The sequence below is a fragment of the Solanum dulcamara genome, chromosome 9, assembly GCF_947179165.1.
Source record: "Solanum dulcamara chromosome 9, daSolDulc1.2, whole genome shotgun sequence".
In the NCBI taxonomy this organism is placed as follows: Eukaryota; Viridiplantae; Streptophyta; class Magnoliopsida; order Solanales; family Solanaceae; genus Solanum; species Solanum dulcamara.
Genome location: NC_077245.1, coordinates 25624326 through 25696414, shown reverse-complemented (window position 1 = coordinate 25696414; position 72089 = coordinate 25624326). Strand labels below are relative to the sequence as shown.

The 72089-nt window shown below is 40.9% G+C and overlaps 3 protein-coding genes and 3 non-coding genes across 6 annotated transcripts; 5 read left to right on the top strand and 1 right to left on the bottom strand.

Moving 5' to 3' along the window:
* Positions 1-28325: 28325 nt before the first annotated feature.
* On the bottom strand, positions 28326-28397 carry TRNAC-GCA (transfer RNA cysteine (anticodon GCA)). Its single transcript has one exon. It is a non-coding gene; the product is annotated as a tRNA-Cys (tRNA).
* Positions 28398-32527: 4130 nt separating this feature from the next.
* Positions 32528-32968, top strand: LOC129903624 (zinc finger protein GIS2-like). Its single transcript, XM_055979175.1, has one exon. The coding sequence runs from the start codon at positions 32528-32530 to the stop codon at positions 32966-32968; it is 441 nt and encodes a 146-aa protein (XP_055835150.1).
* A 3607-nt stretch (positions 32969-36575) lies between these two features.
* Positions 36576-36647, top strand: TRNAN-GUU (transfer RNA asparagine (anticodon GUU)). Its single transcript has one exon. It is a non-coding gene; the product is annotated as a tRNA-Asn (tRNA).
* A 534-nt stretch (positions 36648-37181) lies between these two features.
* On the top strand, positions 37182-37265 carry TRNAY-GUA (transfer RNA tyrosine (anticodon GUA)). Its single transcript has one exon. It is a non-coding gene; the product is annotated as a tRNA-Tyr (tRNA).
* Positions 37266-37349: 84 nt separating this feature from the next.
* On the top strand, positions 37350-38416 carry LOC129904644 (uncharacterized). Its single transcript, XM_055980217.1, has one exon. It carries the CDS (start codon positions 37526-37528, stop codon positions 38015-38017), a length of 492 nt encoding a protein of 163 aa, XP_055836192.1. The 5' UTR covers positions 37350-37525; the 3' UTR covers positions 38018-38416.
* Positions 38417-40324: 1908 nt separating this feature from the next.
* Positions 40325-41061, top strand: LOC129904642 (NADH-ubiquinone oxidoreductase chain 2-like). Its single transcript, XM_055980216.1, has one exon. The coding sequence runs from the start codon at positions 40417-40419 to the stop codon at positions 41059-41061; it is 645 nt and encodes a 214-aa protein (XP_055836191.1). The 5' UTR covers positions 40325-40416.
* The last annotated feature ends 31028 nt before the right edge of the window (positions 41062-72089 follow it).

Genomic DNA, 72089 nt, shown 5'->3' with positions numbered 1-72089 from the left:
AACAGAATCATGAAGATATGTGATTTATTAATGCACCATCCTAAGATATTTAGTTACCTTATTTATAAATTATGATTTGCTCATTAACGTGAAGACATGAAAAAAGTATGGTGTTTTCTAAAATGGAGCTAGTGGATATTCTGTGAAGACATGAATTGTTTTCTAAAATGACAATCAAGGGATGTTGTCCCCAATGAAGACGTGCAAAAAAGAAAAATAACGATTTTTATTTCCTAAGATGCAACCAGAGGTCCGTGGAGGCATAAAAAAGGGCATTTATTTCCTACAATGGCAATCAAGGGTGTTCATGGGTTGGTTATTGATAAAATCATAATCAAATAAATTTAATCAATTCTTAAATTGTTAAAATTAAATCAAATTAAATTTAATATACATTTATCAGTTTGATTTTTATCAATTTTGATTCGATTATCCTGTTATTGATCATACACAAAAATAAAATCAAAAAACAAAATGGGAAAATAAAAAAACAAATTAGTTAGCAAAAAGACATCTGCCAACTGCATCCTCCACAACAATTTATTTTCCTTTCATTGACAGTGAAGAAAATGAAATCAAAATCGAAAGAATAACTAGATTATGCCCCGAGTTGATTCCATTAAACCCTCTTTTATATTTTAAATAAATTTTGATGAAAAGATGTATAAGATATTTAAAATCATTGATAAAAAATAATATATTATGTATATATAATTTAAAATATATATATATAAATTTTTAGTTCGATTTGGTTATTTCTTCAATTTTTTTGAACAAAATCAAAATCAAATCAAATAATATCGATTTTTTTTTTTAAAAAACCAAATCAAATCAAACTCAAATAAAACCGATTCATCTAATCATTTTAGATCAGTTCCCAAACCGTAAACACCCCTATTTATGAAGACATGAAAAAGAAACAAGAAAATTTGTTCCCTAAAATGAAAACTAGAGGATGTTATACCCTTCGAAGGCATGAAAACGAAAATAAGATAGATGTTTTTTCTCCTAAATACAACCAATGAATATTCTACCTTGTAAAAGGTATGAAAAAAGAACATAGGAATTTTTGTTCTATAAAATAATATCTCGGGGATGTTGTCCCCTATAAGGACATGAAAAAAAAATAGAGATTTTAAACTGGCACCAAAGATGTTATATTCAATGAAGACATGGAAAAAGAAAATATAGGTTTTTATTTTTTAAAATGCAGTCAAGGAATTTTCTACCCTGTGAAGACATGAAAAAAATAGGAAAATGTTGTATCCTGAGAAGGCATGAAAAAAAGAATATAATTATTGTTCCTAAAATGGCAACTAAGAAATGTCGTACCCTATGAACACATGAAAAAGAAAATAAAAATTTTTGTTCTCTAAAATGAAATCAAGGGATGTCGTACCCTGTGAAGATATGAAAAGAAAAATAGCGATTTTTATTCTCTTAAATGCAATCAAAGGATGTTGCATCCTGTGAAGGAATGACAAAGAAAATATCAATTAAGTGATGTTGTACCCTGTTAAGATATGAAAAGTAGGAATTTTTGTTCTCGAAATGCAATTAGGAGATATCATGCCCTATGAAGGAATAAAAAAGGAATAGTGTTTTTGTTTCTTAAAATGGCAACCATGGATGTCGTACCATATGAAGACATGAAAAAAATTTGTGCTTTATTCCATGAAAATAACAACCAGGGGCTGTCGTACGTTGTGAAGACATGGAAAAAATACTCTCTGTCCCATTTTATATGACCTACTTTCCTTTTTAGTCAATTTAAAAAAAAATGATATATTTCTATCTTAAGTAACAATTTAATTTTAAAATGCCTATTTTACCCTTAATGAAATGATTTATAGTCACACAAATATCAATCACTTATTTTGGACTACACATTTCAAAAGTCTTTATTTTTTTCTTAAACTTCGTGCCAAGTCAAACTAACTCATATAAAATAAGACGGAGAGAATAGTGATTTTTATTTCCTAAAATGAATCAGGGGATGTAATATTCTGTTTCGTGAGAGATTGCTTTTATATGTAAGATGACTAGTGAGAGATTACTTTTTATATGTAAGATGACAATTTTTGAACTTTTTCTTAACATTTTCATGCTTATTATGTGTTGCAGGAATGGTTAGCACAGTCCCCGATGCGATCGAGAGAGATTTGGGTGATTTTGAGCATTTTGAGTTGAGTTACATTGAGATAGTTGACTTTGGTCAACATTGTGAGATTCGAGCGTCGGATGGTGATTATGTCAGTTTCGTTGCATCCAAAAAGTCGAGTTTGGTAGAGTGGTGTGGTTGGTTAGAGCAGGGTGGTTGCTTAGAGCCCCGAGACCTTAGGTTGTATTTTAAGCGTTTGAGCGAGAAGTTGGAAGTTTATGCCTAAAGAGAGGCCCGAAAAGGTTTTTTGGACATAAAATCTATTTTTGGTAATCTGACGATTCCATTGGCTCCCAAACATGTTTTATTGTAATGACCCTCTAGGTCATTTCCTCCATTTCTTATCTTTTCAGCGTTTAGAGCTTTCCTATAACGATTCCAAGTCATTTTATAACTTGTTGGGACTAATAGTTTGGTCGCCTGGTCGATGGTTTAGTTTTAATGCTAGTTTATATATTTTGGATATCTTAGAGCTTGAACAGTTGACTTTGGTTAAAACTCTAAGAAGACGGCTTTAGAATGGAATTCAGACGGTTACATCAGCTCCGAAAGAGTCATTTTAGGCTAGTGACATGGTTGACTCGGTTCTCGAGGCTTTCAGTTTGAGTTTGTGCTATTAGGCGTTTTAGCTTTTAAGCTTTGGCCTAAGTTTGACCTTGGTCAACATTCTTGGAAAACATGCTCGAATAAAAATTGTGTCAGTGCAGTTAGCTCCGTAATATCGAGTTTGGCCTAGAACAATCTTTTGTACGGTTCTCGAGAGTTCCGTGATCATTTCGGTCCCCTTTATGGAATTTGACTAAAAATGGCTTCTAGGCATAGGGTCCACATTTTATCGCGATGACCTCGGTTGGAAATTTAGACTTCACTGTTGAGTCTAGAGTGTCGAATTTAGTGGAGTAGCATAGTCCGTTTACATGCACGGGGTTCCGAAAGAATCCCAAACACCCAGTTGGAGACTTTAAAATTGAGGCAAAATCAACAAGTGTGCTGATCTGGTGCAACCCAGCCTTTGGCCTTTGTGGTCCCATGGCACTGATCATTTTTTTGTGAGATTTCACGCTAGCCTGTGCATTCGCTCACGAATTCGACCGCTTTTGCACTTTATGGGTGCACTGGCATACGCGTTCGCGCTCAGCGTCGACCGTGTTCGCACTACATGGGCACACTGGCATGCGTGTTGTCGGCCACATTCACGTGAGGCTGCTTGGCCTTATAAAGCAAGCCCGTTTTCTATATTTTTCTTCTATTTTTCAAATTTGAATATCTTGAGCTATAGAGCTCTGTTTTGGGTGATTCTAAATCCAGTGTGCTGGAGAAGTTTGTGGCTATGCTTTGGAGTATTTGGGGATCATCGAAGACTCATCATTGGAGGTAAATTTCTCCCAAAAGGGCTGCCCAAGTTTGATTTGAAGCTTTAATGGTGGGTTTCTTACATTTTGGGCTATTTCGAGCCCCAAATTATGTTTCATTTTGGGACGCAAGTTTGGAGAGGTAAAATGAATCTTTTTATGGAGTTAATTTTGGGATTCTCAATGTGGGTTCCATATTCCCACTTTAGACTCCAAAATTGGTGTGTCTTTATTTTTAGCGAATTTGGTGTCAAATCCTCTGTAATGACGTTGTGATCAATTTTTTGTTAGCGTGGAATTAGAGGTAATTCGGAGGTGGAAAGCTTCAAATTTACAAATTCGGAGCGAGAGTGATCGGCTTTAAGGTAGACTACGGTATGTCTCCTAATTTTACTGAGCTTTATTAGTTATTGTTTATTTTGAATTACATGTTATTTAGGTTGGTACTTGCAAAATTTAGGGTTTGTCTCCCCCCATTCTATTTTCTTGGTTTCCGGTCTTGTAAAATCCTTGTTTTTGGCTATGAGCCTTGTTTTGATATTGACTGTGCGTTATTATTCATTTTAGGATTTATATTGATGGACTTCGGCTAGGTTTGAGTCTTAGATGCTTAAACATGTGCTTTATTTCCATTATAGCTTGGCGTAGCTTTCTGTAGGGCTTGTTTCAAATGGTATACCTTGTGCTAGTGCCTGATACATCAGTGGATCATCGTAGCTGTAAGTTTGGCTTAGCGGTGCTCGGTTGTGAGCTAGAGTGGAATATTAGGAGTTAGGCGTCGTTCCTAGGGATAATTCTCCCCCTTATGATTCTGAGCCATTTCTGATTACTTTGCTATATGTTTAGCGGTAGGCTTGTGATGCCACATTTGTAATATGCCGGGCGTTAAGGTTGGAATATGATATAATAAGTTTAAGTATTGCAAAAATGGCCTCAATGAATTTTTAGGTCACGTATTTCGGAAGATAAATTTTTCCAAGAAATTGCACTTCTAGTAGGGTGTGCAATAGGTCCGCGTTGCAGACCTTCTCCCCCATTGTGCAATTTCTCCCCAACTCAAAATCTGGCCAAATTCTCATTCGCTCAAAATTGACATGTCAGGGAACAAGTTCGTGTCGCAAACCTGGGCAAGATTTTCCGCCCAAATTTAGTTTTTAAGTGGGTATACTTTAGACATTTCCCTAACTATTAGTTAATGAACCTAGACATTTTTACTACCTAATTCGACCTTATAAACTAACCTAAACCCCTAATCTCATTTATTCTACTACAATTCTTCTATTCAAATAATCCCCGCTCTACAAAGGCTTTCAGAAACTCCATTAAAGACCTTCAAGGAATTCTCTCAAGCTCTCCATCAAAAGTCCCAATTTCTCCAAGTTTCTTTGGTATTCTCACTCAAGGTATGTGGTTATTTCATCCAAGGGTAATTTTCACCCATGAAACCCAATAAATTCTCATCTTTTTAATAAAATCAAGTAGGTATTTTTATGGATTTTATGATCACTATTTCAATTACATGAATTACAATTCAAATTATAATTTTAGTGCATATTTCTTTATATATGTGTGTGTTATACTTGTAAATATTAATTTTATCTCCTTTTTTTGATAAATTAAGTCTAGTCGAGTACCACATTTGTGGATTTCGAAAGATGCCTAATACCTTTCCTTTGGAATAATGCAAACCCTTATTTAGAATCTAAATTGGTTTTTCGCAGATTAAAATGTGAATTATACAGCTCATGCATCAAATAGGTTTTTCTTAGTTTTCTTAATAAATTAGGTGGCGACTCTATACAATAATTAATTTTTTAGAGTCTATAAGTTGTGCTTTATCTAACCTCGGTAAAAAAAATAGGGCATAACACTCTCTGTAAGATCTATTTCTATTCTATAAAGGATTTAGATCAGTTCTTGGTTGGTTCATCTTTGTCTAAATAACTAGAGTTAGTTAAGGGGACAACTTGAAATCTAAGTTAGCTAGGGTTTGTTGATTTAGTGAGCAATAGAGTTATTGCTTTAGTTCTTGTTGTGACAGAGTTGTTGTAGTGAGGGGAAAGAGTTTGTAATATAAATCTCGGCTCTTTGTTAGTGAAGTTGGAGGTAAAATCCTGTGAGACAGGACGTGGTTTTTCTCCCTTGAGTAAAGATATTTCCACGTAAACTCGTGTGTTTGATTTTTCTTTTTATTCTTTATTTTTCCACACTATTATTATGATAAGGGACCTGGTCCCTTATGTTTATTGGACACGTACATTCTATCAATCGGTATCAGAACCTGATGTTATGACCCGCCACTTGATCTTGAAGAAGAGGGAAGAACCTAAAGTTTTGGAGAGGTTTGTAGAAGACTCTAGATTCTTGTGAAATATTGTAGAGAAGTCTTGAAAGACATAAAGTTCTATAGAATTCTCTAGAGTGTGTAGAGAATTCTAGAGTATGGATTTTTTTATAAATACGAAAGGACTTGTATAACAATTTTTATTTACACTTAATCCCCTTAGGAGTAGTATAAATAAATGGGGCATTCATTTGTAACAAATCATTCAGAAATCAAGCATTCTTCTAAGTAATACAAAGACTTCTTATAAAAGCTCTTTTGTCTTTCTTACAATCTAGCATTCTCTTAGTGATTTAGTCTTAAAAACTTATTTAAGTTTGTAAGATCGTGAAAGATTTATGAGTAAATTGTCAAGTGCCGCACAGAGGTCTTAGTTGAAATCTAAGTCCTTGACAATGTGGTATCAAAAATAGATTCTACTAAGGGAAATGACAAGTGAGGGAGACATCAATGTCACTACCGCTACCAACGTCAAGCAAGATGTTGGAAGGAAGCACCACAGCGGAAATAATAACTCTAAGAGGAATGCAAAGGTGCCGCTTGATCCTACACCAAGCGAGGCCCTAACATCCTACTCACCCTCGGCCACTGAGGTGAGTGACGATGAGCAAGGTGATGAGCCTGTGGACGTCACGCCTAGCATGGAGTGGATAGCAGGGGTGGATGTTGCTTGGCAGGCCATAGAGATATTGGGCAAGCACTTGAAAAAGTTCGACGGCAAGTTCAAGACTCTAGAGGAATTCACACTTGAGGAGAATGACAACATCTCGAAGGAGTTAGATGTGTGCAAGGCAGCCGAGTATGAGATGAAGGAGATGATCACTTCCTTGGAGTGTCAGCTCATGGACGCGCTAAGTACGATAGAGACCATGAAGTATGAGATGGCAGCACTCAAGGGAGATATAGAAGTGGGGAGATATGTGACATCCAGCGCAGACATGGATGCCAAGATTGAGGCTCCCAATCCACCTATGTTCAAAGGTGCTCGTGATGTACAATAGGTGGAGAACTTCCTTTGGCACTTGGAGAATTACTTTAAGTGTAACAAAGTAAAGAATGACGAGACGAGGATCAATACAGCCGTGCTATATCTCTCGGAGTTGGCCATGTTATTGTGGGAATGCAAGGATTCTGAGATCGGGAAATGTCTATGCACCATCAACACCTGGGAGCAGTTTCAGGATGAGTTTAAGTAGGCCTTCTTCCCCAACAATGTCATCTATGAGGCCAAATGCAAGTTCTAGGAATTGAAGCAAACGGATAACATACGGGCATATGTGAAGGGTCTATGCACCATCAACACCTGGGAGCAGTTTTGGGACGAGTTTAAGAAGTCCTTCTTCCCCAACAATGTCATCTATGAGGCTAAATGCAAGTTATGGGAATTGAAGTGAACGAGTAGCATACGAGCCTATGTAAAAGAGTTTACTACCCTTACGCTTCAAATCCCCAACCTCACGGATGAAGACATGCTCTTCCACTCCATGGATAGGCTTCAAAGTTAGGCCAAGACAAAGTTGGAGCGTCATCAAGTCAACACCATCGATGAGGCCATTACCCAGCGAAAGCCTTGACGGACTTTAGGCATGACAGGCACGAAAAAAGAAAGGGAAAAGAAACAAGGAGTAGTCACGACAAAGGTGGGGGAGATCATAGCAAGGGTAAGGAGCAACACCCTCCCACCAAGAGCCATGATGCTAATAAGTCCATTGGCAGGAAGTTCGAACGACAGGGCTATGTTCAGAAGTGGACCAAGGGTAGCGGCTGCTATATATATGGAGGTCCTCACCGCTATGCTAGGTGCCCGAAGATGAATAACCTTGGTGCCATACTGCAGGAGCGAAAGGACAAGAAAGTGGACCAAGGGTAGAGTTCAAGCACGTTTTCACTAGGCATGATCAAGCTATGCAGAGTCACGAAGCAAGCTAGGAAGGTGGGATATTACTCCGCACAGTATGTTGACATATCCATCAATGGACAGCCAGCTCGTACTATGGTGGACTCTAGAGAAGAAGCCAATATCATGACCAAGATGGCGACAACAAGATTGGGGATAAGTTATAGGCCAAGCAACACCCGTCTGAAGATGGTCAATGCCCCACTGAATCCCATGTGCAGAGTCGCTCATGGAGTAGATATCACGTTAGGCAAGTGGAAAGGTAATTCCAGCTTCACTTTCGGCCCCTTAGATATCTTTGATATAATACTTGGGTAGGAATTCTTCCAACAGTACCACATGATGATCAATCTCTATCTCCAACAACTCTTGGTGATGGAGCGAGAAGGAACAAGCAAGGTACCTCTAGTAAAGGTGCCAAAGAATGAAGGACAAGCCCACCTATCGGCCATACAACTTGTGAAGGGCCTAAAGAAGGGGGAGCCAACGTTCATAGCCACCATTACGAGCTCGGATAAAGACAATGGTTCTATAGAGGCATTGCTACCTTGCATAGAGAAGGTGCTTGATGAAAATAAAAAGTGATGCCCGAAGAGTTGCCGAGACACCTACCTTTGAGTTATAAGGTAGACCACATGATTGAGTTGGAGATAGGACAAGGCCGCCCACATACCCGCCATACTGCATGGATCTTCCCGAGTTAAAGGAGCTGAGAAAGTAGTTAAAGGAGCTCCTCGAGGCCGGTCATATCCGTCCATCCAAAGCACCTTATGGAGTACCGATTTTATTTTAAAAACAGAAGGATGGCTCATTGAGTCTATGCATAGACTACCGGGCGCTCAACAAGGTGACCGTGAAGAACAAGTATCCCATCCCACTCATTGCTGACTTGTTTGATAGACTTGGACAGGCCAAGTACTTCACCAAGGTGGATTTAAGGAAGGGCTACTACTAGGTACGCATAGCAGAGGGAGACAAACCAAAGAAAACATGTGTGATGAGGTATGGAGATTACGAGTGGTTGGTGATGTCCTTTGGCTTGATCAATGCACCCACCACCTTTTGCACACTAATGAAAAAGATCTTCCACCCCTACTTGGATCAGTTTGTGGAAGTCTACTTGGATGATGTAGTCATCTATAGCAACACCTTGGAGGAGCACGTGGAGCATTTGAAGAAAGTGTTCCAAGTCTTGTGTGAGAATGAGATTTTCATCAAGCGGGAGAAGTACGAGTTCGCCCAACATGAAGTGCACTTCTTGGGACATGTTATCAGCCAGGGAAAATTATGGATGGATGAGGCAAAAGTTCAGGCCATCAAGGAGTGGGAGGCACCCACAAAGGTAACCAAACTTAGATCTTTTCTTGGACTTACTAACTATTACCACAGGTTCATAAGTTCCTACTCCACCAAAGCCGCTCCACTTACCAAGCTACTAAAGAAGAATAAGTCAAGGGTTTGGAGCAAGGAGTGCAAGAAAGACTTTGAAGACCTCAAGGTTGCCTTGACAGAGGAGTCGGTCCTACCATTGCCTGAATTCTCCAAGACATTTGAAGTGGACATGGATGCCTCTGACTATGCCATTGGAGGAGTATTGATGCAAGAGAGGCATCCTATTTCCTTCAAGATCCGCAAGCTAAATGAGATAGAACGATGGTATACTATGCAGGAGAAGGAGATAACGACCATCGTCTATTGCCTACGCATGTGGAGACACTACCTACTTGTCTCCAAGTTCTTAGTCAAGACCGATAATGTGGCCACTATCTACTTCTAGTCGCAAAAGAAGCTCACACCGAAGCAAGCTAGGTGGCAAGACTTCTTGGCCGAATTTGACTACGAACTAGAGTACAAGCTAGGCAAAGGCAATGTCGTGGATGAGGTATTAAGTAGGAAGTTCGAGTTGGCTTCCATTACTATAGCATGTTGTAATATCTAAGATGCAATCAAGGATGGCCTGCAGCACGATCCAGAGGCGAAGAGGCTTATGGAGTTAGCCGCTCAGAGAAAGACAAGGCGTTTATAGATAGAAGATGGACTCCTGCTTAAAGTCGGGCGAAGGATCTACATGACAAAATTTGGAACTATCAGGTGGCGGATCATGAAAGAAAGCCATGATATATTATAGGTTGGGCATAAAGGGCAACATCACATAAGGGCATTGATTGAGGCAATTTACTACTGGCCATGTATGCGGGATAATATCAAATTTTATGTGCAGACTTATCTTATGTGCCAGCAAGACAAGGTGGAGCAGCGTTAACTAGGAAGACTCTTAGAGCCCCTACCCGTAGTGAAGCATCCATGGGAGAGCGTGACCATGTACTTCATCACTTGTCTGCTGAAGTCCGATGGACACATGACAGTTATGGTCCTGGTGGATAGGTCCTCCAAGTATGATAGCTTCATGCCCACTTAACTCTGATCGTCATCATAAGTTCAACTTTAGAATCATAAATCTCAACTTTAACGGAAGGTTGCACTACTGAGGAGGCTGCCAAGGTATTTTTCAAAAATGTGGTGAAGTATTGGGGATTGCCAAGGCATATCATTAGCAACAGAGACCCATGCTTCACCGGGAACTTTTAGAGAGAATTGTTCGAGATTCTTGGCACAAAATTACATTTCTCCACTAGTTTCTACCCGCAGATAGATGGTCAGATGGAGCGAGTCAATTCCTTGCTAGAATGCTACTTGAAGAACTTTGTGAGCTCCCATCAGAAGGATTGGGCGAGTCTATGAGACGTATCTCAATTCTCGTACAACCTGCAGTGGAGTGAGGCCACAGGGAGAACACCGTTCGAGCTAGCCATGGGCCAATATCCATAAACTCTAGATTCACTACTGGTTGTGTTTGAGGGAAAGAGTTTGGGGGATTATCATAGGCCCAAGAGCTTTGAGCAACAAATCGACACTGCCAATTCTTATTTGGACAAGGCAGTGGAAAAGATGAAAAAGTTTATCAATTTCAAGCGTCGTCCCATGGATTACAAATTTGGAGACATGGTCTTGGTCAAGTTCAACCCAATGGAATTTAAAGCATTACGAGGCGTGCATCAAAACTTGGTGCAAAAGTATAAGGGCCCATTCAGGATTGTTGCCAAGGTTGGCAAGATCTTATATAGGTTGGAGATATCACTGCATCTTAAGGTTCATCCTGTCTTCCATGCTAGTGTCCTCAAGCTATACCATGAGGACAAAGATGATCCTAGTCGAGAAGAATCAAGTTAGGCGCTACTCACAATTACCGTCTCCTATGACTGAGACATTGAGGCCATTATAGACTACCAAGCTAAGCAAAAACGGGGACAATAGGTCACTGCTATGTTCCTAGTCCATTAGAAGGGACAATCTCCGAAGGAAGCCACCTGAGAGAGATATGAAAATCTGTGGTAGTTTAAAGACAAAATCTGAGAGTTCTTGCAGTAGCAGTGAGCCACCGTTGTCGCCACATCAGGTGGAGGAGAATGTTATGACCCGCCACTTGATCTTGAAGAAGGGGGAAGAACCTAGAATCTTAGAGAGATTTGTAGAAGACTCTAGATTCTTGTGGAATATTGTAGAGAAGTCTTGAAAGAAAGAGAGTTCTCTAGAATTCTCTAGAGTGTCTAGAGAATTCTAGAGTAGGAACTTTTTTATAAATAGGGAAAGACTTGTATAGAAATTTTTACTTACACTTAAGCCCCTTAGGAGTAGTCTAAATAGAGGGGAAATTCATTTGTAACAAACCATCCAGAAATCAAGCATTCCTCCAAGTAATACAAAGCTTTCTTCATGAAAACTCTCTTGTCTTTCTTACAATCTAGCGTTCCCTTAGCGATCTAGTCTTAAAGGCTTACTTGAGCTTGCAATATCATGAAAGATTCGTGAGTAAGTTATCAAGTGCCGCACAGAGGTCTTAGTTAAAGTTTAAGTTTGTGACACTGGGCTCTCTATTTTTGGCTAACATCAAGAGAGAATCCTTTGTAAGAATGTCTTCTCAACTTAATTTAGAGGAGTGATAATCATCAACTAGGCGACCTTATTTGAATGGCAAGTTCTACAATTGGTAGAAGATTTGAATGCATGATTATCTAATGTCTGGAGATAGTGAACTGTGGGATGTGGTGTTGGATGGTCCATTTATTCCTACTACTGAAGTGATAGATGGAGATATCACAAGTATTGTTCCAAAAACTAGGAAACAGTACATTGAATCGATAGATAGAAGATTGAGAAGAGCTACAAGGCTTAGAAGTTGCTCGTGTGTGGTATAGGAGCTGAAGAGTACAACAAAATTTCTGTGTGTGAATCGACAAAGGAAATTTGGAACTATCTACGAACTGCTCATAAAGGAACAAAGTAGCTGAAGGAATCAAAGATGGATGTGCTCACATCTCAGTAGGAAAATTTTACCATGAAGGAGGGTGAATAAATCTATAACGTGAACACGAGGTTTTCAGCTATCAATGACGAACTTAGATCCATGGGTGAACCTATCAAAACTAGCGAGTAGATCAAGAAGATTCTAAGGGTGTTGCACATGTCTTGGGAAAGAAAGGTTGATGTTATTACCGAAGCTAAGGACCTGAAGGTCCTAACCATGGATTCTCTCGATGGAAATCTTCAGGCCCATAAGATGAATAGAAATCAAGTTTCTTCAAAGAAAGAAAACAAGAAGGAGAAGTCACTTGATCTAAAAGTGACTCCAAGTGAACTTTCTGAAGAAGATGAAGATATGACCTATATGACAAAGAGATTTCACAAGATAGTGAGAAAACATGGACGGTTTGCGAAGAAGGGTAACATTAGTCAACCTGCTAATGCCACAGATCTATGTCACAAGTGTGCCAAGCCAGGACATTTCATCAAAGACTTCCCAATGCATAAGATGGAGTATAAAGACTATGTCAAAGCCGGAGGAGACAAAAGAAGGGAGCAGGTCTTTGATAAAAAGGGAAGAAAGGTTGCAGCAGACTATGTGGTTAAGAAGGCTCTTGCAGTTTGGGGAAACTCCTTAATCGTTTTTGAGGAGTCTATACACCCTGAAGATGCTTCCATGGTTTATCAAAAGAATGATGAAGAAATGTTCTATTTAATGTTTGCTTTTATGAAAAAATCTAATGATGAGGGAGCTGAGGAAGAAGCTGAAGCAGAGGTAACTCTTGCTAACTTTAAATAGAACTTGCATGTATATTCTGCTAAAAGATTGAGAAGTCTAGCAGCTCTTCTGATTGACTTAGTTACTGAGTTAACAAATGAAAAGGATCTGATGAATAACAATTTAGATATTTTTCAAGATGAAAAACTGGCCCTAGTTCCATAAATATTTGATCTGGAAAAAAAGTAATGGTTCTGGTAGTAGATAATATAGAACTTAATCTCGAGCTTAAGAAGTTGAAAAAAAGCTGTGCAAATAGCAAAGATAAAGCTAGCAGCTTGCAGTTTGAGCATGAAGATAAGTTAAATGACGCTGAAATGAAACTATCTGATTTGGAAGAACAGATAATGGTTCTAGTAGCTGATAATGCATAATTTAACCTTAAGCTTAAAAAGTTGAACAAAAATCGTGCAAATGGTAAATGTGAAGCTAGCATCTTACAGTTGGAGCTTGAAGGTAAACTGAAATGAAGCTGGCTATGGCACTTGAAAGAAATGAACAACTTGAAAAATATCTAGCCCATGCAAAGAAAGAATTGAATAAGTCGCTAAAATAGACCAACTCCTCAAAAATTCTTGAAAATCTGATCAGTCAGGGTACAATGATGGAAGAGGACTAGGAAGCTAGAACATCATTCCTCCTTATAATCCTCATAGCAAGTATGTATCAGTGTCTAAAAACTTCTTGTGCCTTTACTGTGGAAAGAATGGTCATGTGCAGGATGACTATCCAGCTTGGAAAAGATCTCAAGAAATTTTCTCAAACTATGCATAACAGAAAGCCAGATAGAGAAATGGACTGGTCCTAGTTCTTGATACAACAGTAGTTCGATAAAAGTTACTTCGTCTTACTGGACCAAAAATTATCTTATTATGCCTTTGTCTAATTAATGGAGACTCAGATTAAAATGGGTTCCCAAATCTAACAACTAATCTATGTTGTAGGGAAGTGGAGAAAGCTTCAGTCAGTGCTGGTTCATAGATAGTGAATGCTCAAAGATCAAAACTTTCTCTCACTTAAGGCACATAAAGGTAGAGGTGTCTCATTTGGAAATGGTAAGAAGGAATACATTCCAAGATGATGATGAATTGGAGGAGCTAGTGCAAATTCAAAGAGAGTGTCTGAGTGAAACAACTTCAAATGATGTGCATCCAAGTCCAGATATGGTTGAACCAGAAGCAATAAAAGAAGCAAATGAAGATGCTGAACCTCGAGGGGACCTGGTCTGTTTGATAACTCACCAGCAAAAGACATTGCTCAACATGAGGATGAAAACTTAGAAAATAAGGATGAAGAAGCAGAACAACCCCCTCAACCCTTAACATACAGAACAGGGTGGAAACACAAGACTTCTCATCCACTTGATAATTTAATTTCTCCTTTGAATTCTGGAATGCAAACTAGATCCAAGACCAAAAATCTTGTGGCATTTTCAGCTTTCATTTCGAGTATTAGGCCTAAAAATATCAATGGTTCCTTGAAGGATGTTAATTGGGTAAATTTTATGCAAGAAGATTTGCATTATTTTGAGAGAACTAAAGTATGACACCTAGTACCTAAGCCATCTGACAGAACTATAATTGGGACTAGGTGGGTGTTTAAGAACAAACTGGATGAGCATGGTGCTATTACATGAAAAAATGTCAAGGCTGGTGGTACAAGGGTACAATCAAGAGGAAGGCATAGATTAAGATGAGACCCCTTTGTCCCTATGGAAAGGATTGAAGCTATCAAAAGTCTCATTGCATTTATTGTATTTATGGAGCTCAAGTTGTTTCAAATGGATGTAAAGAGTGCATTTCTTAATGGTTATCTGAATGTAGAAGTTTATGTTAAACAACCCCTTGGATTTGAGGATATTGCTAATCCAAATCATGTTCTCAAATTGGAAAAAGCACTGTATGGACTGAAACAGGCTCTAGGGCTTGGTATGAATAATTATGAAAGTTTCTTCTGGAAAATGGTTTCCAAAGAGGGAGGATCGACAACACCCTCTTATCAAGAGGTAAGGAGTTTCTTATTTTTTAGGTGTATGTCAATGATATAATCTTTGGAGCAATGGTTGAATCCTTATGTGAAGAGCTTGCTGACTTGATCGAAAGTGAGTTAGAAATGTGCATGATGGGAGAATTTAGTTTCTTCTTGGGATTGCAAATCAAGTCGAAACCAAATGGAACTTATATATATCAAGAGAAGTTTATCAATGATTTTCTCAAGAAGTTTCATATGATGGATGCAAAACCTATTGATACTCACATGGGGACGAACTTTAAGTTGGGTGTAAATGGATCTGATCCTACAGTGAATGAAATAATATATAAAGGCATCATTGGATCACTACTGTATTTGATAGCTAGCAAGCTTGATATTGTAGTAAGTGTAGGTATGTGTGCAAGCTTTCAAGCTTATCCAAAGGAATCACACCTGAAAGCTGCCAAATGAATTTTTAGATATTTGAAGAAAATAGGGGATCTGGTCCTATTCTATCCATCAGGTGATCCATTTGACTTGGTTGGATATACAAATGCATATTATGTTGGGTATCAGGTTGACAAGGAGAGTACCTCGAGAATGGCTCACTTTTTGGGGTCATCTCTTATCTCTTGGGGTACTAAGAAGCAAAATTTTGTTGCTTTCTTAATAGCTGAAGTTAAATATGTGGTAGAAGCATCATTTTGTGCACAATTGTTATGGATTAAACAGCTACCAGAGGATTTTGGAGTTTTCACTCATACAATTCCATTTTTGTGTGACAACACTGGTGCATTCAACATGGAAAAGAGTCCAGTGCAACACAAGAGAACCGAGCACATTGATGCCAGGCATCATTTTCTCAAAGATAATGTTGAGAAGGGAAACATTGCTATGTAATTCTATAAACTGAAGATCAAATTGCTGACATTTTTACCAAGGCTCCGAGTAGGGATTAATTTGAGAAGAACAGGTTGAAGTTTGGGATGCTGAAGCTAAACTTATTTGATTTCATCTGAAACTCATAACTCTCATTGAATATTATTAGGACACAAGTAACTTTGATCTTTGCATTGCATTATTTTAAGAAAGTCACTCTTATATCGGTACAGGTATACACACACAAGTAAATAAGCTTGAATAAAAGGAGAACCGGAGAAGTAGGATAAATTATTCCTAACTTGTAGAGAGGGACCTGGTCCTATCTCAAAGGTTTGTATTCTTTACATTGCATTATTAATTGTTTAGGTGAACGGTTGTGATTGCCATGTGTCAGTCATCTATCTTCTGACTATTTTCCCATCATTTAAAATCCAATCGTTGTGATTTTTTCGAAGGTACCTGATACACCTCTTCCTTTCCTTTTATACCTTCACAAGTGATTCATTTTAAAACTCAAAACACTATCTTTTCTGAAGAAATTTCTCTCTCTCAAACTTCATCTCTTACACCCTTCTCTCAAAACATAAGAATATCAAACCCTAGTTACCGATCCCAAGTGTCATAACCCGATTTCTCAAGTCATGATGACCCCTAATATCAACCCACCAGTAGGTAAGTCTAACCCCACAATCTAGAACCATAGGTAACGGACCATCACAAGCAGAAGAAAAGAAGTGAAAAATAATAATATTAATAACAAGAAAAGAAGAATAAGATAAATTCAACAAGATAACCCCCAAGACATGGTATCAGTCGGTAGTTGAGCCACTAGACCAAATAAGGAAGTACAAGGTTTTTACATATAATAATACATACATACATACATACATACTGTCTCCAAATACCAAGTAAAGACTAGTCCATGCCAAAATAGAAGGAGATAGGCAACTCCGAAGGCCAAGAGGTCACCGTAGTCTCCAAAGTCCAAGAGCTACTCTGCACGATATCCAAATTAGTAGTGAAAACCCATACTATGATCTACAGGGTGTAAAAGTGTAGTATATTGTACCAACAAGTGGTACTCAGTAGGCATTAGCCGACTAAGCTCCAAAGATAAAGTCAGTATAAAAAACATATAAGCATGAAGTATATATCACAAGTAACTAACAAGAATGATACGGAAGCCTACAATAAGAAACATTTGATATAAGAAAGAGAGAAGATAGGAAGCAACCAAGGAAACCAAGGACGTACTTGGTGGCGCCAGCCCAAGACCTAACCACGATAACAAACTATGAAGAAGGACAACTAAGTGACAACCTACTAACAGAACTAAGCACAGATATCATATAAAGGCCCAAAGGACCGTATCACTAATTCCCTACACAAGAAGATAGATAAATAAGAGAATAAGAGAAGTAACTACCTTCAAACAAGAGATCACCCTTTATACCGCCACAAGTTTGCAAATAGTAAGTCAATACCTACCGAGCCCCTATGTACCCAAAAAGTTCACTCACAAATAGGTAAACTCACACGGTATCCCATACTAACGACACGTACAAACAACTATGTTGGTGATAGGTAATGCATATATGCATGAAAGTAATGTAGTAAAACCAGTAGTACCATCTGTGCCAAGATCCTCATACCAATATATATACACCTACTTCCATTCTCAGCCAGGAAGTAGGATCCATGCGCCTCTATGGGTTTATCATGGGAGGCTTGGGAACCCCCCTATATACCATATGGTCCCGATCCAGATCTTATCTCAATCTGTACAATGAGCGCATCCTTGATTCATCGAATCAATATCATAAAATGAGCGCATCCTCGATGCCTCAAATCAGTATAATAAAATGAGCACATCCTCGATGCTTTGGATCAATATAATAAAATGAGCGCATCCTCGATGCCTTAAATCAGTTTAATAAAATGAGCGCATCCTCGATGCCTCTAGTCCACTAAAAATAGTAGTAATAAAGGTAGTAGGACCCCCATTCGAAAATAATGATCCAATGTAATGCATGCCATCACCAACACCCAAACAATGCTCACAATCACATACAATAATAACTCCACAAGAACCTTACCCTCTAGAGAATCATAAACTCCCGCCAACAACGGCTAAATCAACTAAGTTTCATCCCAAAATCAATCCTAAGGCACAACTCTGCCAATCATCAAAAACACCAACAGAGCCACCTAAAATGGGCTGACCAAGACCAAACTAAGGCATAATACCTAAGCTTACCAATTAGACGAAAAATCTCCAAAAGGCAAACTAGCCTAAGGCTCATACCGAGACAACAATACAATAATTTAGAAGTCATGCTTAACCCGTCATATACAATTCAAACCACAAATAAATTATACTAAACTATACATACTGAAGGTCAATCAAAGAGCAGAAAACCATAGCCTACCTCGAAGCCGATCACGCGTGCTCCAAGTCCATGTTTTGGTAGCTTTTCGCTCCAAAAATGAGACCAAATGCCTCCACACTATCAGATTATTGATCACCTCGTCAATACGTACATTTTAACACAAATTATATTTTTTAGAGACGAACTCAAAATTTGATCTAAAACGGAATTGTGGGACCCGCAATGGGAATTCCAAAAATAACTCTGTGAAAACATTCTAAACGCATTATTGATCTTGTACCCCAAAATGGGGCACAATACAATGCTCAAAACTATGTAAATAAACCCAATATTTCAAAACACCATTAAAGCCCTAACTAAGTTTTGGTAGCCCCTTTGGGCAAGAAATTACCTCAAACTGACAATCTTCATGCTTTCGAACCTACCAACACATTGCCAAATCCCACGAATACAATGCACTTGGAATCGCCCAAAATAGAGCTCCCTATCTCCAAAAATCAAAGAATGAAAATATAGGGTCGGGCTAGTTCGCATCTGTCTTTTAACTTAAAGAATAGACGGTATTGGCCTTTGCAATGGCGGGAGAATGGGGTCGCAACACCCAGGTTAAATAACCATTGTGATTGAGATGACTACCTGGTCTACCCCCAAAGGAAAGCCCGCCCTTCGCGATCGTGGCTAGGGGCCTCGCGATCGCGATGGCTAAGCTGAGTGCCCCTTCGCGATCAAGGAAGCTTAATCACGATCGTGATGAAGCAAATCACTGACAGCAACAGATAATGCACCAGCTTAAACTTGAGCTTTGAATATGCCCTGATGGGGTGCTAGGGATTAGTTTAGAATCCCGTGCACGTAAATAGACTATGCTACCCCACTAAATTCGATATTTTAGAATTAATGGCACAGTCAAAATTTCCATATGAGGTATTTTCGACAAAATGTGAGTCCCACACCCAAGCATAATTTTGTCAATTCTATAAGTAGGCTCGAAATGTATCAGAAGCCTCGGGACACGAACAAAAGGTTTTCCTAGACCAAACTTGACATTCCAGAGCTAACAACACCGAGAGAATTTCAATCCGAGCGTGTTTGCCAAGAATGTTGACCAAAGTCAACCTTAGGCCAAATTTCAAAGGCTAAAGCGCTAAATGACCTTAAGCTCGCATCGATTGCCTCAATACTCTTGCCAACTATGCTACTAGCCTAATTTGTCTATTTTAAAGCTGATAGAATTGTCGAAATTTCCTTCTAAGGTCATTTTCCTAGATTTATGACCGAAGTGAACCGTTCAAACTCCAAGAGCTCTAGAATAGGGAAATGGACATAAAACCCAAACAAACTATCAGGAGACTGAACTGTCAATGCCAGCAAGTAATAAATGATTTGGGGTTGCTACAAAAAAGCTCTAAACACTGAAAATATTGGAAAAGATGAAAATGAATTTGAGGGTCATTACAATACCCACTACTAAAAGGAATTTCTTCCTCAAAATTCAAAGGATAGAAAAGAACCCAAGGGCACGAAATGATTAAATAGCTAGACCTACTAGTTCTGCCACACCTGCAGGTACCTTCTCGGGTCGAGCAATACCAACCCAGACCTCAAGTCATAGAAACACTCTTAATTTCACTTTTCTCCTTCATAACTCAAACCAACTTTTAATTTCTCAATTTTGATACTAACTTCAACTCAACAAGGACAAACTCAACCGAACGCAATAAAATCATCCAAGATAATCCAAAACCATATAGATTTCTTAGAACTTAAAGACCAATAGACAAAAGGAGATGCTAAATAACTCCCAAGTTGAATTTTTTGCTTTGTACTCTAACTCAAGACTCTTAGTCATCATGGGCATCCTACCTATCCTAAACCACAATAACAAATCCCAACATCATCTGAACACTTCCCCAATAACTACGAAGGATATGAAAGCACCACCTGAACATCAAAGAGTGGCACGAACTCAACATAAGCAACTCAGCCCAGGGCACAAACCCAAAGTTCTAACCCAATGACTCCCAAAACCAATAACTTGATTTTGAAATTTATCTTTTCAAACCTTAAAAAGTCTACTCCAAAGGACAATCAAACTTACTATTAGAGACATCTTATCGAGACTAACTCCAATATTGCTCTACTGCAAACGAAACTTCTAGAAAGTTGAACGAATATGAGAATCTGATCCAAAAGTAATAGAAATTGATGCCATGAATCCATGCACCATTTCTCGAGTGCAAATCCGAGTAAACCACTAATACAAGAACAAAACTGGCTCAATTAATAGTTTGTTAGCATATTAAACCTACTAAAAGTGACCCAATAGAACCGAACCACCGCAGTGAACACCACAAGTCAACCTGCAGGCTAACCACAATGACATTTGATAACCTCGCACCCTAAACAAGAATCCAAGAGATGATCCACGAATTATTTTGACTCTATCCTGAAGCTGAGCTTTCTAAGAGAAATTCCATTCACCCATAGAAGCCAAAGTTTGACTTAGTCAAAACACACCACAACAGAAGACCCAAATCAACAATCTGACTCTTGAACCATCGACACACCAGTTGTAGTTTATCGGTAAAGCCAAGGCATAACACGGAATCACCAAGATTGAAGGTAGTCCTGGTTGTAATGTAAAATGAGTTTGTGATTGAAATTTCCAAAATGCATTAACTAACCACCTCAAAGTCCATAAGTCACAAAAGCACACCAGGGCAATTTTGATAAATCAAGACTCATCAATATGAATGCTCTTGCTCCACAACCATCCCTTCCCTTTATTTTATGGTCGGTCAAAAGTATAAGAAGATCACCATTTCTATGAACCCGCTAGAACCCTCTTTCTAGGATGCTTCAGTTAGAATATCACCATACTTAGAATAAAATAACCAATTCTATTTCCAGCCTTTTCCAGCTCCAATATAGCCATCTGTCACCCCATTATATAACCAACTGAACTAATAACTTAACCATCAAACTCCCCATAGAGAGATAATCCAGCCAATCCGAAGGATCAAACCTTAGCTCAGCCACCCAAGGAACTAAGAATAGGAAGTCGAATAAGAATGAATTGATGAACGAGATCTATAATAGACCACAAAGGCCATAACTACTGACACACCCTCCTCTTGGCAGCAACTACACACTTGGGGGCAACTAGGAAGGGTAAGGGCTAAACTAAGAAAAACTCTAGAATGGCTAAGCAGAAGTCCACTAGAGCAATCAACTAGCTTAACATCCACTAGGTATAACTCTACCACCACTGCCACATAACAAAAAAGCCAAAATGATCCACTACTAAAAGAAATTACTTATAGAAGATAAATACATACATATAGTTTCAAGTAAAGCTGTCATAACAAATAACAGGTAAGTAATCAGGCTAAATAAGCACGCTTACATAAGTCCAAGTAAAATAACTACTAGTATTGCATGATGAATCTAACAAACCAAGTAATCACTTATAGGTACGAATACCCCAACACCCAAGCACTACATATAAGAAAGGTCCTAGAAACAAAATTTACTGTCATGACCCAACCCCGTAGGCCGCGACTGGGGTCCGACCTAGACACTCGTATCCATACCTATCAGATGTAGTCAATCTGAACTACGAACAGTATGCTAACTTACATAAGAACCCCAATAGGTCATACGTCTTCATTTACATATAGCCCTATCATTTTTCCCTTGAGAAGTCACCACTATTCATATTAGGAAAGGGCACACAAGCCGACAAGGCTGCCATTATATATTAACATTCACAACACATTGTGTAGATGCAGCTGAATAAAACTTACATACAACCCACACACACATATGTCTACAGACCTCTAAGAGTATCAACGGTATTATATGGCGGGACAGAGTCCCTACCGTACCCCTGAATAAATCAGTATATATATTAGAAGATTAGTACCAAAAATCTAGGCTCCAGCACATTGGAGCATTTTATAAATTGCTGAGCAGAAATCCTAAGCTAGCGGATCCCTGAAATGCGTATATGTACCTGTGGGCATAAAATAGAGACCCTCGAAGAAAAGGGGTCAGTACGATATATGTACTGAGTATATAAAACATAACATATCATAAATGAGATCACATCAAAAGTAGAGATTTAGGAGACAAGTATGATACTCAAGAAATCACTGTACCTATGCCTTATGAAATAAAATCATACATGATCATATCAAATATCATATCCAGCCCATTATAGACTCAGTGAATTTGTCATATATATGTATCATATTTGGCCTATCATGGGACATCATCACATCATCATCTCATCATATATATATATATATATATATATATACCATACTCGGCCCTTTAGTGAGGGACTCGGTGAACAATGTAGTAAAGCTGTGCACGATAACATACCTGGCCCAGGAATCAGTGAAAGATGTGTTACAATATGAAAGAGCAGAGTAGTGCATAACCATATGCAAATTAAATCATCATCTGAGACTCAATAGAGTAATCAAGTGAACCATCACTTGAAGATCAGGGTAGTAATCATCTCAAGTACCCTCTAAATGTCATTAGGGATCATATCAAATGGAGCCTCAAGAATCATAGACATGTATCAAGAATTTGGCTTTCTTATCTTCTGCTAAATGGACAAAAAGAAGTCTTTGTCAGAATCCTACTCATTATGGCAAAGTGTTCCGCTATCTATTTTTGCTTTGGCTCGAAGGATGAGCTTAGCCGCTTTCAAGCGCTTTTCTCATTTTTTCTGAGCTTTTTTTTGATTCTTTTTATATTCGATAAACTATCGAAAGACATATTTGTTTCTCTTTTTTTCCTGTTCTTAGTAGTCGAATTCCTAATAGTCAAATACAGGGGCTTTTTTCCTTTCCATTTTCTCTTTTTTGTCATACTGATAGCATATTTCTTTATTTGCCCCGAGATCTCATTATGGTGGTTCACTTTGGTTATTCTTCTAATTTTCCTGTATCTCCTCCTCTTTTTCTTCCACAAAGAAGAAGAGTCCGGTTCGACCCCTAAGAAATCACTCTGCTTTTCCTTACTTTTCCTTCTCTTTTCTCTATTCTTCATCGGTGATTTTCATTTTACAAAGAAGGGCTTTCACCTAAAGATTCTCTTTTTAGGGGCCGAGGCCTTGATTATCCATTTGGGTTTCCTAAGCAAAACGGGGTGGGAGCAAGTCATAACATCTCTTTTTTATATATTTCTCAATGTTATCATCGGGGGAATCCTCAGTGATAGCACCGCTGTCTTTTTTCGTATTTCAGTCCTTTACTTGACTTTTAATTTGTTCATTTTTCTCTTTCTCTGGGTATCAAGTTTCAAAACGGAGGAATCACTAATAAAGATTTTTGAAAAAGTAAAAGGACGAATTATATTAACTAAATTGGCATTTATCATATATATATATATATATATATATATATATATTATATTCTCTGCATTTGGATTCCAGGAATAACTGGATATGGCTTTGGCTTGCTACTTTCGCGTCACAGATAATACTACTCAATTTCTTTTTCTTTTTTTTCGATAAAAAAGAGGATGCCTTATTCGAGGCTTTAGTCAGGAAGCAAACCACCTTTCTATCTAGACTAGTAATTTATGGTGTAGCCAGCCTCTTTTTTCTTCTTTACCCGGCCGCTGCTTTCTTATTGAAATCCCTTTTTTTGTCAAGCACATAAATGAGGGGATCGAAGAGATTACGGCAGAATATGTTCACCTGGGGAAGATCGAAAGTGAAGCTGCTCCATGGGCTTGGGCTTGAATGCCGGTTTTTATTTTGACGGTTGGCTTTTATGTATATTTGTCTTTGTTTTGAACCCGAACCACACCTCATGGGCGCCCGGGCCGAGCGACGGGCTGAGGGCAATAGAAACTAAAAGCAGTAAGCTATGCCCAAAAAGAGAGGGAGAGAGAGATCTCTCCTTAGGTCTTGGGAATGTCGCATTACTCACGGCAAATATCTCGCCGAAAGGTGGGGGGGTGCCGAGATCCAGCGGGATCTTCCCATCATGATCGACTAAAGGAAAAGTCGCAAAAGCAATATTGGTTCGAATCCAATTCATGATTCCAGTTTAGAATTCATTTAATCGAAGAAAAGAAGGAAGCATTACAAATAGATAGCCAAAGCAGACAGGGTGAGAAGATGTGACAACCAGAAGGAATCCTTTTTGCTTTCTCCAACAACGAATTCGAAAGTAAGCAAAATATTATAGGCCTAGGGGAGAAGAGATCTATCTTTCATCCGTCTTCTCGATCACCTTAAGCTGCCTTGATGGAAATCTAACTTCCTTTATTCAACAACTCAACCAGAACGACAGAGATTCTTAAATTTACCAGGAATTCCGCTCTCATTTTACTGACGAACAATTCCGTCGCGCAAATGGGTTGCCCCTCCCCTAATGAATGAGATAAGAATGATCAGTAACCAGAATGAGTATTCAATCATAATAAGGGGGCCACCGATGTCGAGGGGGTAGTTAAGGTCAGAGGGTGGAGAATTGTGAGGGGGAGGGCGGCGAAAGGCCTAGCCCAAGGCATTGGCGAGCAAGTAAGCAAATGCCTATGCCAGGGTGCGGAGGCTGGCTGCCAAAACTGCGCCAATTTGCTATCGGAGTAGGCTAAAAAGGCGTACTCATGACAGCTTACAGAATACTTCAAGGCTGTAGTGAAGAGCCACAAAAGCACCTGTCAGGAACTGTATAAAAAGGACCAAGAACTACATAAATAGGTCTTAGACTCACTTCCTTGAAAAGAGGGAGAAAGAGTAATGTAGGCAGCGACCATTCAAGAAATGTAGTGGTTGACCGACCTTTTATGGTAAAATGTTAAATACTGAAGAGTAGCTAAATGAAAGGCAGCGAAGGGGATCCCCATATGTGACAGGGGAGGCACGAGCGGGGAATATCATAAACTCGAATAGGACCAGGGTCCGCTGACCTAGAAGAAGATATATATAGAGATAGGTCAACAAATTCAGAGGTAGATTTGTCAAAGGACACAGACACAGGTACATAAGGAATCACATCATCACCTCCTTTTGCTTATGTCTCCCAAGCGAAGCTTCCCAATCAGTTGGTCAAAAACAACTCAAGGTTCTCTTCCTATGGTGCTTTCAGTCTCATTTGATACTTATCAAAATAAGCGAGTTCTCGTCCCATACTCAAGTCTGACTTCGATCATCGTCTCCCGTCTGTCCAAATTTTGATGTCACCGGACCTCATACAGCAACTTCTCCCTCACCTTGTCCAAGCTTAATCTTCGACCTTAAGCCGAGCAACTCGAGACGAGGCCCTTTTAAGATAGGCCTTAGGCAGCTAGGCCAGCTGTAGCTATATCTGATCCGTTTGTTCCGCTGTGAATGCTATTGTTATCGTATGAAGTGGTTTTCCCGGCTTCCATACCTTCTTCAACGTCTTCGGCTTTCACTTTCAAGAGAGAGAAGGAACCCGAGGATATCACTCCTAACCCAAAAAAGGAAAGGCAGACTTTCTCCGGGGACTTATGATCCTTCTATTTCAAGCATTTTACTTTCTAAGGCCTTAACGTCCTACTTCAAACTTAGGTTACTTTCGTCTGGGGATGGATAGGAAGCTTCTCTTCCGCTCCTACTTCGTAAGGAAGTTGAGTCCCTTCTCCCTTTGCTACTGACTTTGCTAGCTCTTTCTGTGTTTCGGGTATTCTATCATTCATAATCATGTCGATACCATACTTTAGCTATCTTACGTGAAGTTGAATTAGGTTTTTTTGGTGGTCTCGTTGAAAGACGCGGGCATAGTAATCCTTGAGTCCATAGTTGCTAAGCACAATGAGACTAACTAAGCAGTTGGCGAGATCCAAAGAGTAGCCTCGAATGCAGACTAGAGATCTGACTTAGAAAGGAATCAAATGAACCTTAGCACTAGGGCACCCCCAAAGGACCCTAGGTACCTCTAGCTAATGAATTCTCAAGCCTGAGGGATAACCCTTTGTTTGAACAAGGAAGGGCAGGGTGCCCCATTAGGATAACCAACACAAGTACAGAATAGGGGTTCACCTCAAAAAAAGGTCTTTGTCTTGTAGTGCAATATCGAGAATTAGGTAAAAATCATCAGCGGGGATCGCTATGCTATTAAAATGTCTTTGTTTAAGAAGTTCCTTTTAAAAGCTCAAGTGGGGAGTACTGCCCAAGAGCTTGCATCATAAGATATGCTCTCTAAGGATATCCGCTACCTAGGAAAACAAGAGCTGACAGCCCTTCCTATCCCCGAGGCGAAAACTCGTGATAGAAGGAAGCTCGCACACGGCTGGCTATAGCAATATTTCACGTTCATCACAATGGTTTTCCTATTCCAATCGATGCTTTTGGAATTTTTTGGCTATATAGTTACTGAGAAACCTTCTGATTCAGAACTTGATGAAGGTTCCATTTCTGCAGGCTGTGAATTTGCACTTTCATTCAAAAGTGATGAGACCGCAAAAATCAAAGCTGCAGGGAGCTCGAGAAAAGAGCCAAAGGAATCAAGAATAAAGAGCCGAAAAAGGCAACAAAAGAGAGAAAGGAAGAAATCAAAAAGGAGAAAAAGAAGAATGGATGAGGATCGAGACGGGGATGTTGGCCCCTCCTCAGTACGAAGAAGGGTGGGTTCCAGAGAGGATTGCGCCAACCAAAGCTTTGACTCTGAGAGACTGATGAAGATAAGGATGAAGATAAGTAAGTAAGCGAGGGGCTTCGGGACTGCTTCAATCGTCACTCGAAAAACCCTCCCTTAGTCTATACGGGCGAACTCCCATTACGCTATTAAGGGACGGGTCCTTTATGTCAAAAGCTTGGAAAATTCTCTAACTTTAGTGCGGAATAAATTCTGAAAGAAACTTATGATATCTTGTTGACGGGTGTGAAAAGAGCAAGCAAATGACATTTCTGTATATAACTATAACCGTTCTTATGAAGTTGGTCAAGTTCTTTTCCTTAGAACCCATTTTTTTTCTTATGTAATACTCTAGCATCAACCTTTTCCTCCAACGAACGCTTTAAAAGTGCCCTTATTTATTTCCAGGGAACCGTTCCGTCTTATTGCGATGACCAAGCCTAAGACACGGTCGAGTGGATCAACTGCTTTAGCAGCTGGGCACTTCACTCTTCACTGCAGAGCATCCAACTAATATATTATGCTTTGTTCCTCGCCTTTTTTACTGGTGTGTCTAGGTGAGCCTGAAATAGTATGGGTTTCAGGGAATTTAAGGGTGAATTTTCTAAGTAAGCTAGGCCAATGCCAATTGAATCTACATGCTAAGTTGACCCTCCTTTTCCTTTTTTAAGGCTATGTAAAATACGGTGAGCTGAGGTGCTAGAGAGTTCCTTGAAAAAAGGGTTGGCAACTCAAGTACGATTGATGGGCTTAAGTACAATCTGTCTGGCCTCGCTTACGCGCTTACACCAACAACTAAAGATGCTTAAAGATCAACCGCCGGAACAAGAACTAAATAACCTTAATCAGATAAAGCTATTTGGTCCCTAACCCCAGCCGAAAGATCAGCCTCAGAAAGAAAGTTCTCGGCTCTTATCTTAAAGGCACACCAAACTCTGGTTTAAAAGCTAATGTGTTTTCATCCCTTTCTTCGGAAACCTATGAAAGAGGACATTCTTAACCCCTACCCCTATATGAATCCCCCTCTAGAGGGACCGTCAACGTACGCTTACGCAAAAGGATCCTTCTAACCCCGATCCTTAGAACTAATTGTCAGGGGTCCCCTGCCATTGATTCACTCTGCCCCGACAAAACGTGCTATATCAGAGCTGGCTGGAACTAGGGAATCTTTCCACAGCTGGCACCAGAGAAGACTGATTCTGCATGAAAAGCGCGCTTCATCAAGCCGTATAAATTGTTGGAAGAATGAACAGGGGATAAAGAGTCGATTTTCATCTTTTTCTGCTAAAAGCCTTGCTTACTCTCCTTTTCCCTTTCTAGGCACCCGACTTACTAAGGGATTTTCTTCACTTGTATCATATCCTGAAATGCCTTTACTAACTTATCGTATAATGTAAGAAAGCTTTTGAAGTCTTGATAGCCCCTCTAGCACTCGAATATTTCCTTGAAGAAGCCTAAATATGCAATAGTTTTAGTCTTTAGAATCAAACAAGTATCAACCTGCTGGGGAATCATTCGGCGGGTTATATCAAAAGAATATATTTCGAATTTTTTGTTGATCAGGCGACACCCGGATTTGAACTGGGGAAAAAAGGATTTGCAGTCCTCTGCCTTACCACTCGTCCATGTCGCCAAAATGCTACAAATACAAAATAGGTGAAAACCTTTCCCGGATTACTGAACTGTTTTTTTATTGTACTTGCGCCTTGAGTTCTGTTTTCCTTAATTGTTCTTCCCTTTTGATTGTGATTGGATTTGATTCATCCTTTCAATTTCGATTGATTCTATCTCAAAATTCATAATCTTTCTCTTACCTCCTTTCTATTTAAATCTATTTAAAAAGAAAATGTGGATATTGGAACAATTCACTATTGACTTAGAATGCATGCATGATTATTGCTCCAAATTGGATTTTCCTAATGAACTTGCTATATAAGAGCAATTGAGGAAGCGAAGCAGACGAAAATGAACATGTTCTATGAATTGTTGACAGGTGCACCATCCGTCAATCCAATCTACCATATAGATAGAATAGAAAGCAAAAAATCTTTTTTTTTCTGAAGCTTGATTTAGTTGTTCTAATTGTCAGAGTTTAGAGTGTAAGGTGTCTAATTTTCTGGTTCGATTGAATAGGGAATTGGTCGCTGTTCATTCCAGAACGGTCACCCAAAAAACGAATAAACAACGACATCAATGCTGTGGAACTCGGGTAGGCTTGTGGCATACCTCTGCCCTAAGCTAACAGCTTTCTTATGATATTAATAGTTGGATGAAAAGAAAGCTCTTTCTATCAACACAGGGGAAGATTTTACCTTTTGACTGCAGTTGAATGGGTTTAGCTTAGAATTGAACTCAGTGGCGTCAAATTCGCTTAGATCTAGAAAGCGCCTCTTTTTTCGAAGAGATTCTTGCCAACACAACACCAAGGACATCCTTTGGGAGAGTGATTCGCAATTGGCACTGCAACTGGAAGTGGCGAGGAACTCAATGCATCTTACACTGGCTCGAAAGCAGCTTTAAAAGACTGAAAATAGGATATGAGGATATGCTTGGATGGGACTCCACCCACTATAAAGGTAACACAAGCAGAAGAACTGTGATTCGCACAAGCGGAAAAACTGCTTTTCAAAACCTTATCTAAAAAGCCAATCTTCCATTCTGCTACTCATACGTGCCTTTATCCAAGTCTTCTTCATCTGCACCTGCAACCACTACTGAGACTGCTACTTCTACCTTGCTTTGGCTAGCTTTTGACTTATGGGGTGCTTAGGCTTAAAAGCGCTCATCAAACAAGTGCGCCAAAAAAAAGTGGGAGGTGGTCTCGTATTCTCAATAGGAGCACGCCTGCTTTTAGCTCGTAGTTTCACTCTTGCTTTTCTTCAGCTGCTTGGATGAGAGAGCACTCAGAGCAGAGACAAGCACCCTCCAAACAAATAGGCAGGGGAAAGATCCTTACCAATACATTCTAGATCCGGCTTAAAAGACAAAGCAAAAAGCATCTCAACTATTTATACAAATACAGATATCGATTCCCGCTACAGATGACACTTCCAACCGGAACCAAGGACAAATGAACCGATTATTTTCACAGATCTGCTTAAATAAAAAAGGCGATTTGAGATCGTTTATCCAGGAAAGGCAAGATCTATCGCAAACCTTCAACTCGTGATTGAACTAAGAAGAAAATAAGGTTTTTCTCACTACACGAGTAAGAAGTGACTAGCCGCCTACCTACTCAATATCTATCTCAATATCTATAAAGAGAGATGGATTTCGCCTGCCACTCTACCGAGCTAACCAGAATAGAGAGTCCAAACGAACGGAATACTTGGAGTGAGAACTAGAGTAGCTAACGAACGGCAAGCAAGGAAGGATCATTTTTCAGAGTTTGCAGTTGAAACAATAAGGAACTTAGATGGAGAACGAAGAGAAGAAAGAAGTGAAGAATCACCAGTCATCTTCTTCGATGCATCCTATCTCTGTCTTTCTTTGTTTGTCTATTCTAAGATGTTGTCCCAAAGCCTTCAATTTGCCTTTCCCTGTAGGAATTCCTTTTTCATTCGTTCTTCTATTGAATGTAGTCCTCTTGAGCTGAGCTCTCTTTGAGGGCGGATTACATACACGATTTCTTTTATTTTTGCTCTAGCAGAAAGTGGGAGGTGCCTTACCTCACCAAAAAAGGGGGTTTACCCAGATCATCTCCTTAGCCCAGGTCTGTCGAGCCTCAATGAACTGCTACTATAGGGTAGCCGCTTGAACTCATAGCTGTGGTAACTGCGCCCTTCGCTCATTGACTATTTATTACCTGAATACTCAAATGAATAGCCATAGCTGCTAAGAACAAGAAATGATCACCTTTCATCCCTGATATGATAGTAGTATGCCAGGCCAAAGCTTCCAGGGTCTCATCCCAAGATGAGAGGTTTTTTTTCGCTTTTAGTCTTGATGGGAAAGTAGGATCTTCTTTCTATATTGATAAATAGAAGTAGCCCAATCTGCGGGAAGTCATCTACGCTCAGCTGCGACAATTCCTGTAAAGACGAGGGCTTAGAGAGTCGGGGTTGGTCGTGTCCAGTCATTAGACTGGAAGCTTGAATGTCCTAACTAAGAAGGTAAGCCAGCTATCCCAACCATTGACATAGGATCGAAGGCTTCGAGTTCGACTGATTCGGCAGTTGATCTAGCTATTTCCGCTTTTGCTTTTCCATTTGCTTCCACGACGAAAGGCCTAGTAGATAGATCTATTGGATGCTACCTCCCAACAGACATCGCAAGAGGAATCAGCCACGTGGTAAGCCTAAAAATAAGGGACCGGACCACAAGATAGCAAATACCAAAAAGGGGAAGAAAGGTAAAGAGTATGATGGGATCGGGAAAGCTGTTCCAAAGAAGTACACATCGGTAGAATGGGATTGATGCATAGGCTGCAAGGCAAGGGAAAGGATAGGAAGAAAAGTAGCCCTTTGACACATAGATCACCTAGTGCCAAGCTTAGGAGAATTCTTCTTCCAAGTCAAGTGACTCCTACCCTCTCTGGCTCACTGACTAGCTAGCTTGCCTAAAGCCCTGATCTGATGGAAACACTTTTTATGCTGGCTTGAGATGCTACTACTTGAAGTGCTTTAAAAGTAGCAGGACTATAACAACACTCTCCATTTCGTAATAGAAGAAAGCGTAGAAAAGAAAGGTTTTGATTCGACCCCTCGCTGTCGCCTTTGGCTCGAGCTACTTTTGCTTTCCAGGTCAGGACAACAGATAGCTTGCTGCCCAAGTCAACCTCCCAAAAGCGAGCCATCTCTTACTTCCTCTACCTGGGGGGATCTCTTTTCCCCGTTGAGTACTCCTGTCTTCCCCCCTTCTCGATTGGAACAATCGTTAGGTTTCCCTCCGCCCCGTCCATCTTGGACGTGACTTTGGTATTCCCTAATCCCATTAAATGCGGAATTGGTCGCGGGGCAATCTTCTTTTTTAGCTCCCGCTTCCTTTTTCATCTCCTCGATAAGCTCAAATTGGTTGTCACATTGAAATCCGCAACTCTTTGGCCATCCCCGAGATCATTTTATATTTGAAAGAATAAGTTCCTCCTTTCTTTCGTCTAGGGCTGATTTGCCTCAGGAGCCGGAAGCATCAGAGTGGGGGGTTTCAGCGGCAGACGAGGAGGCGTTGGGTATGTTTGGATTCGCTATAGGTGGTGCCTCCGAACTTGATGCTTTTGAGATACGTATTCGTTGCTATTATGATAAACAAAAAGAAAGAAATAGGGATTAGGGAATAAGGAACATTTCGTTTCACTATGTTCAACTTATTTCGTTGATAAATGAAGTAACGAAACATAGGGAATAAGGAACATTTCGTTTATCAACTCATTCCCATAAAAGCACTAACATAATGAATCTACAAAACAAAGGGATGAAATACATAATAACATAATTTCTGTAGGATATCAACAACAAAGAAAGAAATCGACCCCAACATCCTCAGATTGGTCAGCCTTACGGCAATTTTAAAATCTCGAGGCTGACCCCAAATCAATGCTAGGGGGGCCAATCATTCCCCTTCGCATCTTGCCTCTGAGGGCACACACCGTCTTCATCTGTCAAGCACAGCCTCTCCCCCGTCATCCTCTTTTTTCAGAGGACTTTGGGACATGTCCCCTGCACCGGACCTTGGGGAGGAAGTGCAGCAAGTGATCCTTGTTCATTCCATTTCCCAAACGGATCTATGGAATTCACTTTCCTCCTCCTTGAGAAAACTAATTAATTAATGGCAGACCCCAGCCAGCTTGTTTACGATTTCTGGAACCAGTCCTCTAATTCCTCCACCGCCTCCCCCATAGATATGGTGGATCATCAGCACCCACCCATGATCCCTAAACCAAAAACAAAGGTCCCATCTTCTAGAATGTTCTCTTGCCTCTACTGTTCTCGCAAGTTTTGCACTTCTCAAGCTCTTGGAGGACACCAGAATGCTCATAAGCGTGAAAGAGCCGCTTCTCGCCGTAATATGTTCTCCACCACCACCACAACCACCGACTCCTCCGACCGTAACAACAATAATAGTAATATGGTCCGCCTCCATTTTCTTCAGAACAACAACGACATGGAGCCGCTCTCTCTCATCATGCCTCAACAAAACGGAAAAAATGCTTTCTTAGGAAGGATTCCCCTTACTGGGGGTGGGACTATTACACCAACTGAAGCTTAGGAAGGAATGGAAAGATAGGAAGCTTGGAGAGCTAATGGAAAGAAATGCGTAAGAAATAACAGATCTGCGATAGAAGTCGAATACGATTAAGTAACTAGGGGCAAGATACAGACTTTAGAGCGTCAAGTCATACACAAACCGGAGTGACTTCACTACCTGAAGAAAGAAAGCTGCTTCGGCAGGGTCGAAGAAGACGTGTAAGACACCGAGGGGCCGGGGCTTCTTTATTGTAAGGCGTCTAGAAGCCCAATTTTTTGGCTTTTTTGTCGTGTCTTATGGGCATGTTCACAAAGGAAAAGGCTCTCCATGGGCAGCGTCTGCTTCGTCTCAAATCGAATAGGCTGGCAGTCTTGAAGCGAAGGAGAATTCTTTAACTGTTCGGTGTCGGCATCTTTTCCTACCTCTAACTGTTCTCCTAACCGGGCAAGGTAATCGACTAACCGAGAATTCATCTTCAGAGCTAAGTCCCAAGGAGGCAGGTTAGAATGTACGGGCGTAGCTTAGCGTCTCATCTAGCCTTTGAAGGCCGCCCACGGGATGCGCTGTACAATAGTAGTTTATGTTAGCTGCTTATCCGGTGCCTTCTTTACGACTTTCGACCAAATTGAAGAAACTCTTGTTTAGTCAGGACGTCGTTCCCGTCCCTTGTGGTACTTTTTCAACCCCTTTCTTTGACTTGGTAAATTGCATCTGGATTCGCTCCAATTCCAACAGATAGCGCATTATCTGCATCACCAGTTCTAGGTGTATACTATGTTCCAGAGCCTTTAGTTTAGTTGCGGAGTTAGAAGCTACTATATATATATAGTGCCCGATTTCTATATCCTGCCTGCGAATCGAAGCTCTTATCTCTCTAGCTTATGAATAAATCACCCGCCAGAAAGGAATAACCGGAATAGAATGAAGGAATGATTCAATCTTCCATCATTTCAGAGCCGACGCCTCCTTTTCTGCCTTTCTATCTATACTTCCCATCCGAAGAAGCAAGTTATGGAACAATTGAGCTTATTGCTGGGCTGGTTATTCAGAGCCAGCAATTGGCTGTCGGATTTCGTCCCGCAACTAGAAGAAGATCGCTTCGGGGTCACTGTGGTGTGGCTGAATATAGAGTAGTCCGCCCTTACAGCCTTTGATCAGTAAATTATTTAGAACTTCGGAAGATGGTCAAGGTAGCTTGCTTCTAAGCCACTGCACTAGATGGGCATGTAGTCGTAGTAGTCGGCCCAGAATGCCTCTTTTCTTTACTAAAATACTATTACGGATGAATGGGGAATTACGTCGCTCTTTGATCTGCAGAATAAGGCTTAGGAGCTCTCTCTTTTATGGCAGAGATCTCTCCATACCAAGAAATAGAATCACAATGGATCGAAGCCCTCCTTTTCCTTCCAATTAGTGAGATTCTATCTCTTACTTAGGAAATTGTGGTCAAGCCCTCCCTTTATTCCTCGGCCTCGTCCTTGGCCTCGAGGAGTGGTGAGCAACACGGAACTTGTTTCAATCAAATGGCATAGTATTAGGGTAGGAGTCTTTCCTTTGTTATAGAAATCCACAGACAAGATTCTGGAACTTCCAAACCAAAGAAATGCAAGATGAGAAGGAGCTTTTTACGTTACGCTTCAATAGAATGAATTCGGTAAGGGTAGAATAGGCCCTATGGTCGATTGAAGGTGCTGTGCCACTTGAACTCAAATCTTTCTGACCTTCAATCCATCTTTGTCCAGCCAGCTCATAACAAAATGTTAGACCAAGGCTGACACAACCGAATTGGTTGAGGAAAAGGAACCCCCAGTGACCAAGCACTCCCGCCCCCAAAAGCGGAGACCAAAGAACCGCCAGTTTGTCGAGGACACGTCTGAAGAGGAGGCGAGCGCCCTCTAAGTTGACCACCCTACCCACTAATGGACTATGAGGGGGGGAAGGCGAACGGGAACCGACCGAAAACCCGAACCACTTGACTGACCCCTTCATAGTCCATTCATTAAGGTTGGGGATGGCTGGAACCAATCAGAACTGCAAATCGCACAAATGAAGCCGGGAAACGGACCGCAGCGCAACGACTAGGACTCGTGTCGGAGGAGTTTTGAGCGTGAGCTAACACTCATGCAGCGGCAAGGACCCGCAACTCTCGAAGGGGCCACCAACCGCCCGAATCACTGTAGCAAACCCTCTCTTTACTCAATGGATAGCGCTTATTCTCTTTCAATCAACAAAATGAGAAATAGGGGAGAAATCCAAAAAAGAGGTCTTTATTGAAGAGGCTTTGCACCTGAAATAGGACTAATGCAGATCCAGAAGAATGGTCTGGGCTTTCGAAAAGATGAAGATACAGGGGGTAAAGAGACAGTCTTTTGAACAACCAAACTAACATAAGGATTCTAGCTCGCGCCCACTTAGAGCAGATGGAGATTCTCGGACGGGGAAAAGCGGCACTCGACATCTATTAAACAAGACCAAGAACAAAGCCATACCATGCCCTCGGGAGAAAGTAGTGATGATTGCCATGAATGCTGCCCTCGAGGACGTGTACAAGAAGGTCTTTGCCGATTCCTATCAACATGGTGCATCTCTTAGTAGAGGGGCGTGAAAAGTGGAGACTTTGACCGTAGGGATCAATTGATAGACATTTTTCTTGAGGAAGAGAATCCAGGATGAATGCTTTTTTCATTCGCTATGCGCTGACTGGATGCGTACTCGCATGATCAATTGATGGACAGGGGAATTGCGTGAATGATGAGACCGGCCTAACCTAAAGTCAAGGCTCTTCCCTCTCTTGATGGCGAATCTTGATTGACTGACACTAGGAACCGATTCGGAGAAAGAAGAAGCATGGCATGAGATAGGCGGCGAAGAAATTTCCGATAGCGAATTACTTGACTTGATAGATGGAGGGAGAGCCCTCCAACTCAAGCACAAAATCAATGTTGAGTCAACAATCATCGAGAGGGGTACCACCAAGCGAGATCGAGACCAGCCCCTTGTATAGGTATAGGGTTCCTAACCTGCGCTTCTTCAAATATCCCATAAATCTAAATAAAGTAGGGACTTCAAAGCTTGACTAAGAAGGGAGAAAGTTGACTTTGAGAAAGAAAAGGGGCACCCTAGCTGCAATCAAAAAACAGCGCTAACGAGCAAGAAAGGGCCCCTTACTATAGATAGGGCCTTAGCACTTTAGTAATAACAAACATATATAGGGCTGACTTTTTTCAGCTTGATCGGAATCGATTCTATGATTGAATAGCAGAAGTGCTACTTAGTAGTAGAAACTCGGAGAGACAGACAGAGAGGGGACTCTTTCATACCTGCTAACTTCTAGGATGAGAAGTAGGTCCCTTGTTTTTGGCAGGAAGAGTTCCAGCCTTTGTTGCCCCTCGGTAGAGTGAGTCTACTTAGCGAACTGGCAGGACGCGGAGATCTATTGATCAATATGAATCTCGAGAGTGGATGGTTGATCGCCGCCTCCTTGTCCTGGAGGCTCTCCGGCCAGGGAGGGGCTTGCTATCGTAACCCTTTCTCCCAGTGTATGTGAAAAAGAGTGACGAACTCATTTTTCTTCGGTCATAGGTTGGTCCAAAGAACGAGAGTCGGCTTCCAACATTAAGTCCGTTGTTCCTCAGTAGCTCAGTGGTAGAGCGGTCGACTGTTAACCGATTGGTCGTAGGTTCAAATCCTACTTGGGGAGATTTTTGAGTTATCGCTTTTCTGACCTAGCGCTTGCCTCCGGTGGTGTCCTTCTCCTTTCTTTCTAAACTAGCAGAATCGTGGGACATCAAAAGCGGTAAGTTGATTGTTGGTTTTTATTCCTCACTCTCGTATAGGTTAACTTGGTTCGTTCCATTCTTAGGGAAGGATCCACTGGAAAGACTGGAGTAGTATCTTCATTAGCCGGAAGGAATTAGTCTCCACTAGCGTCATTCGAAGATTGAACAAGAAAAGGGTTACTGTTTAGGATAGATGGATGTAGCCCAATGGCTAAAGCTCTGCCAGCTTCTTGTAGACTGAACTCTCTTCTCTTTAGGCTCTGAGTTCTTTTTGGGGGGGATGGTCTAATTTACTAGTGGCAACAAAGTTCTTAAATGACGTCATTCTCCCAGAATGCTAGCTAAGCTAATCGTCTTAGTTCTCTTCAATTAAATCAATAAGCTTTTTGATTGATTCAGGGCGCCACCCCCCTTCTTAGAATTAGAACCCATTGAGAGAGGCCTCGGCCCGGGAAGGCGAGAGTGGCTGAGTGGTCAAAAGCAGCAGACTGTAAATCTGTTGAAGTTTTTCTATGTAGGTTCGAATCCTGCCTCTCCCACTTGTTTGTTGTAGACTTCAGAGAAGAGAAAAGAGGCATTTGTCAGCGTAGGAAGGCCAACCGAGCGAAGCTCTTTATTTTTTTTGGCCGTGCCGTGAAGTGAAATTGTATCGTATGTTAGTTAGAGAGGTTGGCGAACTACTACGATCTATAGATTTCCCATCTATATCCAATCCCAACGAGAATAGAAGCAAGTCACTTCCGGCCTGTCTTGTAGTCTTAGTCTTTTAGCTTATGTAGTCGTCGGCCTTCATACACGCATGCGTCCGCCAGAATGCCTCCTTGGTTTGGGATTAAGCCAAGCCGATACATATGATAGGCGAAGGAAAGACCCCCATTTCATAGCGCCTGGGGAACGCAAGTTTGATTGGGGATTGGAGAGGAGAGGTGGAAGAAAGGGCTCGGGATGGATTTTGGAGTCTTTGTGCGAGCTGTATGCGGTGAGAGTCGCAAGTACGGTAACGAGGGGGGTTCGCATCTATACATGTAGTGTGGTGCTTAGGCCTACCCACCCTATTTGTTCCATGATCTATGGGTCTACTGGAGCTACCCACTTCGATCAATTAGCCAAGATTTTGACCGGATACGAAATCACTGGTGCTCGATCTAGTGGTATTTTTATGAGGATTCTATTTATCGCTGTAGGATCCCTATTTAAGATCACTGTAGTTCCTTTTCGGGCGGCTGTAGGACGGCTGCCTATAGGTGGTAGGGTAGGGTGGGTGGTACCGCTCTGCGGCCAATCTTCCTAACCGCGCGCGGGCCGGGCTTAGAGCGCGTGAAACTCATCACTACCTCGTAAGGGCGTTGAGACCATAGCATATTACACGAAAGCGCCGCTTTCTCTGTAGTGTTGTCACACAGCTGCCCGCCTAGAAGAGCAACTCGCTCTGTAGTGTTGTCACACAAGATAAGAACGCCGCCCGCCTGCTGGCCGGGCGAATCGAAGTTATCTTCCGGTCAACTGTCCACCCAATCAAGTGTAAAAAACTCAGTAGAATCACGCAACGCACGCTGCTGGTGTGCTTCCTTCTCGCGAGGAAAGAAAGAAGAGCGACAGGGTTCAGTTCAGATTTGACTGTTTGCAGCATGGGAGCAGATTCCCTAAAAAATCCCTGGGAACAATGAAAAAAAAAAGATATCTCGGTAACGAAAACAATAGGGGGCTGTATTGGCGAGATCCAACGGTGAACAGCTGCCCAAAACAAAAACTGCCTGGAAGTCCGAGGACCTTTAGTACTGTACTCTACCCCCGAACCAGCAGCCTTCGTGCCAAGCAAGACCGCCCTTGTCCCTTTCCTTTCTCCATTCCGCCTCCTTCTTTGCTTTGTTCCAATAGAGTCTAAGGCAAAGTGGTTCGTATGCCTACTTTACCTACTTGACGAAAGGGAACGAACAACGTTTCATTTCCGGGTTTATGGACTGGATTCAGTCAGCCTCACGACATAATCAGAGTGAGGCTTTGGTTACCGGCAAACGCTTCTCTAAAGGCGACCCTCTCGAGTTTCCGGTTGTTTCCATCATTGAAGTAGCCTTTCGTCGCCCTACCAAACGAAAGAAGTCACTATCAAACTGCTCGCCCTATTGAAGTACCAAATGTGCGCTCAGCCCGGTGACTAGGAAATGGGTTTGCCCTTGAATTGAAGTGATGAGGTCGGAAAGAGGGAAGTAGGGATCCTATTGACTAAAGGTTGGTTCTTCGCTTTCCTTTAGAATGAAAGTTGCTATGAAGCCCCTCTCCAACCAGTCAAGTGGATGAACGCCCCTACTACTTACTTTGTTTGATTCAAAAGGCGAACAACCCCCCCAACTAGTTGTATGGGGTGGGGTGCTTGTGAAAAGCTGCTTTGGATATGAGTAATTCCTAAAAAAAGGCAAAGTCCGGTATTTGACGAAGATCTTTCTATCAATAGATAGGAATGAGTGTTCGATATAGGGGATAGGATCCATCTGCTCTTTATCTCACAATTTTTTTGTGAGAAATATATATATATCGTTTATCTATCTCTTGTCTATCTATCATTGATTCTCAAGTCCCATTTTTTGGTTCTCCGAAGCCCCGAATGGAATGGATCATTTCTGCCAACGAAATGAACGCGGAGCCCGTTCCGAATACTTCTACGATCCGGAAGTTCTCGCGAAGAGAATAAGATGCTGCTCCCCTTCACTCTTTCTTTTCCCGCTTTGCTAATCTTCCCCTCTAACGCGGGCCGGGCGGCGACAGGCGCGGGAGGAAGAAACCTAAGAGAAGACGCTCGTCTCTTAGGTCCTTTTTTTTGGTGCAACACAGGAAAGCGCCATCTTTTTGTCATCCCTGCAGCTTTCCAGATTTTGTATTGAACGCATGGCGTAGCTAGGACCCTTCAAATTCTGTTTGAGCCTATGTTCAAGCCAAACCCACCCCCTATTTTACTAAGGCTGGAAAGAATGCCCACCAAGTTCAGATAAGGGAATGCTTTCCCCAACCATTAAAGTAAAGGCTCGACGAAGGGAGGGAGGTGCAGCGGGGGAAGGAAAATGCTTTCGGAGATCGAGATTTTTTTTTCATTGAAAACGAAGAAGGCCGAGGATGGCCTACGGTGCGTCTTATCTGAAGGGAACACGCTTTTTTGACCGCCGTGGTATAATTGTCGGGCCCTCTCCAACCAGTCAAGTGGCTGAACGCCCCTCTCCTCGTTCCGCCCTTCCTATTGGGATAGCAGCCTTCGGGCTTTGCCTGCCCTTTCTAATAAAAAATTCCGACTCGGCCCGGGAAAGCGCTGGCAACAACTGAAAGCAAGGGGTCCATGTAGCTGCTGTGTCCGCCCCCTTCTTAGTCAATGGGGCACAGCAGGTTCGGCATCTACTACAAAAGAGAGAATCCACTTCAGATAACCACGTCTCTGCTAGGCAGCGTGTGGAATGGCCGAGAGCGGACCTTTTTAGATATATAATCCAAGTCGAGAGTAGAGTTACAAGAAAAGCCGTCTGATGGAAAATGACTTTCACGTTCGGTTCAAAGAGCACTTTTTTCGTTGAGAATTCTTCGTTCCCTTTCGTGTGAATTCCCCAGTGGCGAATTTCAAACTTGTGGGGCCCTATCTATTCCATCTCTCGAGCCCCGAAGAAAACCCCCTACCCTTCGGACTCCATATATCTTTTGACTCTATATATGTGGGCACCTGATATCTATGAGGGTTCACCCACCCCGGTTACAGCATTCCTTTCTATTGCGCCTAAAATCTCTATTTCTGCTAATATTTCACGTGTTTCTATTTATGGTTCTTATGGAGCTACATTGCAACAAATCTTCTTTTTCTGCAGCATTGCTTCTATGATCTTAGGAGCACTGGCCGCCATGGCCCAAATGAAAGTAAAAAGACTTCTAGCTCATAGTTCAATTGGACATGTAGGTTATATTCGTACTGGTTTCTCATGTGGAACCATAGAAGGAATTCAATCACTACTAATTGGTATCTTTATTTATGCATCAATGACGATAGATGCATTCGCCATAGTTTTAGCATTACGGCAAACCCATGTCAAATATATAGCGGATTTGGGCGCTCTAGCCAAAACGAATCCTATTTTGGCCATTACCTTCTCCATTACTATGTTCTCATACGCAGGAATACCCCCGTTAGCCGGCTTTTGTAGCAAATTCTATTTGTTCTTCGCCGCTTTGGGTTGTGGGGCTTACTTCCTAGCCCCAGTGGGAGTAGTGACTAGCGTTATAGGTCGTTGGGCGGCCGGAAGGTTGCCACGAGTAAGTAAGTATGGGGGACCGAAGGCAGTTCTCCGTGCACCGAACACGTAGCTTACCGAATCAGTTGCGACACGGATAGGAATGCATGCTACGAAAGATAGGGTCGAGTCTGATACATCAACCGTCTACTCAATATCCTTGTACGAGTCCACAATGACTATACGAGATGAACCTTGGTTTGGTGAATTGAAGTTGGCCTTAGGTGTAATAGGACTCCCAGTTACTGCGCGCCATCGTATACTGAGGTGCTCCCCGCCGGTTGTTGGAACGACGCGAGCCGGGCTGGGTCTCGATTCAGAAAGATGAAGGGCCCAAAAGTCTAAATAGGGGGTGCAAAATTCCCCATCTCATTGGGGGAGGAAAATGAATCGACATCTCGATGTGATACAGCCCTTTCGATTTTAGTTGGGAAAGAATGGCAAAGTCCATCCGAACCATCCAATGAAGAATAAGAGGAGAACAAAGCGCCAATGGCACGCGAAGCGCATGCGGAACGGGCATGGAGAAAAAGAAGTGTGGAGGAGAAGCAGCCGAGCTCATTCCCTTCGCTTCCTGGGCCCAAAGCAGTGCAGTCTTTCCTGGCCAAATCAAGGATTTGGGGCTTCTTGCTACGCTACAACACTATAGAAATCCATTTTGATTAGTAATATATATGAATAGAAAGATAGATCCATCCATCTATCCTATCCGATTTAGATTTTGTTATCTAAAAAAGAATCGATTTCATTCAACCTTTGATTCAAAGAACTGCGCTTAGCCCCCCCGCCCATGAAACGACTCTGCTGCAATGGATGGCAGAGGGTCCGTAGTACCCGAAGCACTGGAGTGATCCAGTAGCCGGGAAGGGGCCTAGAAGTGCCTACTACTACACCACACTACACTTGGCTCTACACATTTACAGAGCTAACCCCTATCCAGTGCCTGGCAGAGCTAAGGGGGCTTCAATCCTTACTCTTTATCTCCATCTTCGCCCAGGCTTAACGGGGCCTTACTTATTCAGGGGGGAGAGTAGAGCCTCGAAAAGCACTATTGAGAGGAAGATCCTTGGCCCCTTTTCATTCTCTATAGGGTTCCAAACCTTTCTTCAACATAGGTGACAACGAGCCAGGCAGAGATGGAAGAGATCAAACACGGGAATAAGAAGCAAGCTCGCCTTCCTTTTTGATCATTTTGATAGAGGGGGATGAAGAAAGTGGACAAAACAGACTCGCATTTCTCATCGAACAAATACAGGAAAAGAATCATATTGAAAACGCTCCTAACCCAACCCTTTCCTTCGTAGAGCCCGTGTATTGTAAGTGATCCGAACCTGCCCGGAGCGAGCCTCCCATAGAGGCAAGTGAAGTTGGTGAGCCGTATGATGGGCAACTATCTCCTGCGGTTCGAAGAGGACTCAGTTGTTAGTTAATACCCCGTTGGTTTTGGGGTGGACCTTTTCACTCTATTTTATTATATATGCTTAGCGAAAAGAATGATTTTTGATACATCTAGGACATGGATTCTATATGAACCAATGGATCGTGACAAGTCGTTACTACTAGCAATGACTTCCTCTTTCATTACTTCATTCTTTCCATATCCCTCTCCTTTTTTCTCAGTTACTCATCAAATGGCACTCAGTTCATATCTTTAAGTTCGATCATTGACAAGGTTCAAAGAAAGGGTAGGCCATTGATAAAGAATCGATGGAAAACCACAATGCTAGCAGATGGCGGGCCTCCGCTTTTCTTTTCATTAATGAAACCCGCCAGTTATTATTATTATGAACTCAAATAAAAGGACAAAAAATTTGGATTTAGAAAGCTTGTTCAAAAGAAAAAAAGACGTGGGTGGCATTATGACTGGGGTGTCAGTTAGAAAGGTTCAACCAATGTTCGTTCAATCAAGAAGCATTCTTTTTTTCTTAACTTAAGGAGAGGGAAGAGGTCTTTCTAAGAAGGGCTTGGGACCTATGAACAGAACAACACAACAAAATGATGAAATGAAGAAGAATGAACGGGAGGCATCGGAGGAAGGACTGACGAACTTGTTACTTGTGTTTGGTTAACTACTTTACTGACTTGGGGTTCTTTCTCGTAAGTGGTATACCTACACCCCGCACGCACACTCATTATATCTATATACGTCAAACTTTCTAGCCTTTCGAAAACGCCCCTCTCCCTTCTTTTGAGTCTACGCGTTTCTGCTTAGTATGTCGTTTATATGCTTCTTAATAAGCCAGAGGCCCCTCTTTTTTGTTCTTCTTTTGCTTGCGCACCAATCTAGGGGCTAAGGGACCCAATTCTTAAGACTTAAGATGCAACTTACGGCAGTCTTTGATCTAGCCGAGCTGGTACAGAATACCCGGCTTTAGAGCTTGATGCAGTCAAACCTTACCCTATTTCAAGGTTGCCGATAAGCAACATTTTCTGATGATGGTGAAGAGTATTCTCCCACAATGTCTGTTGGTAGGTCGGCTTCCTCCGTTTGAGTCTCAAGCTAGGGATCACCACTTCCTTTAGCAGAAGCTCCGATATGAAATAGCTATCGTTATAGATAGACTTTGAGATGCTTGAATAGCTGCAGCCTAGCCTTTTCATTAACTGGATCTCCTACCTCCACTATTAATAAGTGGCGGCAAGACTCGAATCCTGGACCTCTGCCTGCTCTACTATGGTGAATTGTGTGAACCGTCTTATCTAAAAAACTTAGATATCAGAGAGGGAACACTTTTATTTAGTTAATTATGTATTAACAGCTAGTACATCGTTGCTGAGTTAGAATACCCCAAACAGTGTCATTTGAACACTTGGTTAAAAAAGAATTTGGAAGAAAGTCAAGCGCACCAAGTGCATGTGATAACTAGAAATTCACAATTCTAAAGAGTCTCGAGTTTCCCATAGAAAGCATGTGGCTCAACAGTTTCAAGATTTAGGCAGAGTTTTGGTTATGTCTATCTTATCCACCATATATAACAATGAACTTTGTCCAACACCATTAAACAGGATAGAGCAACGCTTAACTTGCAGTTCATGACACAATGGAGCATCTTAGACAAGATGAAATTGAAGATTTGTCATTGTCCCCTCCAGTTGTTGGCTCCATGCAGATTGCTGGAAGCAATGGCTTTGGCCATAACATAGAGTTCATGTCTCAAGCTTACCTCAGAAACAGAAGCTCTGAAATTGATATAGAGGTAGAGGATGGTACATCAATTGCTGATAAAGATCAACCCCTCCCCATATTTCTCAAGGTAATTTTTTCTCTAACCAATCTTTCATTTCTCAGAAATGTTTCAAAGAATCAAATTGTTGATATATGTTTTAGAGTTTTGGCTTCTGCCATTTAAATAGTCTTTGAATGCAGTTCGCGGATGTTGAGTACAAGGTGAAGATTAGCCAAGCTTCCTCCAACAATCCTGTCAAGGCAGTTGTATCAAAGGGAGCTTCCTAGTTTGAGCATGACAATTACAAGCAGATACTCAAGGGTATAACAGGAAGGGTGAAATTCTTGCCTTAATGGGGCCTTCTGGCAGTGGGAAAACAACCTTGTTAAAGATATTGGGAGGAAGATTGCAAGAAAATGTCAGAGGAACTGTCACATACAATGACATCCCATATAATACAGCTATCAATAGGAGGTATATTACCTATCCATCAATAATTCTTTTTTCCTTCTCTCTTTCTATTGCCTTAAAACCAAGAATCTAAAAAAGTCTTTCTTTCAATGTACATGATTTTGTATTAACTTCCATACCGAATTGAGCAATGTTGTGCTAGGTGGGTTTCATGACACAAGATGATGTGCTTTTTCCACAATTGACTGTAGAGGAAACCTTCGTTTTTGCTGCATTCTTAAGACTTCCAAGCAAGATGAGTCGACGTCAGAAGTATGAAAGAGCTGGAGTGATTATTTAAGAATTAGGCCTGGAAAGGTATGTGAGCTACCTTTCCATGAACTTCCTTCTCGCCCTTGATTACAAAGCACCACAATCTAAAACTGTCAAAAGAAATTGAACATGATTGTTGCAACTGTTAATTCCTTAATTTCACAATCATAGATGTCGTCACACGAGAATAGGTGGAGGACTTATTAAAGGCATATCTGGGGGAGAGAGAAAAAGAACTAGCATAGGGTATGAAATCCTTGTTGATGTTTCTCTCCTCTTGCTCAACGAACCAACTTCAGGCCTTGATTCGTCCTCCGCAAGGAAGGAAGGAGTCGGTTCCCCTTTCCATCTTTCGGTAGCATAAAGAAAATAGATTCACATTGACAAACCACCAAAAGAGTGAGAAAAAGGGGGCAAGTGTACATTAGGCCATGTGCAACAAACAAAGTATAAGGATAGCACCGTACCCTCATAGTCCTCAATCTTTGGCATATCTGGATCGGCGGAAACTCACTCGGTCTGCGCGTCTACCGGGGCACCATACTGACTTTTCTATTTATGATATAAGGCATCTCTGATCCACTTCATAAAGAGTGAATAGAATTCACTCTATACCCATATCCCTGGAACAACTGTAAAATAAACTCCATCTTAGTCTACCCGACTTTGACTTTGACTTGAAAGAGTAAGTTTTCGCCTCTGTTGTTGAAAAGTCAGGACCCATTGGGGAATCTATTCTAGACCCGCCTGCCGACCCTAAATCTATCTTACTCTTCCTTGGTCTCTTACACAGATCGGTTAATATGAAATAGAATGAATTCAAGGACAAAGTCGCCGGTATACTGTGATCCAGACCCAGGAAGGGCCAGACAAGAATCGAAAAGAGTAACTTTCCTCATAGGAGAAAGGGTGCGCGCTAAAGCTAGAGCAGCTCTTTTTCACGATATAGGTGTAATTTCATTAATTCAGTACTTAAGGTCTTCCCTCATCAAACGAATCATTAATTTCGCCGTGCTCCTTTTTTCCAATTATAGGGCGGAGAGAGGGAGGCAACTGAAACTTTTAGAGTCGAGTTTACGCTCTTTCCTCCTCTTTCGATAAGCTTTTCATAGCCGTAGTCGTACTCAAGTACCCTTGTAGGGGAATCCACTTCTGAGATGGAGAGAATCCCGGGATGCATATGCTCTTTTCAGGGTTGAAGGAAGAAGTAAGCGCAGCTATTGGACTTCTTTGTGGTATGGAAGCAGTAGCAAAGAAAGAAGCTGCTCACTCTGCTTTACCAAGAAAGGGAGCAGTGAGAAAGGGGTGACTATCATACGGAAATGAAACTAGTAAAGTAAGATGCCGGAACTCTTGCTTTCGTCTTGTCTTTACTCTTCCCCCCATCCTTCCGTCGCCTGTTCGCTCAACTCTGATACCCGAATCTCCTTTTGTTTGAAGTTTATTGGACATGAATGAACCCGAACAGACTTACCCGCCGCTTCTGCTTTCTGCCATATGGGTTCAGTTTCATAATGTTATTACCGGACTCCATTTATGGAATTTGGTCTAGCTATATTACAAGCTTCTGTTTTTATGATCTTAATCTAATTATAGTAGACAACCTACTTTCTTAATAAAGAGAAGTTGGGGACATAGTAAACCTCCTACTATAAGAGCGATTCCCTGGGACCGGAAGGGGAAAGATTGAATCTTGAAAGACTGAGCCCCCGGCTAGCAAGATCGAGAGGGTTAGTGTCCTCTTAAGAAGGAATACCAACTTTTGGGGTCAGCTTCGATCACGAGGAGAGAAGAGCGGACCATTGAAAGTCTCAATTCCTATCCGCCCAAGGTAGAGAGTTCGATTTCAAATCCAATGATTTATTGACCTACGAATCTGCTATTACGCAACTCAACCCTTCTCCACAAACTCTTTCAGTTGTTGGATGCGCAAAACAACCTATTCCCCTTTACGACGACTTGGTGACCTTTGACACGTTACACCTGGTTGCACGTAATCTTGACTTTCGCCTTTCACTCGTGCAGTTGGACTGACTAGTGACTTTAAATTCAACCTTGAGACCGAGCCCTGCCTCTCACCTTTCGGTTCATTGCAAGGAAAGACTAAAAAGAAAAAAGGAAGCTTTCGGCGGACACAAGCCCTCGGGACTTGACACTTGGACACCGGGAAGCTTGCCTCAGGGTCCTTCATTTGGAACTGCCCTTTTCCTTTCCAAAGTGGAATTCCTTCTTGCTTTCCCCTTTGACCTGTGCCAAACTCCACTTTTGCTGTTGCCAGGTGGAATGATTCATTCAACCTTGGTATTGGCAACCAAGATACCCTTCTCTATCGAATGAATCTTCAAATCATCATCTTCAAACCACGACTCCGATCACGGTTTCCAGTTGACTTTATCTCAGGTGACAGGGGCAGGAGAACACTTCACAAAATGCGCTTTGACAGCAAGCGAGATCTTTGAAATTTAATCAGAACAGCACTGGGTGGGTAAGATATAGGATTCTTTTCTGAGTCGCGTGGATCACAAAATGGATCTATGATTTCAAGTCCACTCGTTGATTTCGAGAAAACCGAATCAATTGGCTTTTTTCCCAGGGATGCCTCCAACTCTAGATTTTGATTCATAGAACTGGCCATCAAATGTATATTCATCCATCTATTAGCTGCGTCTTCTTTAGTGAATGAAAGAGGGACTCGTTTCATAGGTAGCAAAGATATGAAGAAGGGGTTCAATGAAGGCTACTGTTGAGGTTTTTATTCCAACTAGCGAGGAAAGGCCTCATTTTGGTCTTGTAGAATGAATGTGAAAAGCAGAATCCTCAGAATCGTATGATTCAGATACCTGACGAAATGAACAGATAAAAGATCGGGATAGCCGGGATGACCTATTTCAAGATTAGATGATCCACCTCTTTGTCCGCTTGGGAGGGCTAACACGGATAGGTCAGATACGAGGGAAAGAGCCCATAAAAGAGAGATCGGATGCACTTTCCGATGCAGTTCACGATGCGGAGCTGCCAACTAGCTAAGCTAGGTAGTTTGTTGTTAGAATATCTATCCTAGTAGGAAGATGGAAAGAATATACTATACACTATAGGAGAGTAAAAGAATAGGCCTGTTGGAACTATATCAAGATTAGAATGACAAGGAATATATGTATCTGTATATAATAAGTTGGGCTCTATCCTTCCCGCCCACCTCAAACATATCTGGAGGGAAGAATCCGAGGGTAGCCTGATGATTAAGGGATAGGGACACTGTCAACAGGGTATGGTTCTTTTTTATCACCCCGGATGACACACACTACTTTAAATAAAGCGCAGTGAATAATACACCAGACCGCCTAACCAGTTGAACCGTTCTCTTATAGAACGGGTAAGCCGCAAAAGAATGTTCCTTGCTTCCAGCTATCCTCATGAGTCATTTTTGCTGTAATATGTCTCTCGATAAGAAGCTTTCTTTTGATTCGGGTTAATCTTGTCTTCTTGAAGAATTACGGATTCCTAAACCTAGTAAGGGAAAACGATTCTACTCCAATTGCATTCATCAGTTGGATGAGAGTGAGAATAGAAAGGAAGCCGGGAGGAATCGAACCTATTTAGCTGAGACCTGGGAGAGGAGACCAGACTGAAGTAAGGCCTAACTTGAAACTATATACCGTAGTTTGAGAAATCATAACCGATCACTATATATTGATCTTGCCAAAAATCACTAGTGGAATAACAAGTACAAGTAATGGTACACGCGCCTTCGAAAGCTTCTTCTCGAGTTTGGAGCATGAAGCGGTCTTGTGGATAGTTCTCCGGTTCGGGTACCAAGGAAACAGAGCAAGAAAACGTATGCGCATCCGAACTATTAGCTTCACTAACGCACACCGGTAAGAAGCCAGTGTTTGTTCACACCGTTCTGTGCTTGTTCACACCGGCTTCCGCGGTAGCTCAGCCATTGCTTATTCTGAATGAAAGTGAATACAGACGCACCTTTCTTTAGTGCAGAGCAGGGTTCATGATTGCGGATTGCGCAGACTGACTTCTCCTAATGGCATATAGAAATGTGGTAGAGGAGGTTAGCTCAGGGAAGGAAGCTAAGTAAGGGCGAGCTACAACAAACACAAAAGAAAGGTCCGCTTCAGGATCATTTGAATAATGTGAAGATACAGACGAAGCAGCTAAAGCCAAATCAGAATATTTCGCTGAAGAAGAAATGATAGGATCGTAAGAAGAAAAAGGCTATACGCCGATCCGTATTATGTAGAATAGCCCGTCCCTTGCTAAATATTCTCGGGTGCTCCAACTGGTTGTCGGGCCTCATTATAAGAGTCAAAAACGGCTGGATGAGGTTTTATCAGAGATTAACACTAATCCAGTAGATAATCCCATACTATCCTGTGCCTTTGTTATAATGAGTGATCTCTTAAAAAAAAGATAAAAGAGGACAACCTCTATAAGTATGAGTTTGAGGAATGATTCAAGAATGTTTTCCCTAGGAGTATTTGGTGCAGGCTAGTCCCCGAAAATGCCTTTTTTCCACATGTTGGGGAATTCCTTTTAAGGAATTAGAGTTCTTTGCTGATGCTGACTTCATAAGTCAATAGAAAAGGGAATCATCTTTTCTAACTTACTTGCTTTCTCAAACTCCCAAACCTACCATATCTCTTGAAGCAGGGGATTGAGTCAAAACCATTCATCCTTTTAATAATCGTAATCAAAGATGTTTTCTTGTCTCTTGTTTCTTTTCTAAAAAAAAAGAACCTAATGGATCGAACTCATCTTTGGCAGCTAGGAATAGGCTTTGCGGAAGGAACGTTCTGAGTTGGAGGTAAGAGCTCTTTTTCTTCAATAAAGGTTTGGTACCCCGGACCTTATCCTCCAAGTTCGCGTAAAGCCAAGCCTGAGAAAGGAGAAGTCCTGATTCTATCAGCCACAGTCCCGACCTTTTCTCTCACTAAACCTACCTTATATGCACCCGTGGTTTCCCACCAGAGTGAAGCTCCTCCTACTCGGCAGCCAGCAGTCTGATCACCTGGGGCTAGCTATAGGGCCTCCTAGGAATTGGACGCCATTGGAACAGAATGGTTTTTTCATAAACCATTTTTTTAGGTTCTTACCTCTAAAACCTGGTGAACCATAAAGACAGGGAAGGGCTATTCTAGCTGAAGCTTTAGATTCCGCATCTTTCTCTGCGGAGAATTCATCTTCTGCCTATGAAATAACATCTGTTTTGGAGTAACAGAACTTACCTTACCTGTCGCCGATGCTTTCAATCTTTGTGTTCTCTTGTCCCCACAACAAGGAGATGAAAATCACTGGAATGAGGACCCAGCTCTACACTCTGCAGGCGCTAGCCAGGGAAATTTCCACTCATCCAGGAGACTTTAAGGAGAGAAAGCCCCCCGATGAGAAAAGGATCCTGGATACGAAAGCTATCGCCCTTTCTCTTTTTTGGAATGAGAAGTCGCACTTGAATAGGCCAGAAGGGAGTATGCCACCATTCGCCAAGGAAGGAAAGATCCGCTTATTACAGATACTTCACCCGAGACCAATGAAAGGAGAGCTTGCAACAGTGCTATAAGGAACAAAGCAAAGAAGCAAGGCAAGAGAGCCTTTTCCCGTTCCGGGAAGGTAAGGGAGAGGGTTTTCATACTATAAAAAACTCATTTATTTAGAACATTAATTCAGAAGAGAGGTTGAGTGTTCAGTTTAGTGCATAACACTAATTTATCCTAAGGGTTTAGGTCATGCTTTTGTTTTGAGAGAAGGAAGCTTTCTTAATGCCCTTATGGTTGAATTAAATGGGTGCTTTCTAACAGAGTTTGGAAATTCCTATTTTATTTTAAGGTTGATATTTGAATGCTTCTCAGTTAATTTATCTTTTTTTATGAATATTTGCGCCGACACGACACCTTACCATCTTTTCTTTCAAAAGATGAGAACACGTCCGCCAGCGGCAAGAGTTTTCCTACAAACAAAAAACAGGCGTGTTCTTTCTTACTATATGACTGACGCCTCACTCTTTCTGTTAGCAGATGACAGAGCGTGTGAGTTTGGCTCAAAAGCCTCCTTCTCTGGAGAAGGAAAAGGACGCAGTGGTGCAATTACTAACCCATATCCAAGAAGTCAAGACTACCTTTTATTCGCTATCAGCACTATGCACTTTCTCTCCCGCTTGCGCGCGTCATACACAACGCAATGTTGATGCTTTTTTCCTTGATTGTTGGGACCAAGCTGTGCTCTTAGTGTGTGCTTGGGAAAAAGAAGACCTACCTGAGCGAAGACCAAAGAAAGATGAAAGAGATGGTGAGTTGAATGAGGGAACATTTGTCAGTCACCCAGAAGGAAGGGTAGTGGAACCCCCTCATGTATCAGATGCCCATTTGAGACTCGATTCGCCCTCCCTGGTCCTTTCAAACCAGATATTGAATGACCTGCAAAAGAGAAATGCTATTGTGAAACTGATAACTCGATGGCAGACAGAGCAGCAGCCTTCCATCCATCGGCAAATCTACTCCCGTGCGGACGCCGGTATACTTAACAATAAGTTAATTGCAATACGACCCATCTCGAAAACCAGGAAGTTAACCAGTGAGACTTCACAAAGCTCTTGTGACGGTGATCAATTTCTTAGTGCTGTTGAATCCCGTGGGACAAGGCCAATTAGGTTTATAGATTTGAGCTAGACCTGTTAAAACTTAACTAAACGAAGTGATAAAAAAACCTTCTCTTTATTCTAGTTTTATACCCAAATCCCCTCCTTTAATGGCTTTCAGCCTACTTACTACCCATGAAAGGGACTTTGCTTCTGTTTAAGATGATTCCTAAACCTTATAACTTTAAATTAACCTACACCGCCTACTAACCATCTGGTAAACAAACCGAAGGATATTCTGCTTCCTTCCAAGCCCAAAGTGAATAGAGTAAAAATGCCTTCTTGTTACTATCTATTCAAAGTCTATTCTCAATCGGCGAAGTCTCGCTGCATTGAAAGCGGTAGACTAGTGCGTCTATCCAGTGAAGCACGAGGGCCCCCCTTCTCAGGCATGAACTATAAGGCTAAACTCCAGAGTCACCTATAACGAATAGGAAAAGATACAGGTATCAAACAAAACATATTAAGATTGAAAAAAAGAGAGTAAGAAGTAGCTCTTAGGGGGAAAACTCCTGATACAGTCAACTACAACTAGTGAGGGTGAGGAAGGGAAGTGGAAAGAGGAGAAGCAAAGAGCACAGCTAAATAGGCATTAGCGCGCTAACACTCATGCTCCTTTGCTGCGCTTGCTTCCTAGCTAGAACTCACAAAGCACACAGCACAAACATAAGGGCATTAGCACGAAGCAAAGGCATAGAGGCTAGCTAAAGAGCAATAGTAACCTACTTCACTCAAGAAGAAGAAAGACGCTCTCGCTCGACATGCAGTTAATGCAGCTGTAAACTCTTCTTTCTCGATGGAACCCTATCATAGCTCAATTACATCGACCTTTTCTTGCTTGAATAACCTTCCTCTTCTGTTTCCACTTTCATACAAGTAGCTAAGTCGTCTTAATCCAGCGGACAAAAACTCCTGCGCTAGGAGAAGTGCTCAATCCCATCGCTTCGTTGCTCAGTCCGTTGCTTCTTCCTTTTCAGCTCTTTATACCAATATGATTTCATTCCAGGTGCATATTTATTTTCATTATGTCTTCCTTGATTCTGGTTTAGATCCAGAGAGAGACCAGTTCCGGTATCAGTAGCTCAAACGAGCATTCAAGGAGAAGTGGCTTATTTGGTAGTTCGAATCCACCTCGGGGTATGGCAGGAGGAGCTTCACTGCCTTCGTGCACGGCGGCGGGCAGTACCGGAAGTGCGTGAATGACCCTAATGCACTGTGATGTAGGTTTGCCCAAGAGCCTTTTCCTTTGCTAGTACTAGGTAATCAGAAAAAAGAGAAGGGACTTATCGAGTGAGCTAGGTTCTATTGTCCTCCTCAGGTCATAGGTCATATTGTTTAACCGGATTCCTAGGCTCTGTCAAGACCTAAGGAAAAGAAGCCGACATCTTAGCAGCCGCGCCAGTCAATATTACAGCTAGTGCTATGGCCCTAATTAACATTGCGACCATTTTAGCCTTAGCTGAATGGGACTCTAGCGGTTCACTTAAGGTTTCACGAGTTCCCTCGCTTTGCGCCCTGTCGTCCACTTCACTACCCAGCAAGCTCCGGCTCAAAAGCAAGAAGCAAGGGCGCAGCAGCTACGCGAAAGCCCTTGCGCCTTAGCGCATCCCTTTTCTTGCTCGTTAGCGCTGTTTTTTTATTACAGCTAGCGTGCTTGACTAATAAGATAGAAAGGGCCTTTCTCACTTGTTTGAAGCCATATAAGGCTTTCTTCAATCGGCAAACAAGGGGGAAGTCTGCCACACCAACCCTTGTTGAGATAGGGACTCCAGCGCAGCGGTAAGAAAAAGTCACTCAGTGAATCGGTGGATCACACACTTGGAGACAGGGACAGGGGCATGCCTGACTCTTTAGAAAGTATACAAGTGTTGAAAGAGTGAAGTCTGGGGACAACGGTAAACGTGAGGAATGGCACCTCCGCCCTACTAAAGAAGTTCGCAAGCAAGGGACATACCGAACACCTACCTTTCCAACTAAGTCCAAGGCGAGGACCCTTTAATTGACGATGCATTCCGTCGTCAGCAAGCGGTGGCCGATAAGGCCCCTTTCCTTAGAGTCAAGTGGCTGAATGCCCCTTTCCCTAAATATCTTGGGTAGCAAAGAGGACAGGTTTGAAACTCATTCGGTAATCTTCTCCTGAAGGTAGGCATTTCCCCAAGGCACTGCTATGATGACTCTCTCAATTACACGTGTTTTAGGGAGTTGAACGTCTTATTCTTATGAGTGGGCTATGTGAATATAAGCCAGGAGCAAGGATTCCAGAAAGTCAAATTCTATATTGCAAGTGCAAGTCGACGTTCCTGATATGAAAGTGAAAGCCGGCCCTAAGCAGGATCCAAAGACGTTTAAGTCCAGTTCTAATCTGGATATAAAAGCCAAGTTCAATCGTCGAAAGTGAGATCTCTTTTAGTCCGGTCTTCTTTTCTCTTTTGAGTCAGGTTCTTAAGACAGGAAATCGGGTTTTCTGAATATCTCTCTTCCGTCCTAGCTTATTAAGTAAGTTAGTTAGAGATCGAAACTGGACCTGAGAGAGACTAGACTTCTAGTAAGAGTAAGTGCGCCTTAAGTTGAGGAGAGCTGTTCACAAGCAGTGGTTATGAGCTCTTTCTTGTTCCGGTTCAGAAGAGGCTGCGCACCTTCAGTTGCACTAGTGGATTGAATAACCTTTTTCTTGAGTGCCAACAAAGTGCATGTGTTCTTGGTTAATAAAAACACAAGTATAGGCTGGAGGACTGATACTATAAGTAGGACAAAGGCCTTCAAAGAGAAATGAAAGGATTTTTTGAGCATTTTTCCACTTATCCAAGGAATCCCTTTCTTGACATTTGTATTTGAGAGAGAGAGCTATGCTTAGGTCAGTTCCTTCAGTCAACGTTTTTGGTAAGCCAAAAGTGCACTTTAGGTAAGTAAGTAGTCCCGTATGAAATTCAGAAAACATTCATATCTGGCACTTGAGGAGGTCAATCTTAAGTGTTGGAAGCTACTGCTAAGGGACTCCCCCTCATCTAGAAAGGATAGGCAATTGAGAAAGAATAGGGCGATAGCGACAGACACAGGAACTGAAATAGATTTAAAGATTACTTCCGTAGAGGAGAGGGGAAAGCTTCTTAGATAGGGCGATAGCCTGGTTTTGATTGTTTATCCATTCCTGCGTTTGTCTTGTATTGAGGTATACCGAAGAAATTCGTAAAAGTAGGTAACAGAAGGGGAGGGATTGCTGTTTTTTATTAGTAAGGACAAGCCGCTTTCATTTTCAACAATCTAATGCCACACCAACCCTTTAAAGAGTAGGCGGTTTGTATCTTTCTATGACCCCCAGAATAAGAAGTAGGAGGATAGGCAGAGCAAGAGCTCTTGAAGTCTACCCGGGCGCGCTTCTTCATTCATCCATTTAGGCCCGGCTAGGAACACGTGGATCCAGGGAACCTGGCTCGGGAACAGCTTCTTACTAGTAGGATCTAATCACAGTAAGAGAGTCCAATCTCTGAAATAGAGCTTAGTCTCTCCATAGTAGTCTACTAGTAGAAGGCTTAGGTTATGACTTGATTCAATAGAGTCAAAACACCTTTCTATCTAAAAGAAATGGTGCTCGATGAAAGGATCCAGATTCCACACTATGCTGTGGGCTGGGGAGAGAGCTGCTCTGCGAAGCTGGGCGTTTAGTGTTCTTATAGAGGAAGCATACTAGAAAGAGAATTGAAAGGGCCTTCAAAAAAGAGCGAGGGAGTGATGGGCAACCTTAGTCTATATATTGCTCGTGAGCCTCCAAGTACCAGTCTCGCAATAGTATTGGTGCAAAAGGATCGGTCCTTCACTTGCTGATCGTTCGCGAGTCGAACTCGCTCTCTTGCCACGCCTTTCACTCACTCGCTTGAGTCAGACTCAATCACTCTTTGAGTTTGGAGGATCATTCATTATTCACTCTCTTGCTATTACCCGCAGGGAGCGCAGCAACCAAGATGCATATTATCATATAGAAAGAGGCGAAGCGTAGCGATTCGTACTACCAGAAAAGTTTCGCTAACCGGCAAGCAATAAAATCAGCCGATAGGCGCAGGCAAGCGTAGCGAATCACATAGAGTTGCCCCTACCTGCCAGCGCGCGGATGGATAAGGCGGGTGAAGCGCGAAGGGGATGGATGTCTGATCGGTTGAAAGAGTCGGTCTTGAAAACCGAAGTATTTTGTGAAATACCGGGGGTTTGAATCCCTCTCCATCCGCGAGGTCATAAGTTCTCTCTTGCCTTATCTATAGATAAGAACGAATCGGATCGACTCGACTGATATGATAGATGGAATGGTAGTTTGTGTTATATTTAGTTAGTACTCTGTCTCCCTTTCGTTATCTTCCGATCTCCTTGTATAGGTTGGGAAAGGGCCGGGTGGATTACCTTTGGGAGCTAAGTCGAAGATCTCGGTGGTCTTGTGAGTGGTTGATAAACTGCGATTGCAGTTTTCTTTAGGAAGTCCCATAGCAGTGAGGCTTAACAGATAAAGAAAAGGGTGGATACTTTTCCAGGTAGAAGGTGACAACCCTAATGAATTGACTATGAAGGTGGCTCTTAGCTACATCAGCGCCCAAATTCCTTAATCGTTATTGCCCAGGCTTCGATGATCAACCCCTGGCATATTTTGGTTTTGATCTTCGGCCATCCTGGTCCTCAGGACCCAACACTATATTATTCAACTATATTTCCTTTCAAATGAAAAGATGCAAAAGGTGTTGATACGTCCTATCCACATAGAAATCTTACCCTCTTCCATACATTACCGGTGGATGCTACATCCGCTATCACTTTGGCTGCAGGATGGGAATGAAGGTCGAGGAGACAGGGAAGAAAAGGTTATTCGCTATTGGCTTACCCTTATATCAGGCATTGGTACGGCCTATACATGATGGATGAAGGTTTTGTCAAGGTTAATAATGGATGGTACCTATAATCAGACCCAACCGTTGCAGTACCTGAGAAGAAAGAAAAAATTCTTCTCTTTTTATCTATCTTAAGGCTGCTACCGATTCCTTATCTGTTATCCTGATGTCCTGTATACAGGGTTGTTCGGAAATCCCTTTGCAACTTCCTGGACGTTCATACTTTGTTCTGTAGTCTTTCAATTACCATATAGTTTCTATAATATAATAAAGGCTATAGGTCATCGGTTGTGACGTTTACGAAGGGTCAACCCCTCGGATTTTTGAGTTCTTGGCCTCTATTCACACTTAAACATCATATGCTTGTGTGGATAGCTACTAAAAGGGTGTATGGCACGACGAAGCTTTGCGACTATGCCATTCTTGGCGACGGTGATCGCCGACGAGAAGGTGACGGCCGCTTAGCATAATATATAGTTTCACTGTACTATAACTATATCTAAAGAAAAGTCTCCCATTTGAAACATTCTTTATTATAAGTCATGTTTTGGAGTTTGCCAAATAATTTAGGAGCGACGAAGTTACTAGGGATTTCTCTCCAGTGTCTGCTAAGATGCTCCGGTCTTTGGTTGACGCTATTTATGTGGAAAAGACCCCGATTTTCTCAAAGATTAGAGATGTCACTGGTACTATGTTTCTGTCTTTGACCTATCGATTGAGGGGTGCTTCTTATCGTATCTGTGGTGCGCCCTATCGCCCTAAATCTAAGCGATGGAAGCCTCACTATCTTTGTATGCTTTCACCGCCCGTTATCATGAAAACTGTGGTTAGGATTTCCAGATTTGGGAGTGTTAACGCCGAGTGTCGCGCGGGCCTTCATTCTTGAAAGGGCTAAAAGTAGCGCCTTCGCTTTGTTTGTAATGAAAAGGAAAGAGAAGATCTTCGGATATTTTTTCCAGGGGAGGACTTTCTTGATCGCCTCATTCGGGTTAAGATGTGGCTAAAGTCTCTCCGATGGTAGCGTATATTACTCTCGAGGTCTCTCGAGCCTCCTGTTGTACCAATGTCTATATTCCGTTCTAGGAATAAGGTAAATTTCTTTTCCGGTATGTGGAGTTTTCTTTCGTTGTTACGACAGGCTGAGAGTAGTGCCCGCTCCCTTGTATTTGGGGGAGTTGGACGGCCGTTCCGCTCTTCGGGACTTTCTTTATTCTTTTTTCATTAAAACAAATACAACTGAAAAAGACTGCTAGGAATTTAGACTGACGGCGTACCTGAGCACTCATGCCTGCAGACCCCTCGATTCTCTTTCTATGACTACTCTGGAAAAGAAAGTCTCACTACTCAATGGCTTTCGATCTTCTTTCCCCCATATAGATATTGAATAGAACGAGTTCGCTTCATGATTTTGTGACATACCAAATAAGGGATTGTTAGAAGAAAGCTCCTATAGTGGACAGCTATAGCCCTTTGTATAGGTTGGGTGCTTGTTTAAGTCCATAAAGTGCTCGCTTGAGGCGGCAAACAGAGATAGAATGATTTTCGAAGATGAATTATCGGCACCTTGAACTGTACTATCGGAACTGTGCTCTGAAGATTTTTTTAAAGTAACCCAGTCAGATGTCTCAGAAAGGGTAGTGATCTCCCCCTGAAAAGTATCACGACCATAAAGAGAAGAAAAGGGAGATTGCATGTTGATAACAGAAAATGGCAATCTGTTGATTAAATACACTGCAGTAGTGAATGCTTCAACCCATAGATGCTTTGGTACTCCATTATTTATCATCAAAGTCAAAGCCATTTCAACTATAACTATATGTCGGTGTTTTCTTCCAGACACCCCATTCTGCAGCGGAGTATGAACACACGACAGCTCACGTTTGATTCCTATCTTCAGGAGCATGAAATCAAACACCCTTGAAACGTATTCTCTGCCGGAGTTCAGACCTCAACCTCTTGATCTGGAGATTTGACTTATTTTCCAAACTTTCTATATATTAAACTTAGAAAGAGCTTAGGACTTCTCTCTAAGTAAAGAAAGCCAGATGTATCTACTGTAGTCATCCACTTATAATAGTAAGTAAAGTACCTTGCACCTATGAATGACTGCACTCGAGTAGGACCCCTTAATTAAATGAAAGTAGTTGTCTGTGATATATCCTTAAATCAGTCGTAGGTCAAATCACAAGTGGACACTAACGAATGAATCAATCCAAAGAAAGGCACAATTGGATTCTTATGTTTAATCCAGGAGCATACAATTGCCAACTGTAAACAATCACATGAATTGTTCAACCCATCTGAATGAAATGCAGGAATATACCCTAGACAATGGAAGAAGTCTTGCACTGTGTGTTGTGTATGTCTCAGGCGACGGCGGGTCCCATTCCTTATCCTAATGAAGCAGCTGAAAAAAAGGAATGTAGAGAAGAATATCCGAATAATAAAGCTTTCCTAACCGTCCAACGATCCTTCCCGTGCGCTGATCGTGGATAAGACACTCAGAAGAAGAAAAGATGACACGAAGATGGTTAGCTGCCTCCTTTACCTATCAAAGATTCTGTTAACATTGCAGATGGAACTCTCTTACCTCTTTCACAAAACAACTTATGGAATCAGAGACATTTATCATCATAGAGTCCTTAGGAATAGGAGCTTATACTTCCAATTACTATTCAGCAAATAGAAGTCTCGTGGGCAATAACTCAACTACTTTAAGAGTTTTAACATCTAGAAGTGAATAAGAGTCATGAGTCATACTCGGAGCTTATGATTTAAATTATCCCCAAAGCTCATATCACATGTCACTTATATCTAAGACATGCCAAAAGAGAAGAGGGATAACTTTACATACCTTTTATGGATCAACCGTAACCACGCTTGCTTCGTTACCCTTTGAATCTAATTAACACGAAAGTAATACTATTATTAATAAACTACAACTTTTTAGCTTATAAATCTACAAGTAACTACCCATAAGAATCATTTCCTCGTTCACACTTCTCGATTAGTATTTTGGTTAGTTAAGAACTTAACGAAAATTAGGCAGCATTTCCCCTATATAACTTGCCTAACTCGAGTTTCTAATTAACCTCCGATTAGCACAGCCAAACCAACAACAACAACCACCATTCATAAATAATAAAACTACTTTAATATTACTCAATACAAGTTCCAAACAGCCCACCCAAAATCACGACATCAAATTACAGTTTTCGATCTTTATTTTGTAAAATCACAACCACACAGAAAGAAGCATAACGTGGCTGCGAACAGCAGCACCTATACTCATCATACCTTCAACATACATGAATTACCTTCAAATATAACACCATCATATTGACAACACTAATCAAACTTTAATCCAACTAGAACGACTTGAATTCTGTCCAATTAAAATGTTAACAATAACTGTGTAATTGTCTTACCTCCAACCCTACTTAATACAAAGTAATCTTTCCATTACAACACCATTAACTCTAATTTGAAAGAAAGAAACCCTACCTTAGCAACTTAGTTTATCCACTCGGCTAAAAGTTAATGGCTTCACGTTGGACCTTCTTGCTGCCCCAATAATTAATTTACGTTATTAAATACCTTCACTTGATCGAAGAATACCTTAGATAATTAATTTACGGATCAAATTAGAGGCCTTACCTTGCTGTAGCTATGGTCGTGGCTATCTTCTCCTTTCTCTCTAAAATTCTCAAAGTTTGAAGATAAGAAATGAAACCCTTAGTCATTAGTTAAACATATACACCACCTTTGGGAGTGACACATGTCAGCCCCTAAGGGTGACACATGTCCATCCCCTACACATATACCTCATCCATGTACCCACCCCACTGCTGCCACATGTCTTGGTAGGGTGCACCTTAGTAGGTGCATCGCCTACTCATGCCAAGTAGGTGCATCACCTACTTACTGTTTTTCATAGGTTCGTAATCTAGTCTCGCCTTGAGAACCTGCATAATCTTGTCTACTTAAGCTTGACATAAATTTAAGTAGCTTAATGATATAAGACATCCAAATCGGTAGCTTACGTAGGTTGATTACCGTGACTTATTATTAAGCCTCCAACTCCTTTCAAATCCTTCCAAACCTATTTTCAACAATTCTTACTCACATAGAACTTCATAGATAACATGGATCACATGGCAACTGTTTAGAGAAACTAAAAACAATATATTCTGATGTACAAAAGTATGGGGTATAACATTTATGCAAGTATGATTAATACCTGGAGCCTCGTCCTCCACCTGACCTACTGAAGGATAGGATGAAATGCGCCTGGCCTCGAACTGAACACCTGAACCACTAACCACAACACTCGAGGTACCACCTCTAACTGACTGTAACTGAGATCTATAAAACTGATCCTGTCGAGCCAGCCACCTGCGATGTATGACTATAGGACACTCCTTAGCCAGATGCCCAAACTCATCACACTCATAGCACTTTCCACCTAATGCATCCCACTGAAATGACCCAACTGAACTAGTATGAGCCCCAAAACTTAAATGCCTGAATAGAAAATCCTAAGATATCTGCTGCGAACTCTGTCCACCATGGGTACATAACCTGTCACAGGACCGCTTGGAATCTAAAATGCTCCTACCATGGGTCCAGTAGGTCTAGAGTGAGGTTTACCCTCACTAGGATAATTCCTAGCTCAAAGCTGGGTATTACCTCTATTGCACTAACGGTGGGATCTCCTATCTCTACCTCTGTAAGTCTCTATACATGCATGCTCCATAGACCTCACATAACTGACAACCTAGGGAAAAGTAGACCAAACCATTATTAAGTATTGTGATTCTAGGAGGAGCAGCAAGATCAATCCCTTAATAAATTGCTGAGTCATATCTCCCTCCATAGAAAATAGAGTAGGAGCATGCTCTATCCAATCTAGAAACTCTATCACATACTCAGATACCAACGGAGAACCGTGCTGAGTACCTACAAGTCCAACTCTAGGATGAGAACTGCTCAATGCACCCAAAACTATGTCTTCATATGATGTATGCTCAACAAGATATGGAATCTCCAACGTTGGATCTAAAAGAGCCGAGGTGGTCATAGATAATGTCGAAGCCTAGGTAGTATGTGTTGATGCTCCAGCCATGCCTGTCAAAAAGTTTGTACTATCCATCTAAGGATGAATGAATTCCAAGAAAGTATTTAGAGATAAATCAAAAAAGTTTCACGTGATAAGGAATCAAAAATAAAGTTTCACTAAATGCCCTATAGCCTCCCAAAGATAGGACACAAACATCTCTGCACCGATCCACAGGACTCTACTAGGCACTTGCTCTTATACAGATGATATCGGCAAACCTAAGCTCTGATACCACTCTGCCACGAATCAATTTCTCAATTCATGATGAAACCTACTATCAACTCACCAGTAGGTAAGCTTAACCCCACATTCTGGAACCACAGGCAACAGACCATCATAAGCAGAAGAAAAGAAGCGAATAATAATAATATTAATAATGAGAAAAGAAGAATAAGATAAATTAAACAAGATAATCCTAAAGACCTAGTATCAGTTGGTAGTTGAGCCACTAGGCCAAATAAGGAAGTACAAGGTTTATACATATACAATAATAATAATAATAATAAGTGTCACTCAGTAGGCATCGACTGACTGAGCTCCAAAGATAAAGTAAGTATAAAGAACATGCAAGGATAGAGCATATATCACAAGTATCTAACAAGAATAATACAAAAGCCTGTAATAAGAAATATCTAATATAAGAAAGAGAGAAGATAGGAAACAACCAAGGAAACTTAGTATGTACCTGGTGGCGCCAACCCAAGACCTAAACACAACAACACACTATGAAGGAAAACAACTACGTGAAAATCTACTAATAGAACTAAACACAGATATCACATGAAGGCCCAAAGGACTATATCACAAAATTCCTGCACAAGAAGACAGATAAATAAGAATAAGGGAAACAACTACCTTAAAATAAGAAACCACCACTTATACCGCTACAAGTTCGCAAATAGTAAGTTAATACCTCCCAAGCCTCTGTGTATCCAGAAATTTCATTCATTAATAGGTAAATTCGTATGGCATCCCATACTACCGACAAGTACAAACAACTATGCTGGTGATAGGTAATGCATATATGTATGAAAGTAATGCAATAAAACCAGTTGTACCATTTGTGCCAAGTGCCTTATGCCAAGATATATACACCTACTTCCAGTACTGGCCAGGAAGTAGGACCAATGTGCCTCTATAGGATCGCCATGGGGAGCTTGGGAATGCCCTTATATACCGTCTGATCCTGATCCAGGTCTTATCTCAATCTGTACAATGAGTGAATCCTTGATACCTTAAATCAATATCATAAAATGAGCGCATCCTCGATGCCTCAAATTAGTATAATAAAATGAGTGTATCCTCGATACCTCAAATCAATATAATAAAATAAGCGCATCCTCAATGCCTCAAATCAGTATAATAAAATAAGCGCATCCTCGATGCCTCTAGTCCACTAAACATAATAGTAATAAAGATAGTACGATCCCCATTCAAAAATCAGAATAAAATAATTTGGGCTACAACCCAGGTTTCTCAAATCAATGCCAAGAACCAATGCATGTACTAGGGTTGACTACATCCATGAGAAAACAATGATCCAATACAATGCTTGCCATCAACAACACCCAAAAAACACACACAATCACATACAATAATGACTCCAAAAGCATAATGACTACACAATAATGCTTACCCTCTAAAGCATAAAAATAGGACTAACGAATGTAACCGCCCTCAATCAAGGCCTAAAGCTCAGCTCTACTCCCCTAACTCAACCACAAAGCCTAAAAGTGAACTCAACCTTAACTGGGTAACAAGGAGGAGGAAATAAGGAAACATGTGCTCAATTAGTCAATTAATACCTCCTAGATCCATGTGGAAAATATCACCTCGAGATTCATAACCATAGATAGCCCCTCCAAACAGCAACAAAAAGGCCTAGGGATTCTAACTCTAAATCCAGAAATGGAGTCTAATAGTAATTCACAAGCCTAATCCAGTGGAAATCACTACACCAAGGCTCCAACGTAAGTAATTCAATAATAAAGAATACTAAGCATCATAAACTCCCACGAACAACGGCTACATCAACTAAATTTTATCCCAAAATCAATCCTAAGGCACAACTCTGCCAATCATCAAAAATACCAACCAACCCACCTAAAATTGGCTGACCAAGACCAAACTAAGGCATAATTACTAAGTTTACCAACTAGACGGGAAATCTCCCAAAGGCAACTAACCTAAGCCTCATATCAAGACAACGAGACAATAATTTAGGAGTCAAGCTTAACCTTTCACATATAATCCAAAGAGCTGTAGTTGTAGCCTTTCTCGAAGCCGAATATGCATGGTCCAAGTCCACATTTGATAGATTTTCACTCCAAAAATGACTCCAAATGCCTCCACACTATCAAAATATCAAAACCTTATCAACATGGATGTTTTGACACTAAAATTATATTTTTTGGACATGGATCCAAAATTTGGTCTAAAATGGAATTGTGGAGCCCGTAATAGAAATCCCAAAAATAACATTATGAAAATATTTTAAACGCATTATTGATCTTGTACGCCAAAATGGGGCACAAACCGATACTCAAAATTACCTAAATCAGCCCAATATTTCAAAACACCATTAAAGCCCTAACTAAGCTTTTGGTAGCCCTTTTGGGTTGGAAATTATCTCAAACCAACGATATTCACACTTCCCTTAACCTAATAATGCGTAGACATAAATCCCACGAACACAATGCACTTGGAATCGCCCAAAATGGTGCTCCCTAGCTCTCAAAATTAAAGAATGAAAATGAAGGGTCGGGCTAGTTAGCGTCTGTCTTTTAACTTAAAGACCAGATGATATTGACCTTTGCGATCGCGGGAGAATGGGTCACGATCGTGACACCTAATTTAAATAAGCATCACAATCGCGGTGGACAAACCTCGCGATCACGATGACCACCTGGTCTACCCCAAAAGAAAGCCCTTCACGATCGCAATAGCTAAAATGAGTGCCCCTCCGTGATCGCAGAGGCATTATCATGATCGTGATGAAGAGAATCACTAGTACTAACAGATAATGCACCAGATTAAACTTGAGCTTTGAACAAGCCCAGATGGGGTGCTCAGAATTTATTTGAAATAGCGTGCATCTAAACAGACTATGCTACCTTACGAAATTTGATGTTCCAAACTCAATGGCGTATTCAAAATTTCCATCTGAGGTCATATGGACAAATATGAGTCCCACACCCAAGCATAATTTTGCCAATTCTATAAAGAGGCTTAAAATGAGACCAGAAGCCTCGGGACACGAAGGAAAGATTATTCTAGACCAAACTCGACATTCTAGAGCTAACCACACTTACAAAATTTCAATTCGAGTGTGTTTTCCAAGAATATTAACCAAATTCAGCCTCAGCCAAATTTTAAAGGCTAAAATGCCAAATGGCCTCAAGCTTGCACCGATTGCCTCGATACTCATGCCAAACTATGCTACTAGTATAATTTGTCTATTTCAAAGCTGATGGAATTGTCGAAATTCTGTTTTGAGATCATTTTCCTGGCTTTTGATCGAGGTTAACCATTCAAACTCCAAGAGCTTCAGATTAGGGAATCAAACATAAAACCCAAACAAACGACCAGGTGACCGAATTATCAGTGTCAGTAGATCATAAATGACTTGTGGTCACTACAGAAAAGCTATAAATGCTAAAAGTATTGGAAAAGACAAAAATAACCTTGAGGGTCATTACACCAAGATATGCTGAAGGCTCTTCAAGATATTGACCCTTCTAATTTCTAATTTGTTCCAATATTCCTTATTCTTCAACTCCTGCTTCAACCCTTCCTGCGAGTAAAGTAACAAAAAATCCAATCTCTGACTCTTCTCATCCAGAAAGTGAACCAGTATCTCCCATAAGATCTCACACTCTATATTTAGATAAACTGCAGAACATGTTTCTTGATGACTTTATTCAGTCCAAAACTCTTTTCAAGCCTAAACTTTCTTTGTCCCTACCAGGTGTGCTTTAAACCGCCGTCATAGAAAAATATTTTGAAGGTGACTGCCCTGAAAGTAGAGAAAATATGTCAAATATTGTTTTCATTAGTGAGGAGTTGGTAGTTGAGAATACAGCTGAAGAAAGCCTTGCTACCATAAGGGACAAGGTTGTTCCTACTTTTTTAGAAAAAGATACAGGTAACCCTAATCCTCCTTCTAAAGAATTACCTTCTAGTTTTGATTAAACTACTAGCATTGCCTCACCTCCCATTAATGTTATTTATGATGAGGATGATGAGTACAATATGCCCTTGTATTGGGGAATTAAGAGAAAAATGGTCACTGTGCCAAGTAAAGGGAAAGGAAAATTGGTTAAGACTCTAGGATAGAAGTCAAAACTCCACCCTACTACCAGAAGCTCTGCAAAGAAATTTATGAGTGATGCTATGAAGGAAAACAAAACAAAAAAAACTGAAAAAAAAAAAAGAAAAAGGCCGACAAGAATAGATGAGAGTGTCATCCCTGATGAAGAATACATCATTGAAGTGTCCAACGGAAAAAGTGAAAGTGGGACTAAGTCTAAGTCTGAAAAAAAATGTTGAGACTACAGAGAGAAAACAAAGAAAGGCTCCACTGAAGGGAAGAAAAGTCACAAAACCAAAAGCAAGAAAGGTCTCTGCAAAGAAGTCTATTAGCAAGAAGAGAAGGGAAAAAGAAAAGTAAGAAAAAAAGCCAATCAAGGAAAGAGAGATCTATCCCCAGATACAGATGAACTATTTGCAGCATCTGAACATGAGCATGACAAGGAACCCGGTTCACACAGTAAATAGCTTAAGATTGAGATATCATGGCCAAGCCTAGAATGAGTGAGTTGGCTGATGTTGTGGAACTTCAAGGGTGGACGCACCTATTTCTAGACCACATTCCAGTGCTATATGAAGTGTAGGTTAGAGAATTCTACTATAATGTTGTTGTTAAGGATGATGGGAGTCTTCACTCCAAAGTAGTTTGTGAGGATATTTGCTTGGATTTATATATCTTGGTGACATTCTGAAAGTGCCAATTGAAGGAATCAGGTCTGTGATAGAAATGGGCTGCTCAAAAAGTTTTGTTTAGGAGTGTGGGAAACTCCAAAAATTAAATGCAGCAAGCATTCCAAAGAGGTTTCTTAAAAGGGTCTATCAGTTATACTTTTAATTTTTGAACAAGGTTATGCTCTCAATTCTGAGAAGAGAACAGTAGCATCTACGTTGATTCGTTTGTCATGGAAGCCCTGCGTAAGTATAGGAGTGTGGGAAACAAATTGATAGCATTAAATTTTTGTTTAGGAGTGTGGGAAACTCCAAAAATTAAATGCAGCAAGCATTCCAAAGAGGTTTCTTAAAAGGGTCTATCAGTTATACTTTTAATTTTTGAACAAGGTTATGCTCTCAAGTTTGAGAAGAGAACAGTAGTATCTACTGTTGATTCATTTGTCATGGAAGCACTGCGTAAGTTTGATGCTATCAATTTGTCAGCCCTTATTTTGGAGCATATGCACAAGACAATCACTGTTAAGGATGGAAAACATGGCATAGAGTATGGATACTTTCTCACTCGAGTGTTCAACCACTTCAATGTTGTACTAGGTGCAGGTGTAAGACGAACTATGAAACAATCATTTTCTATGAATACTCTAGTGAAGTGTGAGTATATGGTAGGTAAGACAGGACAGGCTAGTAAAATATCTGAACTCCTAATCGAACAGACACAGTTGAAGCATGAACTAGAGGAAATGACAGCACTGCTAAGTGCAAAATATGTTGAGATTGCTAGACTCAAGGTACAACTTGCTAAGGTGCAATCTGAGGGACCAGATTCTTTTGAACTACAGGCTCTTAAGGAAGAAAATCATGGTCTTGCTGCACAGGTCTCCAGTCTTAAGGATAAGTTGCTTAAACACCATGAGAGCTCTGCAATCACCTGTCTCTTATCCTCAAGTATCTCACTCAAAAACCATTATCCTCCTAGTGTCATTTCTTGGAATCCTCTGTTGTCTTTCTGTTATGTCACAATGGTTCAAGTTTGCAGTTGTTTTTTAATATTTTGACTTTTAACTTGTTGGATTAAATAATTCTGTTTTTCTTGAACTTTTTAATTCATTTGCTTATTGTTAGTGATTGCTGCTTGTGTTGCCCATAATGTCCATGACTTTTCTAAGAGTTGCATGCTTTTCTCTTACTTTATTGTTCCTTTTTTACGATGTCAAAAAGGGAAATTATATTATGGGCTGCAAGATGATCTTAGATTTATGTTGAAAGGGGGAATAAGGTTGAAAGGGGAAATGCAGTGTGTATGAATAAATGATTGGAGGGGAGAATAAGGTTGACAGGGGAAATGAATGTGTGTGTAAAAAGGAGAATGTTGCATATGGGTTTGTCATCATCAAAAAGGGAAAAATTGATTATGTATGTTTTAATGATTTAACAAACTAAGGGAAGAGGTGAGGGACCTAATCCCTTATGAGAATTTTGAAGCACTTATAGTGAGAGCAGACAGTCGTACAAAATAGACTCGTCCAAATCTGTAGGTCTGGTGTGTGCGGAGATGAGTCCATTTGCAGAAGGTAAATTATCTATCCAATAGAAAACTTCTATCACAATGTATATCATTTATATATACATTCTTTATAATATTTTATCCTTGGCTTTTTGATAATCTCTGAAAATAACACATTGAAGCTCTTGTTTAACTCTCTCTCTCGAAGGACCAGATAGAGTTATCAGTCCTTTATTTCATTTTACTGTTTTAGTTTCTTGGTCTTAATCTCTGTAAGATAATTTCCTATTCTATAAAGGATTTAGATTAGTTCTTATTTGGTTCATCTTTGTCTAAATAACTAGAGTTAGTTATGAAGACAACTTGAAATATAAGTCAGCTAGGGTTTGTTGATTTAGTGAGCAATACAGTTATTAATTTAAATCTGGTTGTCACAGAGTTGTTGCAGTGAGGGGGAAGGTATTGTGAGTGCAATTCCTAGAATGCAAGAGTTTGTAATCTAAATTTTGGATCTTTGTTAGTGAAGTTGGAGGTGAAATCTTGTGAGACAAGTCGTGATTTTTCTCTCTTGATCAAGGAGTTTTCCACGTAAAATCATGTGTTTGATTTTACTTTTTGTTCTTTATTTTTCTACACTGTTATTCTATTAAAGGACCTAGTCCGTTATGTTTAGTGGACGTGTACATTCTATCACTTCCCTTATGAAATTTCTAAAAAGGGAAAAAAAGAAATAAAAAGGAATAGAATACAAGTGTTGAGTACCATCTTCTAATCCACTGAAAGGTGGGCAAAACCTCTTCCTTTTAATTAAGAAAGTGAAAGTCCTTCTCTATGTGACATTATGAGTAGACAATGGTGAAGACCGAATCCATTTGATCTCTAAAAAGGATTACCAATTCTTAACTTTTCGAGGAATCATTTATCACTGATTGTGAATGGCTCATTTTTGCAATCTTTTTTACCTTGATTTTGTAGGAGCAAGTTAGAAAGATTAAAAAATAGAATTATCTAATTTCATTCGTTCTTAATAGAGACGAAATGATCATCTTACGATGACTTCTCTATGTGTCCCTAGTAAATGGTTGCTATAGATCCACAATATATGTACTCCTCATAACTGGTAAGGTATGAATTTGCTTAGTTGATTAGGCCGAGATAACTCTATGTACTCTCATGGTGTTATGTTTAGTTAACCTAAGATAGTCTGATAAATTTTGAAATGAAAAGACTATTCATATGAGTTACAGTTTTTGAAAGATGGTATTTAGCCAAGGCAAACCTCATTATCTTAAAGCTTTTGACATTACTATATGTTTTGCTTGCGGTCTTCATCTATGTATGTTACTTCACATTTTAGTTATATTTTATTCATTCATATTTCATTCAGCTATTTTATATGCAATATAATTCCATATGAACATACATCTCTTTTATTGGGGACATTGCATTTTAAAGAATGAAGACTCAGGTTCTCAGATGATCAAGCAACATTTTAAGTTATATGCTTTCAGCTATTAGTGAGATTCATTTTTCTTGGAGCATTGATAGTCAACTTCAATTTGTTAAATCGAATGAGTCATATCATCTTGACCCGGTAAACAGTACTCAATTATATTAAATGCTTCATATATGGACAGTCAATATGCTCTTATGAAATATATTTCACTTTTGACCTTTGTTTTGCTTCTGCACTTGAAACTATACAATAACAATAACAACCCAGTGAAATTCCATAATGTGGGGTCTGGGAGAGTAAAGTGTACGCAGACCTTACTCCTACGAAGGTAGGATGGTTGTTTTTGAAAAACCCTCGGTTTAATAAAAGTATAAAAAGAGGTTAAATAAGGATAAGAAGTTCAAAGTAATATAGAAAAGTAAATAACGAGAGCGACACAGATAAAATAGAGTAATCAAAGTATAGAAAGTAATAGATAATAACATAAATCAAAGCACAAGAAATTATAGTACGCTAATGTGCCTACTAATAAGAGAGAACAACGAGACTATGTACTAGACTTCTACCCTAATGTGGGTCCTCCACACCCTCATATCTAAGGTCATATCCTCGGTAAGTTGTAGTTGCGCCATGTCCTGTCTAATCACCTCTCCCCCAATATTTCTTTGTCCTACCCCTACCTCTTCTAAAACCATCCATGGCCAACCTCTCACACCTTCACAGTGGTGCATATGTGTCTCTCCTTTTCACATGCCCAAACCATCTCAGTCATATTTTTCATATCTTCTCTTCCACCGAGTCCACTCCTACCTTGTCCTGAATAGCCTCATTTCTAATCCTATCTCTCTTGGTATGCCCAAGCCTCCATATCAATTTCATCTTGGAAACTTTTATCTTTTGAACGTGAGAAACCTTAATTGGCCAACACTCCGCCCCATATGACATAGCCGATCTAACCACCACTTTGTAGAACTTGCCCTTAAGTTGTGGTGGCACCTTCTTGTCATATAGCACACCGGAAGCGAGCCTCCATATCATCTACCCTACACCAATACAGTGTGAGACATCATCGTTAATCTCCCTGCTGCCTTGCATGATATACCCAAGGTACTTAAAACTACTTTTCTTTTGGATAGCCTAATCACAAAGCATAACTTTTATGCCAACCTCCTGAGTTGTCTCAATGAACTTGCACTCTAAATACTCTGTCTTAGTCCTACTCATCTTAAACCCTTTAGACTCCAAGATATTTCTTCAATCCTCCAGCTTAGCATTAACTCTACTATGAGTCTCATTAATCAGAACTATATCATCTACGAAAAGCATACACTATGGTACCTCACCTTGAATTTGTCGCGTCAATCCATCCATCACCAAGATAAATTAAAACTGACTGACAGATGATGCTTGATGCAACCCTATCATAACTGGGAATTTCTCTAAGTCCCCTCCTACTATCCTTACCCTAGTTTTGGCACCCTTATACATGTCCTTGATCACCCTAATGTATGCCACATGTACACCTTTATCCTCCAGACATCTCTATAGTATCTCTCCTGGAACTTTATTGTAAGCCTTTTTTAGGTCGATGAATACCATATGCAAGTCCCTCTTCCTATCCCTATACTTCTCCACCAGTCTCCTCATAAGATGGATGGCTTCTGTAGTTGAGCATCCTGGCATAAATCCAAATTGGTTCTCTGAAATAGACATGCCTCTCCTCACTCTCATCTCCACTACTCTTTCTCATACTTTCATAGTATGGCTTAGAAGCTTGATATCTCTATCGTTGTTGCACCTCTGGATATTTCTCTTATTTTTGTATAGGGGGATCATTATGCTCGACCTCCATTCTTTGGGCATCATTGTTGTCTTAAAGATAACATAAAATAACCTAGTCAGCCACTCTAAACCTACCGAGTTCGTGCTCTTCCAAAATTCCCAAGAATCTCGTCAGGTCCGATCGCTCTTCCCCAGCACATCCTATGAATAGCACCCTTAACCTCCTCGACCATAATAGTCCTGCAACCCCCAAAATTGTGAAGCCTTCATGTATGTTCCAAATCTCCTAACACAATCTCTCTGTCCCCTTCTTCATTCAAGAGTTTATGGAAGTATGACTTCCATCTCTGTTTAATGAGGGTCTCCTCTACTAATACTTTTCCATGCTCATTCTTAATGCACTTCACTTGATCCACATTGTGTGCCCTTCTCTTCCGCACCCTAGCTAGCCTGAAAAATTTCTTAGCCCCGCTTTTCTCTTCTAGTTCAACATAAAGGCATTCAAAAACTGTCATGTTTGCCATCGAAACTGTCGACTTCGCTTCTTTCTATGAACTTTGCATACGCCATATTCTTTGATTCCACCTTTCCTTGCACTTCTCCATTCCACCATCAGTCCCCTCAATTCCGACTACGATTACCTGTCGAGACTCCCAACACTTCCCTTGCTACAACTCTAATATAACTAACCGTTCTATCCCACATACTGTTTGCATCCCCTCTACTATCCCAGGCCCCCATATCCTTCAATTTCTCTCCTATCTCTAGGGCACTAGCCGTGGTCAAACTCCCACATTTGATCCTAGGTCGGTCATCCCCAACCCTTTTCTTCCTCATCATCTTGATCCCTATATCCATC

Coding starts and splice junctions, on each gene's coding strand:
- LOC129903624 (XM_055979175.1), top strand. CDS start 32,528: ATGGCAGACCCCAGCCAGCTTGTTTACGATTTCTGGAACCAGTCCTCT.
- LOC129904644 (XM_055980217.1), top strand. CDS start 37,526: ATGCGTCCGCCAGAATGCCTCCTTGGTTTGGGATTAAGCCAAGCCGAT.
- LOC129904642 (XM_055980216.1), top strand. CDS start 40,417: ATGTGGGCACCTGATATCTATGAGGGTTCACCCACCCCGGTTACAGCA.